General features: G+C 38.5%; 2 protein-coding genes across 2 annotated transcripts; both read left to right on the top strand.

Moving 5' to 3' along the window:
* The first annotated feature begins 20,204 nt into the window (after positions 1-20,204).
* LOC139708414 (alpha-1D adrenergic receptor-like) lies at positions 20,205-31,402 on the top strand. The gene is made up of 2 exons (XM_071620368.1): positions 20,205-21,225; positions 31,224-31,402. The coding sequence occupies exons 1-2, from the start codon at positions 20,205-20,207 to the stop codon at positions 31,379-31,381; spliced, it is 1,179 nt and encodes a 392-aa protein (XP_071476469.1). The 3' UTR covers positions 31,382-31,402.
* A 24,167-nt stretch (positions 31,403-55,569) lies between these two features.
* LOC139708402 (low-density lipoprotein receptor class A domain-containing protein 2-like) lies at positions 55,570-61,586 on the top strand. Its single transcript, XM_071620359.1, has 5 exons — positions 55,570-55,588; positions 56,546-56,744; positions 59,186-59,397; positions 59,889-60,020; positions 61,297-61,586. Exons 1-5 carry the CDS (start codon positions 55,570-55,572, stop codon positions 61,584-61,586), a joined length of 852 nt encoding a protein of 283 aa, XP_071476460.1.
* The last annotated feature ends 1,795 nt before the right edge of the window (positions 61,587-63,381 follow it).

Here is a 63,381-nt window from a genome sequence, read left to right as displayed (position 1 = left end):
CAAAATAGTCTTTCAATTAAAGGTGAAACGTATATAGATACACTGTATGAACCAAAAATCATGATTGTCGCGACGGCGAATTAATGGGATAAGGGGAAAACAGAACAAAGCAAAGTATAACGTGCTCGATGTAAACTATACTCATCGATGGAGGTGGTCGTGTTTGAATCGTAGCTATTCACGCGGTTTTCATGCGAGGGATGCGGCCGCTGTGCGGAAAACACCCCGAAACCAGGTGAATGATAAAGATACAGTAGCGTGGGAGGTTGGAAATGGTCATGCACGGATGTTCAGGGATTGATAAACCCATTACCTGATAATATTGGTGGTCGCATATGGACAATGGCTTATTCACCCAATTGCCCACTACACCTTACCGCAGTCAAAACACAGACGATACATGACTAGACCGGGGGCCCAGAGCATTTATTCAGCTGAAAAGGGTCACACTTTTTGATGGTCTCATCATGTAAGGATGTGGCCAAGGGTCAATAAAATGAATTGCTGGCAAGTCACATCCTGTACCGTAAGCCTAGGGACCACAAAAAGGGACCCCGAAAAATGGATTTATTCAGCCGAAGGGGGTCACGGACAAAAGTTGGTGGATATTGTTCCTTTGGGTGTACTTATCATGAAAACAGCAATGCCAGCTATTTTATCCTGTACGGGGCCCCAGACAGTAGCCCCAAAGGGCCCCAGAAATATGGTGTTATTCAGCTGAAAAGGGTCACGGCTAATTTCTTTTGCAATGGAAGTAGTTCCCATCAGAAATATGCAAAACACCAATGCCAGCTATTTTATCCTGTACGGGGCCCTAGACAGTAGCCCCAAAGTGCCCCACCCCCCATAGGCCTACGTATAAACACACACAAACGTTGATTTTATTCAATAAAAAAGATTCAGGGCTAATTTCTTTTGCAATGGAAGTAGTACCCATCAGAGACATAAAAAACACCAAAGCCAGTTATTTTGTCCTGTACGGGGCCCAAGACAGTAGCCCCAAAGTGCCCCCCCCCCCCCCCAACACACATACTCACACAATAGTTTCGTCACGGCTAATTTCTTTTGCAATGGAATTAGTACCCATCAGAGAAATCCAAAATACCAAAGCCAGTTATTTTATCCTGTATGGGGCCCCAGACAGTAGCCCCAGACAGTAGCCCCAAATTGCCCCTTACCCCCTCCCCCCCACACACACACACACATTGATTTTATTCAGCTGAAAAGGGTCACGGCTACTTGCTTTTGCAATCGGAAGTAGTACTCATCGGAGATATCCAAAGCACTAAAGCCAATTATGTTATCCTGTACGGGGCCCCAGACAGTAGCCCCAAAGTGCCCCCTACACACACACACACACACACACACACACACACACACACACACACACACACATATATATTGGTTTCATTCAGCCGAAAAGGGTCACGGCTAATTTCTTTTGCAATGGAAGTAGTACCCATCGGATATCAAAATACCAAAGTCAGATATCTTATCCTGCACAGGGTCCCGTCAGTAGCTCCAAAGTGTTTTGCTTTATTCTCTTTATTGTTTGCATCTCTTCTTCTTAAATATGCGCTCCTTCGTCTTCATTTTCGCGACAACGACAACGCGTCCTCCTCATCAACATCATGCAGTTTTGCTGTTCTGGCAAACATTTCCAGCGTATCGGCTACGTTCGATTTTAGAGCGGCGAGAGCGGAAGACGTGCATAATTGAGTCTGGGAAAGCGTAGGAACAGCGTAGCTAAAGCGGCCAACAGCGTTATCGAAGCAGGAATGAAGCGTCGTAGGAACAGGCCTTGATTTTATACGAGAGTAGAGAACTTAGTGAGAGCGTCGTTACAGCGGGAAGGTCGTGCTTTGATCAAGAAAGCGGCGCAGCAGCGGGACCATGTCGTCGGTGTCTAGTTTAGACTATATTTCCCGTTCTTGTGCCGCTGTTACTACGGTCAGAAAAACCTGGAATTGTTACGCTCATCCCGCGGTATTTACACTGTCACTGCTTCTCTCCCCGTTTGAGCTACGATTCAAAATAGGTCAATCTTGATGGGGAGATGAGGAAGAAATTTTGAACCAGTTCAAAATTTCTTCCCGATCTGTAAAATTGCCAGATCTAACCCCATCACCCAAACGCTGCTGCTGCGATGCTCCCGGTCCCCGTACACTTTTGCCGCTCTCTCCCGATCTGACAGATTGAATAGATCGGGATGCAGATCTTGATAGTGGAATTACATGTGGGGACACTTTAGAAACACTCCGTGGGGCCCCGTACAGCTATATAACTGGTTTCGGTGTTTTTGATACCTCCTTGAGTACTACTTCCATTGCAAAAGAAATTATAGCAGTGATTCTTTTACACACACATTGACTTTATTCAGCTGATAAGAGTAACGGCTAATTCCATTTGCAATGGAAGTAGTACCCATCAGAGACATACAAAACACCAAAGCCAGTTATTTTGTCCTGTACGGGGCCCCAGACAGTAGCCCCAAAGTGCCCCCCCCCCCCAACACACATACTCACACAATAGTTTCATTCAGCTGAAAAAAGGGTCACGGCTAATTTCTTTTGCAATGGAGTTAGTACCCATCAGAGAAATCCAAAATACCAAAGCCAGTTATTTTATCCTGCATGGGGCCCCAGACAGTAGCCCCAGACAGTAGCCCCAAATTGTCCCGTTACCCCCCCCCCCCCCCTCCACCCCCCCCCCCCCCCCCCACACACACACATTAATTTTTTATTCAGCTGAAAAGGGTCACGGCTACTTTCTTTGCAATCGGAAGTAGTACTCATCAGAGATATCCAAAGCACTAAAGCCAGTTATGTTATCCTGTACGGGGCCCCAGACAGTAGCCCCAAAGTGCCCCCTACACACACACACACACACACACACACACACACACACACACACACACACACACATAATACTGGTTTCATTCAGCCGAAAAGGGTCACGGCTAATTTCTTTTGCAATGGAAGTAGTACCCATCGGATATCCAAAATACCAAAGTCAGATATTTTATCCTGCACTGGGCCCCAGACAGTAGCTCCAAAGTGTTTTGCTTTATTCTCTTTATTGTGTGCATCTCTTCTTCTTAAATATGCGCTCCTTCGTCTTCATTTTCGCGACAACGACAACGCGCCCTCCTCATCAACATCAGTTTTGCTTTTCTGGCAAACATTTTCCAGCGTATCGGCTACGTTCGATTTTAGAGCGGCGAGAGCGGAAGACGTGCATAATTGAGTCTGGGAAAGCGTAGGAACAGCGTAGCTAAAGCGGCCAACAGCGTTATCGAAGCAGGAATGATGCGTCGTAGGAACAGGCCTTGATTTTATACGAGAGTAGAGAACTTAGTGAGAGCGTCGTTACAGCGGGAAGGTCGTGCTTTGATCAAGAAAGCGGCGTAGCAGCGGGACCATGTCGTCGGTGTCTAGTTTAGACTATATTTCCCGTTCTTGTGCCGCTGTTACTACGGTCAGAAAAACCTGGAATTGTTACGCTCATCCTGCGGTATTTACAAGGTCACTGCTCTCTCCCCGTTTGAGCTACGATTCAAAATAGGTCAATCTTGATGGGGAGATGAGGAAGAAATTTTGAACCAGTTCAAAATTTCTTCCCGATCTGTAAAATTGCCAGACCCAACCCCATCACCCAAACGCTGCTGCTACGATGCTCCCGGTCCCCGTACACTTTTGCCGCTCTCTCCCTATCTGACAGATTGAATAGATCGGGATGCAGATCTTGATAGTGGAATTACATGTGGGGACACTTTAGGAACACTCCGTGGGGCCCCGTACAGCTATATTTACTGGTTTCGGTGTTTTTGATACCTCCTTGAGTACTACTTCCATTGCAAAAGAAATTATAGCAATGATTCTTTTCACTTAGATTATGATAATACGGGAGCACTTTCCAGCTACTGGCTGGGGGCCCCTTAACTGGATGGGTTTGTGTTTTACGTATCTCAGCTGTGAATTCCACTGCCAAGGAAAATAGGCATACATGACTGTTTTCACCTAAAAAAAAATTAATTCATATGGGGTGGGAATACCTTGGGGCTATACCTGTCAAGGGCCCTGCATCCGGGCCAATATCGCACCTCTTTTAATCGAATTCTTTAATGTTGAATTAAATTTAGCAAAAACTTCGCCTAGATGACATGGTAGTTCAATGTCATATTAATCTCTTCATTCAAATTTATTTTGAAACATTCACATTACCTCTAACCTTATTCTAAATAACACTTTTTCAACTGAAATCCATATAATACAATTACCATTCCACTATCCGTTCATTCATAAATTCATGATATAGTCACGTGATTACATGCTGCGCTCGTTCATTCAAATTGATTTCTGGCCATCTAATTTAACATGTTCTGCAGTCAATTAAACAGATAGGCCTATGTTCATGCTTGGCCTCTTTCCTTATTTTCTTTCGTCGTAGTTATTGTTTTGTAAGCATCATAGCATTTCATGTTTTCGTATTCGTTTAAGAGACTTTGACACCATTTTTTAACGTGCCTTTTGAATCCAAAGAAGTAAGAAGCCACAAATTATCTGGCCGCTACGAGCGCTTTATTCCGAGCGGTCGGCCAGTTACAAGAAGTCAAGGTTATGATCCTCAAATGTTTTTTTTTTTTTTTTATAATTCTTTCCATGTCTTCTAGAGATATACGTCTGTATATATTGTGCTGTCATGACTATATAAAAAATGAAGTTAAGCTGCATTACTGGTACACGTATATGCCTATAATGACATGTATATGAAAGAGAAGGAGCGTTACCAGTCTGGTTACAGAACAACCAAATCCAGTTATACTAGATAAGAAATATGACACTTTTACTGCTTTATAACAGTAATTTATAGATGAAACGAAAACACACATAGAAACACATGTTAAAAAGGTCTGAAACAAAGAAAAACATGATTTGAATTTGAATGAACACGTTTGGAATTTGACTGTCTTTCGCGAAATTTAATGACTGAAATACACTTTTCGGCAAGTCAAGGCGAATTTGAATGAACGTAGGGTACCAGCCAATTTGAATACCCATTTTACGAATTCGAACCTTCTATCAAAATCAATGAACGAACAAAAGTGCAAAATTGGCTGGGAAAACATAACTGGCTTTGATGTTTTGGGTATCTATGATGTAAACTACGGCCTACTTCGATTGTAAAAGAAAAACAACTATGACTCTTTTCAGCTAAATGATGTCATAATAATTATGTGGGGGAGGGGCACTTTATGGCTACTGTAACCTGGGCCCAGTGCAAGATGAAATGACTGGTTTTCGTATAATACGGTCATCTTGGTTGTGCGCTATACAGAAGTATGCTTCCCTTGCAAATTTCTTGAGTGTTTTGCTACTGTAACCTACGGGACCCCGTATACAGGATAAGATGACTTGCTTTAGTGTTTGTGATATCTCTGATAAGATGACTTGCTTTAGTGTTTGTGATATCTCTGTTCAGTAGGCCCTGATATTAACGTTACAAAAGAATTTGTAAGACCATTTTCAGCTGATTCACAGTACATGTATAATGGATGGGACACTGTGGAGCTACTGTCTAGGGCTCTGTGCAGGATGAAATAACTAGCGTTGGTGTGTTGAATATCTCTGATAGGTACTTCTTCCAGTGCAAAAGAAATTACCCGTGTTTGGGGCTATACTGTGCGGGGCCCCATACAGGATAAAATAACTGGCTTTGGTATTTTGGATATCTCTGATGGGTACTACTTCCATTGCAAAAGAAATTAGCCGTGACCCTTTTCAGCTGAATGAAACTAGTGTGTGTGTGTGTGTGTGTGTGTGTGTGTGTGTGTGTGTATGTGTGTGTATATGTAGAGGGGGGGGGGGCACTTTGGGGCTACTGTCTGGGGCCCCGTTCAGGATAAAATAACTGGCTTTGGTGCTTTGGATATCTCTGATGGGTATACTTCCATTGCAAAAGAAATTAGCCGTGACCCATTTTGGCTGAATGAAACTAATGTGTGTGTGTGTGTGTGTGTGTGTGTGTGTGTGTGTGTGTGTTGGGGGGTGCACTTCGGGGCTACTGTCTAGGACCCCGTACAGGATAAAATAACTGGCTTTAGCAAATGTTTAGTGTTTTGGATATCTCTGATGAGTATGCCTACTACCAATTGTAAAAGTAAGTAGCCATGACCCTTTTCAGCTGAACAAAATCAATGTGTGTGTGTGGGGGGGGGGAGGGAGCAATTTGGGGCTACTGACTGGGGCCCCGTGCAGGATAAAATAGCTGGCTTTGGTATTTTGGATATCTCTGATGGGTACTACTTCCATTGCAAAAGAAATTAGCCGTGACTCTTTTCAGCTGAATGAAACTAGTGTGGGTGTGTGTGTTGGGGGGGGGGGGGAAGCTCCTTTGGGGCTACTGTCCGGGGCCCCGTACTGGATAACATAGCTGACTTTGGTGTTTTTGATATCTCTGATGGGTACTCCTTCCAATGCAAATGAAATTAGCCGTGACTCTTCTCAGCTGCACGAATGAAATCAATGTTTGTGTGTGTTTGTACGTATGGCCTATGGGGGGTGGGGCACTTTGGGGCTACTGTCTGGGGCCCCGTACAGGATAAAATAGCTGGTATTGGTGTTTTAAATATCTCTGATGGGAACTACTTCAATTGCAAAAGAAATTAGCCGTGACTCTTTTCAACTGAATAAAATCAATGTTTGTGTGTGTTTGTACGTAGGCCTATGGGGGATGGGGCCCTTTGGGGCTACTGTCTAGGGCCCCGTACAGGATAAAATAGCTGGCATTGGTGTTTTGGATATCTCTGATGGGAACTACTTCCATTGCAAAAGAAATTAGCTGTGACCCTTTTCAGCTGAATAACACCATATTTCTGGGGCCCTTTGGGGCTACTGTCTGGGGCCCCGTACAGGATAAAATAGTTGGCATTGCTGTTTTCATGATAAGTACACCCAAAGGAACAATATCCACCAACTTTTGTCCGTGACCCCCTTCGGCTGAATAAATCCATTTTTCGGGGTCCCTTTTTGTGGTCCCTAGGCTTACGGTACAGGATGTGACTTGCCAGCAATGCATTTTATTGACCCTTGGACACATCCCTATATGATGAGACCAATAAAAAGTGTGACCCTTTTCAGCTGAATAAATCTTCTGGGCCCCCGGTCTAGACCTGCTGCAATTCGAATATGAACTGAACAGTGCTCCGATGATACAAGAAAACAATCAAAATACATTGTATCCCACTACCCAGTGCTTGTATAAAGAAATTCGAGAGTGCACTAATAAGGCAGTAACGACACTTGTTTACTCAGAGTTGCAAATGCTCATGTCTGGAATTTAAGCCAGCAGAAGTCATATTTCATTCTCTTAACGATGGGGGTGGGGTAAGAAATCTGGCAGATGGACAGGGAGACAAACAGAAAAGACAGACATAGCAGGAGAAACATTTGAATTATATATATATATATATATATATATATATATATATATATATATATATATTCATCTTTTATATGGGGGTGTGTGTATGTGTGTGTAGAGAAAGAGGGAGGGCAAGGGGGAGAGGAGAGATACCAAATAGTATGCTGACTGCTGACGTGGGGGGGGGGGGGGGGAGACTGAAGAGATGTTCGATAGTGACTAAAGTTTAAAGGGACTGTACAGTACTGGTTGAGTTATGGGATTCATGTTTTGAACATTTCTAAGTGAGATAATGAGAAACCTCTTATGAAATATGAAAGAGCATGTACTGTTAAGAAGGATTTAATTTTTATTTGATGAAAATCGGTTTTGAAATGGCTGAGATATCCAAAAAAAAAAATGATGATAATAAAAGGCGACATGCCACAACTTTATTATGATCTCTTTGTTTCACCTTGTTTTTTGATATCTCACCCATTTCAAAACCGATTTACATCAAATAAACTTTTGATACTCTTTAGAATTGCATGCCCTTTGACATCTCATAGAGTGGTTTCTGAATATCTCACAAGATGTTAAAAGCTAAATCCTCACCTCGACCAGAACTGTACACACCCTTTAATTTGGAAGGAGCGTCCGATCGAAAATGATTTATAATCACTCTGGTTTCATCAATGATCCTACAATACAATTATTGAATACTTAGTATTTCTGTCATATCTGTAATTTCTTTCATATTTTCACATTTCTTTTGTATTTACCGATATAAGCTGACCGCTCGTCTAACGATATGAAATGTACCATCGCACTCCTCGCTATATCGAGCATGCAGAGCAATTGTGATGATGTCACCAACCTTGTACATAAGCTCCGTTTGATTTTCATCAAACACGCACATCCTGTACTCTTTTTTTTCTTTTTCTTTTTTGCCCTGAGAAACATTTGTTATTATGCCAAAGTCACAGTTTGCCCACGCCAAAAAACTTGCGATGTGTCTTATAAAACAAATAGTGAACGGTCTTTTCTTCGCACAATGAAACGATGTTTTGTACATGGCCCAAAGTGGCCATTCAGCTATGTTTATTATCAGCAGCCAACCGTTTCCTGGCAGCTAGATTTAAAGTTTTACTCGATAGAGATATATTAAACGAAGTGTTTCTTACCGTCACACATAATGATATCTTGGAAATTCAAAAGAAAAATGGCGGATTTCCTGGAAATGTTACATTTTGTATTTTTCAACAAGCGTCCTCTTTTTTTTCCATCTGTTTCCTTTACACTGATTGCTTCATTTCATCCATCTATTTGATGTATTTTCTCATTAAAGTATGATCATGTATAACATAAAATCACAAAGGAGGACCCTTTTGGGCTGCACTATACTTCGATAGACCAGCAAAAAGAGGAGGAAGCGAAATACAGTTTCTTTATACATGCGTTTTATTGGAGAATGGATGATCTATCAAGTAAAAAGCTGAAGACTACTTGGTGAATAAAAACGAAATTACTACAGCGACTGCAAGATAAGTGAAAGGGTGATACAAAGTAACCTCTATAAAGTGATCATTAGATTGTAATTGGAAGTCAACTTTCGCCTCTTCTTTAAGGAAGCTGAAATGACCGCAAACCTGATCGCCATGAATGAGTGGAGAATGTGGTATTACTAGCGGCTCAAGTTGGCTCTTGTTGCGAGCAAGTCTGTCAGGGCAAGTTTCCGCTTTCGTGTTCAACCAATAGTCCGGATGTTGTCTTCTCAGGTATGAGATGCGAGAGAGAAATATGAGATAAAATGGATATACACACACACATTCACACACACGCACACACACATATACACACACGCACGCACACACACACACACACACACACGCACACACGCACACACACACACTCACACAGACACACATACACATACACATTAATAGGCCTATATACCTTTTTATCAAGATAATTCAACTTCATAGATTCATTTCCACGCGGAAAAGACAAATATATCAAACCAATACATTGTCATGATTCTTATCATCACAATGCAAGGAATATAGATCAAATTTCAAAAATTATTGCTTTCAAATGAAATAATTTTGTTCTTGGATATGGAGGGATCCACTCAAAGCTATCAATCATAGAGCTATCAACAATTAAAGAAGCAGTACGGATAAAGAAGAAGAAAAAAACTTGCCGAGGGAAACAAGCAAAATATTATGACAAAGACGGCTGCAATAGAGACCCAATACAGTGGCCGCTCAAACAAACAGTATCATATACCTAATTATAGTGTCATAACATTATACGTATAATAATGCAGAGGACTAGGAATGGCGTAGACGACTGAGTCTGGGGCAAAGGGCATTTCATTGACCATTCAACCAATCAGATTCAAGGATTTCAGTAGCTTAAAAAGTTTGTCAGAAAAAAAAGTCTGACGAAGTGCTTGATGAAATGCCCCCCCCCCCCCCTATTATTACAGTATGCTGATTACATAATGCCCCAGAAGCCTGCAGTAAAGGTAATACATTGGTAGTGTACAGTATGAAAACGTTAACCCGTTTATACGAATGATCGGGGCTAATAGTGTTCTCAGGAGGTCGTGTGTCGTCAATGCATAAAACTTTACATTATGAAAGTGTCGAGAGAGGAGGTTTACTTCTATTTCATGTATTGCACGTGGTGATCAGCCACTATCGTTGTTCCTGATGTCATCTTTTGATTAATCTATGATTTGCATCACCCCCCCCCCCCCCCGCCATACAGGGCCTACACACTTTTCCAACTGTTCTCGTACAGCGATATGGCAAGACATCTGAGTGTAATCGGGTAGACCGTCAATACCTCTCAGAGACTTCCGCGATTATATTCAAGCGCCCAGTTTCTTATGCCTTTATGGTTGTTTGTATATGTATCGGACCTGTCTGAGATGAGAAAATATTAAGTAACATGAAAACTACCAGCGACTCCTCCCCCACCCCCACCTAAAAAAAAATGAATAACACGAGATTAAATAAGACTCTGAGTGAAGAGGCATGTCCCAAGCATACATCAAGACCAATCTCTCATCTTTTCCTTTACCTATATGCAGTCCTGTACAGTATTACACTTTCCTCTCGTCAGCCTTACAGTTTAGGATGGGATCTGCGCAATGCGCCTTGGGATATCAAGACAATGCTCTCTTTTTTCACTCCAGTTTTCAGAGATATGTATGTTATAGCCATCACCTATATATAAAGAAAAGGTCATAAATTCGCTGCTGATATTTGAGAATTGGGGTATATTGCATTTCAGGAAAGAAGCCAGCTAACGTGGAACACAATCGATAGATAGATATCATATTGGAGAGCCCAAAACAACAGCTGGAAAATCCATCAGCGATAGCGATGATTGAGGTTCACGTTTGTATTTCCGGGTCAAGAAGGCGGAATTATTCCACAAAAATGTGTGATCGTTGTTGACTGCCAAGGGAGCGAGGATATTAAAGGTTCGAATGGTCATTGGATAGCCAGATCCACAATTGAAAACAACACTTAAAGGGAAACTCGAACTTTTGTGTCCAAATAAGATTCTGATACAAAACACTGATGTCAAGGAAACAGAAAAGTACAAGTCTCATTATATTGGACCAATCAAGAAGATTATGGAAAAGTAATTAAAATGTTAGCATGCTGTCGGGAAAAGGTAATAATTGGACGTATTCGTGTGTGAAAAGTAGACATGGCGATGATGTCGTTGTCTAGCAACGTTTATGGAATATAACCTTTTGTAAGAAGTTCACCCACTGTCATAACTATAATCACCCCCCCCCCCCCCCCCCCCCACCCAGTCATAGTTTTAGAGCAGAGCAGGCCAGAAGCTAAATGACAAGTTCGTTCCATCTCGTACACGTTAGTGCCCTCTACGTCTGTCACCTTATATAAGGGCACATCCGGTGTGCTCATTATTTGAATACAACGAGTGACAATTAAGACGCTTTATAATATGTATGTCTGCTGCAACTTTTGGGTTAATTATAATTATCGAGTTGTGGGATGAGTCGAGAACCTCCCACTTTTTCGATCAGATCTGACATCAGCTCAAGATCGTCTTCATCTTCATCGCATATCGCCACTGGAGCGTGGCGTCGTCGCCTGCATCACTCGAAGGAGACCGCGAAGTTTCGAGCCAGCAAAACTAATGGGCCGAGAACTGACAGGAATAATGGTAGAGGGGTTAGACGCGCAGTAACCCAGACTAATAGTCAATTTTGCGTGGAAACCAAACTGACGCCCGAAACGAAACAGTTCAAAATATCGAAACTGATCGGTAAAACACGCTTTGTGCGCAGGGGTCGTCGAAGCTATAGTACGCTACGACATAGACGGGCAACAAAACAAAAAGATGAAAAGAACGAGGGACAACAATATCCTAGAAATCAAGATGGAAGCGTTCTGGCCTGTCAACACTTCATGTCATTAACTCCAAAGTGTGTTTGCGCCATCAGCACAATTAGGTGACAATTCATGTCTTCACCAAAAATGTTTCGGACTTCCGTTGGAAGGTGCAAGGCGTGCCAAATCGTCTATTATTGGAGATGATGACAACGTGTAAGCGTACTATTTAGGCACATAATAGATCGTATTTTTCTTTTGCTGTCATATCGGCTATCAATCAACCGTAAAAAAGACGTGGCATATAAAGGACATAATTAGTTGTATGTGCCGTCGAGAGATGCAAGTGTAAAAAAAAATGAAATAAAATGAAAAGAAAATGGTGCAAATCCTCAACTCTGCATCAGTCGTGGACGGATGCAGCAGTAAAGTGAACTTTTCAGGGTGCGAACATTTTCTGTATATGTGCCTTGTTGTTGTTTGTTGTTGTTGTTGTTCTTCTTCTTCTTCTTCTTCTTCTTCTTCTTCTTCTTCTTCTTCTTCTTCTTCTTCTTCTTCTTCTTCTTCTCTCCTGCTCCTCCTCCTCCCTCTTCTTCTTCCTGCGTCTTTTATTTCTTTACCTGTGCGTGGGCGTTCTATTCCTCTGCCCAGCTTCGCGGAAATTGCGAGGGTTTGCTGGAGAGACGGCTACATGTATAAACATTCACCTGCTGGACCTCCTGCTTCCCTTATGATAATAAAAGATCGTATGATTAAAAAGCAAAGGACAGCATTTCACAACATATTTTTCTTTAATGACATGCATGCACCCAATAGATTTGACTACATGTACAGGGTAAACGGAAGACGCTTTATCAAAGAATCCAAGAAAACTGAGGGGAGCATTTGAAAAAACAAAGTACTTCTAACTTTCCGTCTTCAAAACAAAAAAGTTGTACGCGGTCTTCTGATGTCAGACGTTATCTTCTGATAAATCGTGAAAAACTGAACTCCTCGAAAAAGGAAAATAAGGTAACAAAAATGCACTGTGATATAGGTTATACCGCCGACTGAGCGAGGAGAAAGGACTTGTGTGTTTGAAAAGAGAGAGGGCTATTATAGGCCTTGACTCTTGACAGTTCTTCAAGCGTTTTTCCCTGGTTGTGACCTCAAAATATTAGTGATTACAACTGTCACAATGCTGTGACTGGAGTCCTCGCTTTGACGAAAGAAGTGATGGCCTTGGCTTATCCTTGTTATTACAGTATCCACCGCAAAGGTGCATGTTCGCGGTCATGGAAAGTCCTTCGGAACCGTCTGCTATTTCGCTTCCAACACACACTTGTCCGAGCTCGGAGATGGTAATGCGATATGAATTGCGTTCAACGGCTGGAACGATGAATAGGTCCTAATACTTGGTTTGCGGTCAGTGGTCTTCATCCCACCCTGGCATTCCAACAATCGCAACCAGTTTTCCTATTTTGTTATACCACCAAAATTTCAGTCGTACATGGGCCAATTGGTATTAAAAGAGCGAGTGGCAGAGTTTCAGATCAAAATCACATTTTGAATGTGAAAAAATATGAACATGTATGCATTTCATGCAGTGTGGTCCGGGGAGAATAATTTAGTAGAGGCGAGCGGATGTGGTGGCGTTGTGCACAGAAATGATAGACATGAAAAAATTCCGTATTTACTGATGGGTCGTTCTACCACAAAGCGGTGACCTTTTCAAGGGGGATTCGATAAAAAAAAAAAATGGCTTAGCATGGCTCACAGTTCAACAAGTTCGCAACCAGCTTTTGTGTGTGAGAATCCATTCAGACTAACAGAACAACAGAAGTTTCATCGAAAAAGTTATGCGATATTCACATTTCACATTTTTTATGAAACAGCAAAAGAAGTTAATGTTTATTGGAGCAAACCAATACCGCACGTACTGGAGAAGGTGAATATCTCATCCTCATCCCATCCTTCCCTATTGCAGCTTTTCATTCTGCCTCGACATCTAATCGGGCAGTATTTATATCCTTCGCACTAAAATGACTGCAGTCTTGCAACCAGAGGGTGACCCGCAACATCCAAGCAAGGCAACCCTTAAGTATAAGAGGTTGCAAGGGGTTGAGAGATTATGAACCAAAACTATCGTTTGTATGATACAGTCGTGTACAAGATAATTACACAATAATTAGAAATAATGAAATCACCTTTTCTAATTATTGCGTGTGATGGAGACCAATACCTATATATTGTCCACACGCGTGTGAAACTTTCAAGTTTCATAACCTCTTAAAATCATGTCCGGGTTTTGATGAAACTGTCCTTATTCTGCTCATTTGACTTGGCCCAGTTAATTGAGGTCAACGTGAAACATTTCAAGCATTTTGAAAATAAGCCAAAAATGGCCAGGTCTCTTCTTTCTCTTAATATGCTGATACTCTGAGCTGAAATTGACACATGCCTGTCCTGAGGTGAATTTTGGAAATAGTGCTACCAAGAGACGGTTGACATCTGGGGCTTAAAGGAAACCAAAACCCAAAGAGCAATGTGGATTGAGTGAAAGCAGCAACATTAGTAGAACACATCAGTGAAAGTATGAGGAAAATCGCACAGTCGATGCAAAAGATATGAATTTTTAACGTTTTGGTGTTGGAACCACTGGATCAGGAGACTACTAGAGTTCATGACGTCATGATACAAAACAACAACATGACACAAAACAACAACAACAACGTCATGTGTGGACAACATTATAAAGAAAATAAAGAAAAAATTCAACATGCTTTCACTTTTCTAGCGAAATGAAAGAGCACTTGACTAACCGCTTTCAGAAAGCAGGGGGAATTATTACTACCCATATCATATGTCAATATCAAGTTGATGGAATGTGTAATTTTCATGAAAAATGAATTTTTGTGGAATTCTCTTCATATTGTCTTTACTTTTGTTGTCCACAAATGACATCATACTCTCTAGTAGTCTTCTGATCCAGTGGTTACAACACCAAAAGTTATCATTTAGAGGCGACATACAAAGATGCTGCATGCGTACTTTGTTAAAACAGGCAAATACGAACTTCAATCGTAAAATTAGTCTTTCAGAACAACGTTTTGTTTTCATGACTGGGAACTTCATCTATAATTGCAAGAGAACTGCGTGCTAAATGCTAGTTTTGCCTAATCTGACTATAGGTCACATTCAGACTTTTATAACTTCCTTTTTAACCTTTCCTAAGATTTTGTTTCCTGTTGTTGCCGTTGGTAAGTTTTGTTTATTCTCAAACTCTCAAGATTTTCAGCCCCTTCAGCACAGTCTCTACTCTTTCATTAGAACCTCCGGAATGATGAAACTTCGGAATAACGAACTGAAATCGTTATATTATTACCCAGCACCGAAGGTACACAATTTTATACACCTGGATTTAAAAGGCGGTTGAGGGCGAAAACATCTTGCCAAGTACTAGAATGATATTCGGGTAAACGAACAGACATTTCCTTTGTTTTGATTATGATATTGCCTAGAAAACAACAAAGCATAATCTGAAAGAACCCATCAGCACAAAAATAAGATTCAACGCGATACACTTAACACACGGTACAAGACGTAAGAAACGTCCAACTAGAAAACCCTTCCTTATGTGCATAGTGAGGCTTTGGTTTATTGTTTCATGGAAGGGTTACTTAAGTCTCATGCGCTCCACCTATACAATTCGGCATTGATGACCGCTCTCGTTTTCAAAGGATACTTTCTATTTTCGGTGGTGGAAGTCATTTCTTACGACTGTTTAGGCCGACACTATATTTACATAGCTATGCTTCCATAGCTGGTCGCGCTAAAATCATTCCCTCAGGGGTAATAAGGAAAGACGGCCAAAACACAACGAAGGCAAGATAGAAGAAAAAACGAGATTCCCCGGGAAATTGAATTTAACAACGACATATGCCTGATAGTGCCAATCATCCGGTGAGTCTTCCAGGCAATATATGATTACTAGCTCTGTTTTTGTCGATTTTCTTTCATTTCTTTCTATTCTCAGTAACCATTAGAATGATTATGACTATCGGTTGCGAATGATCATGATGTTTCATGATCATTGTAATGCTTGGTACTTTTCTCTGACAACTGCTAAAGTGATTTGTACGGGTATCTTTTGCCTTAATTGTCAATCTAGTTATATGCATCGCTTTCCTGCCTGATGGCTGTACATGTATTTCAAATTCCATTCTCTATTCTCTTTTCCCCCTTGCTCGTATGTCCCATGCATATATATCTTTCTTATTATGTATTAGTCCATGTTCACGTCCCCGTCAATATCAGTGTTCATTATGTACGCCTCTATCTCTATCTCTATCTCTATCTCTATCTCTATCTCTATCTCTATCTCTATCTCTATCTCTATCTCTATCTCTATCTCTATCTCTATCTCTATCTCTATCTCCATCTCCATCTCTATCTCTATCTCTATCTCTATCGCTATCTCTATCTCTATCTCTATCTCTATCTCTATCTCTATCTCTATCTCTATCTCTATCTCTATCTCTATCTCTATCTCTATCTCTGTCTCTGTCTCTATCTCTATCTCTATCTCTATCTCTATCTCTATCTCTATCTCTGTCTCTATCTCTATCTCTATCTCTATCTCTATCTCTATCACTATCTCTATCTCTATCTCTATCACTATCTCTATCTCTATCTCTATCTCTATCTCTATCTCTATCTCTATCTCTATCTCTATCTCTATCTCTATCTCTATCTCTATCTCTATCTCTATCTCTATCTCTATCTCTATCTCTATCTCTATCTCTATCTCTATCTCTATCTCTATCTCTATCTCTATCTCTATCTCTATCTCTATCTCTATCTCTATCTCTATCTCTGTCTCTGTCTCTGTCTCTATCTCTATCTCTGTCTCTGTCTCTGCCTTACCCTCTATCCTTGGTCTTGTCTCTACTTCTGTGTACCTGCATCTCCAGCTCCAATAATTCCGTGTAGTTATCACTCACTATCACATTCATTTATTTATGAGGGCACTCACCATGAGTTTGTTACATCTAGAGATCTGCCAAAGTATTAAAAAAATTATCGCAATCTTATTTGTACTGGTGTATGTTGTTTGCTATGCATGCCATTCAACCTTAAATTCATTTATCCCTTTTGCAAACCAAAAATTTAGTTTTGTGTCAGAAACTGGTATCTTGCAGAAGTAAGTAATTCACACCTTTCCTTTATAATAAAAACGGAAACTTCTTTATCATTGATCGAGGGGAATTAATACTATAGAATTTCAATTAATTTACTCGGGACTCCGAAAAATTCAAATCGATATTTTCGGTACAAAAATGAAGCGTATTGTTGAGTGACATGGGGTTAGTTTTCATTTCTTTGAAAAATAAATATAAAAAAGGTGTTTTACCATAAAATTCCGTACACGATGTTGGGGGACATTTTTTTCCCCTTCATAACGCAAAATTTCATGAAGATTGCAAAAGGGATATACGACCTTTAACATTTAAAGTAACCAGTATATGAAACCTGTATGTTAAACAACGGTTGTGATATTCTGGAGATTATTCTATCAATCAAGGCGAAATTTCTCCGTTTATTTGCTTGTTTGTTTGTTTACCAAGAGGTTTGTAAACTCACTTTGAAAGAGGCCATAATGCACTCTTGGCTATGGGTGTGTGTACACTTTATATAGGCCTACGAAGCATAGGCAATAATACATCACACAAATGGTCACGATTCAATTCCCTATAATTATGTAGTTGTCAGGCAGGAGAGGCAGTGATGATGTGGAGATAACGCGGTCTTATAGTGGATTATACTGTGTTTCCATTGAGAAGGCCCAGAATTTGAACCATATCCATAACTTTCATTAGCCTCGTTGCAAACAAAATGCAGGGCAGATCCCATAACGAAGTGTGAACATAAAAATGTTTGCAGATGGCGAAAAGATATGACATTCTCTGATTCTGGATTTTTATTTTCTTAAGGCTAAAAATGCTAAATGGCTGTATCAACTTCAAATTTCTTGACTCTTTACAACTTTGATTTAACTCAGAATTCTCTGAAAAGGATGTTTGTGATGGTATCGTCAAAATATCATACTACTTCCGCTTTGTGATATCCGATCAGAGCTTTGCATCCATAGCAAGGACATGTAAACTTGCAAAGACAGCACGGGATTAGAGTGAGGATCATGTTTTACCTATTCAAAAACAAGCATTAAAATAATATCTTATATAACCTGTCTTAGTCTCTGCAGGCAATTTTAGTCGTTTACTCATAAAAATGCTCCTGACTATAATTAGTCCCAAAGAAGTTCCATTCGAACAATAAAACAACAAACGTTCCAGACCATTCTTAGATGCATCCATGTCTAATTGGTGACATGACATGAGGCGGTAAAGACCAAATTGAACAAACACAAGTATAAAAAAAGTAAACTGTTTATGATAAAGCACTTCTTCCCCCTCCCCCCCCCCCCAAAAAAACGCATTTAAATTGTATTCCCCCCCCCTCCCATGAAGGGGTGGTCAAACAAACCGTTTGATAACCACTTTGTAGAAATTTACTAAATAGAAATATTATCGGCACTATTACAATATCCATAGCATTACTAATATTGCATTGTTGAAAAGCACCTATCTATCAATCAGTACATTGAACATTTGTTTATCTATCTTTTCGTTGAATCATTCGTGAATTGATTCATTACCCTTTAAGTCCTTCATACATATCATTCTCTACGTTCATTCAGTCTTAAAAGTTAACATGCCGTTCTTTGCATTCACTCAGTCTTAAAAGTTAACATGCCGGACCAACAGGAGGAGTATGCTCCTGAATAAGCCAGTTCGGAGTTCCACTTTGCGCATGAGCAGAAACAAGGTCATTCGGACCAACAGGCATGTTGGTTTTTAAATTTGCGGGTTAAGCATCTGTCATGTAATGATTATTCATGCAATCCTTGTAAATGCCGCTTGCCAGCACATCCACCTGACAGCAAAAGTGGTATTTGGCAATATCAATAGAAAGAGATTGTCAATACATCCAATGCAAAATAATGAAATGGATGCTTTCTCAAGTGTGAATCGACAGATCATTCTGCTCATCTGGTCTACGCAAGTTTATTTTTTTTTTTTTGAACGGGATTGATGAATCCCATAAATTGTTACGTAAAGCTTATGCACTATGTCGCTCTGAAAACGAGTGAAGTGCCCCTAACCAACTGAGGAAAAAACAAAGGTCATTCGTACCAATGTGCCTATGAGCTAACTCCGAACTGGCTTATTAGGTGACACCCTGGCAGCACGGCAAGAAACACCAATTGGTGGCACACTTGAGATTGTCAATGATTTTGGGTCACGCACGTGATGTGGGCGGGCTTAGCAAACACTTTCACTTTGCGGGTTTGCAATTCCACTCCCTATCGGTGGTGCTAAGTAGTTACACCATGGAGCTATAGCCTACGCATAACTCCATGGCTATACAAAGGGAGCTACTGACCACAATGGAGCTATATACAATCAGCTGAAAATGGTTACAAAGTTTGGAATCGGCAACACGAAAGGGGCATATACACACCAGATGCTGCAAGCAATGTTCCTGCACAGAACAAAAGAAAACAAAATAAAACAAAACAATCAAACAAAAGCAAAAGCCCCTTGGACCCCGTAGACAATTATCACACCCATTCCCCCGACCCTAATCCTTATCTTGAGCTTAACCCTAACCCTAAACTTTACTCTAACCCTGTATATCACTAACCGACATTTCACCTGGGGGTAACTGTTAGGGGGGGGGGGGGGGGAGGGGTGTAATCGTCATGTTGAAACCCCGATCCTGGTTGATATCTGACGTTGGTGGCGCGAGACAATCTCCCTTACCGTATGTCAGGGCGCGCGTGTGTCGAAAAGGCAGTGGTGTCAGACGACCGTGAGACGCGGTGGGAGAAGAGTCACTTTGATCGAGCTGGTGGCGGGAAGCATGGATGGAGATTGTGGTGTGAACAATTAGTGTTAAGCGCTGATCTCCTTTTCTTTCTCTATATAAATACATCGGAACAGTTCTCTCATGGAATGATTTAGTCTGAAGACACGGTCAGCTACACGTCATTCGCAGCTTTTCTCTGACGTTCGTGGTTTGCTACAACTAGAAAAGTCCAAGTTGAAAATGCTCTGAGTAAGCGGGATGTTTCTATCTTTTTCTTATGTCACATCTTCATCATCGTCTTCATGTGTTGAAAAGTTGATATTTCAAAGAAAATGATAATTTATTTAATCAATAATAAGGGTTTTCTTCATCAATGGCGTGCAGCTTTGTGACATCGACAACGGCAAACGACAATTTGATTGATGTTGAACACAGCGTAGTAGGGAAACCTCAATATCTATTTTTGTAACTTATTTTGATATATTCTAAACTCATCGCGACTCGTCCGCAATGAATGCTTCACTCGTCACTGTTGCCGCGGACGAATGGCAAGCCTACGAGAGTCCCCTTCACTACTACGAGAGGATATTCCTTGCGACCGTCTCGGCGCTGGTCTCCGTGGTCGGACTCTTCGGCAACGGCATGGTTATCCTTGCCGTCGCGCTCTCACGGAAACTCCGCACAGCCACCAACGTGTACGTGGTCAACCTCAGCGTCGCCGACATGTTGACGTGTCTGCTCATGCCCTTCCATGTCATGGCTGTCCTCAGCACGCATACGTATCCGATCTCGGAGTGGACGTGCTCGGTCGCGGCTGCCTCGAGTATCATCTCGTCCGGATGTAGCATATACTCGCTGGCCGCCATCGCTCTCAACCGGCTATTCCTCGTCACGCAGCCCAGCCACCGCTACCGCAGTTTTTACCGGACTCGGAATCTGGTACTAACCACACTCCTCACATGGACCGTCCCAACCGTCTTTACCATCGGACCGCCATTGGCCTCCATTGGCGACGTCGGTTTCGACGAGAAATACACTCGCTGTGGTCCGAAACACACGGAGAACGCCAGTTTCTATGACATGACTCTGGCAACCATCTTTTACCCGGGCCCGCTCGTGATCATCGTCGTCTGCTACGCTAAGCTGTTTGCTTACGTCCGTCGTCACACGAAGACCATGGCGGCCATGGAGGCATCATCCTCTTCGTACACGCCAAAGTCCCCCAGCAAGGCGGCTCCCGTCACGATATCGCCGCCCGTCTCCCCGACACCGGAGTCGTCCCTCAAGGCGGAGAGCTACTTCCAGGATCTGAACAGGCGACACACGAGGCAGCACTTCAGTCGGCGCCAGATGGAGATCACGAGAAATCTCTTCTACGTGGTCATCGCCTTTTTCCTGTGCCTTACACCCTACAGCGTGTCGCTCATGATCCCAGGGTCCGACCACATTGTGCCTTACGCTGGAGCCATCTACCTCTTGGGGAGCTGTGTCAACCCTTTCATCTACGCGTCCAAACATCCTCACTTCAAAGGTAAGTCCAAAATACGTACGTTTCTTGGTAAAATTCTTAGGCACTAGGTACTATACACACATGCAAATAATCATTCACTGTTAGGCCTATAGCACATTATAAGTATAAACATGCACGTAATTATTCTTGTATTACATAATAGGCAATAAATATGTATTTATGTCAGTACAAATCTAATACACTCGTACACTTCTATATTTTGAATGGTCTGTGTTGTGATATGGGAAGTACAGTGAAACGAAGGTAGGATCGTAATGGAGCTACACATAAGTTTGGCACCTAAAAGCAGCTGATACAATAAAGATAGACATTTGCCAATTGCCAACCTTCCATGTCAACTGCGATCTTAAACAAAGCAAAAAGTTTCCACAACTCTTCTAATAATGCTCGCTTCATTTGTCGTAGCATTATGTCCTTTACGTGCTTTTTCAATGGAATTTCAGCACCGTGTTCTTTTCTCCATAATTTTGCTCGATGTTATCGTCATTTTTTTCATTTTTTCGTCATTTTCATATTTTTACAATTTGTACCACCATCATATCTTGCTTTATGAAAATTGTTTTCAGTACTGTAATCCTTACCATAATTAGTATTGTTATCATAGTATACTACTTCATGCAGTATACATAGTCAAAATTCAACATTACATTAAGTCTTTCAAACCCATTTCGAAGTTTTGCTTTGAAACATTAGGGAGAGAGAAATAAATAACTAGTTATTCGTGTCTCAAGAAGGGAATAAATTTGATATCCACTAATTTTGTCTAATGAAATATCAACACTTAATCTAGAAGAAAAAGCGGGAAGTGTCTACCTTTGTGAACAACCTGTATTTTCCTGTTTAAGTGAGATCAAGGACAAGTCACTAGAAGTAGCCAGTTGTCATGGTTGTTGGTGTCTCAAGAAGGGAAGAGACTTGCTGTCTATTAATTGTTGTCCCACCATCGACCATGGGCTCACGCAATGTTAATCATTTATTTAAAAGAAAAAGCAGGAAATATCTACCCCTGTAAACAAAGCGTGTTTTCCTGATAAATTGACATTAATAGAAGGAAAATGTGTTTTGTTTTGCTTTGTTTTGTTTTGTTTGTTTGTTTTGCTAGAGAAAGAAATCTTGTCTAGTCTAGTGAGTATGTCATTTTTTTTCCAATTGGGATATCTATTATTCTACATCAAACATATATTCTTCTGAACACATAATACATATTTCAAATGAAATACTTTGAAAAACAACCAATGAAATATCGTGACTCAGACCATCATAATTATTATACATATTATGATGAGAACAGGTGTCTAAACAGACACCATTTTTTCTGAAACACTTGCTACTTATGATTACTTCTTGCCATAAGTTCATTTGTTTCTGCCATGGCACAATAAACAAATTCTCCCCTTCTGGAGACACTTTAAACAACTGGCTACTTCTATATCCTTCTATGTCACTGTACCTGGAAAACACGGATTGTTCACAAGGGTAGACATTCCCTTCTTCTTCCTCTTTTAAATGACGGATTAACAACGGTATGGGACCCAAAAAAAATAATGGATAGCAAATTTCTTCCCTTCTTATTAGGATGTGCCTAAACCCTAATTTGGGGGGTTTCGTCGACGAGGAAGAAATGATAGCAAATTTCTTCCCTTCTTATTAGGGTTTGCCTCAACCCTAATTTTTAGGGTTTTCGTCGACGAGGAAGATAATGAGCAGAGGATCCAATGCAATTTGTGTGCATGTACAATAATTACCTTGTTTTGTTCAACATAATGCAAAACTCAGAGAATAAATGAGATTGTTTAAAGTCAAGGCAACTGGAAGAGGCCTTCGGAGTTCTGCAGACTGAAACCAGACGGACACAAGACTTTTATTATACCTCCCTCAAGCAATGAACCATTTTTGTAACTTTTGTAGCTTTTCTGCTCATCAATCATATTCTTCAACTTCTCCGTCATCACTTCCATGATAATATTGCCGAAAACTGACGGGCTCACAAATAAAGGCCTTCACTACAGTTCTGTTGTATTACAGTACACCGACCACTCGGTTAACGAACTTTATGTGCGTGGTAACACTATAGGCATGATAGGGATATAATTATGGCCACAGTCAACGCGGGCAATTAAGGCGAGGTATCGAATTTCCAATAGAACTAACCAGAGCTGTCTTATATTTTATGAGCTGAGCTCCCTTTCACCACACATATGCAGTCCAAGTGTGTGGAACAAAATGACTCAAACTGCAAGAATGCTTAAAAAATCTCACGAAGGTTGCGTATTTAATTTCAATTTCAGTTTCATAATCTCAATGAAAAATACATTAATTAATATAACATAAAATTGATATCCAGCTAGGATGCGCAGTAATACATTGCAAACATCTGGACATGGTTGTCAATCTATGCAAGTTTATAATGACAAAAGAAAAGGAAGTTGAGGTGATACGATGTTAGCGATGTACATCATAACGCATATCGGGGTTTAGTGGGGCTTTTCGAGACAATATGGAAGAATGTCGACCACAGTTTGTCGCTTTTACTACCTCCCCTCATCTTTCTCTGATAGTGTTCGTGTCTCTCCTTCTCTCTCTCTCTCTCTCTCGTTCTTTTCCATACACATACACCTTTTAACACGTGTGTCAACCTGTGCTTTTTATAGCTTATTTCTTTTTGCCACATCCTAATTTGAACGCCAACATTAACCAATGACTGAAAGTGAAAAAAATAACCTCCACAAATCCTTCAATTTTCGGAATAACGAGCCATCGGATTATCAAACCTTTATATTTCATTTTCAAATCAACAAATTTCGGAATAACGATCCCTTTTTAACTTTCGGATTGAAGAACCTTCAGAAAAACAAACATCACCATGCTGCCATATTATAAGATAGACAAATCTCGAAATCAAGAACTCGGTCGCCGCAGTAACCACAAACTGGGCTGTGTAGAAGGGCCCTGGATTCTACACGACAGTAATTCGATCTACAACCAGACTTGGGAGTTTCGAATCCTGCCCTGCGATATCAAGACATTCATTGACGCCACATAAGACACCTTAACACACACAACACACACACGCACAGTTTTGAGAACAAAAATAGTATCATAAAATGAGCACGAAACTAAATCAGAAACAGGATTCGCGACCCGAAAGTTGGCACGGTGTAGTATATTCGTTCCTATGATAGTAAGAATGCACAGCGATCTGTGCAGCGTGTGGAAATACTAGAGGTAAAAATGCCTGAAGTGAAAATGACAGGTCACAAAATGGTAGAGGCATAATGACAGAGGTCAGTTCGATTATCGTATTTACCACTTACAAGACTCTTATTTAAAGAACCCATTTGGTATAGGGAGGATTTTCAATGGATCCAACCTAGGCCCCACTCAACCACATTAAGCGTTTTAACAAGCTGATATGGTTGTTGTCGTCACCAGATGATGTCTTGATCAGCAATAAGAGCTTACAACGAATCTAATCGATTGCTTTTACCATGGCTGGTATGCTACTCTCTAAAAAATCGAGTGAAAATTTTCACTCTAAAAAGAGTAAATACAAAAAAGAGTGAATTTCGAGTGAAATTGGAGTGAATTTTGAGTGAAAATGCTCATTTTCACTCATTTTGGAGTGACCTCAGGGATCACTCCAAAATCTTCGAGTGATTCCTGACGTCACCCCAAAATGAGTGAAAATGAGCATTTTCACTCAAAATTCACTCCAATTTCACTCGAAATTCACTCTTTTTTGTATTCACTCTTTTTAGAGTGAAAAATTTCACTCGATTTTTTTAGAGAGTACGTTGGTATACACGTACTATAAAGGAGTTCAAGGTTAATTCTTGCAATATATGATTCTGTGTTTTTTCTGCATATCTTCTCTTTTTATCCCGGTATCTTTGGTAAGACAAAGTGATCTGAACCAGGGTCTTTTCTGCTGAAAGATGTGACCCCTATGCCATTGTACAAAGTACGCACAAAGGACGCCGTTGGTTTCCTTTCACAATAGTTCCAGAATAGGGAATGGGATGTAGATGGGGCTATATCTCGATAGAAATTCAATTACTAGTAATCTAGAATACGCGAACACAAAGGATAAGGTTCTATAAAGGTTCTTAAACATGAGGTCCTCGGGGCATTTCATCAGGCGTTTTGTCAGATATTTTATCAGACAAATTGTCAGAGGCTACTGAAATCCTTGCATCTGATTGGCTGAGAGCAAATTTGTCGGGGAAAAAATCTGACAAAACGGTTGATGAAATGCCCCCTGGGTCAGTAATTATTCTAATCCATTGTCTCTTTGACCCAGATGTAATGAGTATGATACCTGGAAAATCATAATGCCATGATACTCTGGAGTAACATTGATACCACTTAAAATATCAGCTTATGTCATGTATGTACCAACATGGATGGATGTCATTGGGTAACACTGGTTGCGTGTCAGTGACGTCACTTGTGTAGGGTAATGTTTCACTCATAGGCTCATCTATTACAGGCGTAGAATGTTGCGTGAATCATATGAATATTTGTTTGATGGAATAGTTTTTCATGACTCTCCTCAAAATGTAGGCCTATATAGGCCTTCACTTGCCTTAGCACATCTCCCAAGACACAGAATGTATATGCCATGGAAGTTGCTTGTCAAAAATGTTGGTACAAATGACTTATTCGGTACTGTTATTGTCGTCTACTTTGTCATATAATGTTATTCATACTATATAACTGGTTCAAACATTATTTAGAGAAAAATATGCGCGCGCACACATGCGCGCACACACGCACCCGCCATGCGGGATATCAATCAAAGATGCCTTGTCGCCCGTGGGAAGTTAAATCGGGTTACTCAGAGTCAAGTTTAGGAAGCGTGGTGCCCCTGGAGGGCCCTTCTTCATTTGCAACCATCATCTGTTTAAATAATAAAATGTTCCGTGATGCCCAACCCTGCTCTTATAATCTTCAACTGCTTACCTCTGATGGGACAAGAAATGAAGAAATGATTAAGAGCACGACAAATAGTCCAGTAGTTTGAGTAATCCCCAATCGGCATAGTCACCTGCTTGTATTTGATTTTTTGTAAACATCTTGGAAGCATCGAATATCAAGGAAAATATGAGAATGGGGTTGGATGGGGTTTGGGGAGGGCTCGTAAGTGAAAACAACCCCGGGTTACCTTTGACAATGATCCCGTCTCTTCGGACAAAGCAACCCCTTCTATAGTTGCTGCATTCCAAATCTGGAAATACTCGCATCCAGTATTTGGGCAGAGATCTCACAAAAGCACTATTTACTGCTATCACTTGATTGATGGGAGGAGGAAGAAATAACAACAGAACCAAAATGATGTCGCGAAATCGTTTCCATATTTCATCATCGAATTTGATATCCTTATTTCGTCTACTGACAGTAATCATCTTCGTCTAAAGAAAAGGAAAGTTTTGCGGTATTGCACGTCAAATTTGCAATTTTTATGGCTCACAATCATCGGCTCTGCAATGTCGTGAAATTTGCGACCGACCTTTAAGAACGGATTCCTATGAACAAAATTATTTTCCTATTTTATTTATTGTTTTTTTTTGGGGGGGGGGGATTAGATGGGAGGGGGATGGGTGGACTTGTTAAGTTAATCTGCAGTGTAAAGAATGTATAGAAATACTTTACCTATATGCGCTCGTAAAGTTGAGTGCACTTTAAGCCGTGGAGAACAAGTGCAGTAAAAGAAAGAATTTCATGAATTTGAACAAAGTAATTATTATGAACACGATAAAACATTCCTGACGTATAGGCCTATGTATTTCTGGCATTCCCATTGACCTTAAGCAATACTCATGAGGTTCCCAAAGGCAATATGCTAGAAGCATGCGATTTGTTTACGATTGAAACTATCAAAACTTTTGTGACTGTATGAAAAGTGCATAAGTGGAGTGGGGGCATGCAGTGATTGAAGTGTACATGTGGCAAGTGTTCGATATAACCCAAACTTAAATCAAAATAGTGCAAAATTAGGAATGACGAGGAGATGATGTATGATGATCATATTGACGACTATTATGATTATCATTAGGTGATCCGAGTATCCTCTCGGATCACCTTCTGTATCTGTACGGATTCTTTGTTTTTCTTCTTCTTTATTTCTCCTCAAAAGTTGTGCAGAGGTTAGCTCAGAAAGTCCGCTGCCTGTCAATTTCAAAATTATATCATGTATGCATCATGTCCCAAAGACGGCAAATCTAATGTATCATTGTGATCAGTCGACCGTGACGTCACTATGACGTCATTATATGAAAACACATTCTCAATCATATCTCATTAATGAAATAGAATTTTTCAATGAAATTTACGTCACATATATTTAAAGTTATGCGCATTCTACTCATGTTCTCAAAATTCATATTTTCTCTTAAAACGTGCGCGTACGCGCGCGTTGAAATATTTGTATGCTCTAATCGAGCTCAAAATTTTTTTGCACACGTTCCAGACCATTTGGAGCATTTTGTGAAAAATTGAAAAAATCGGACGGACGCGTACGCGCGCGCACATATACGCACGCACAGCTCATATGCAATTGAAATTTCCAGTTTTTTCACTTTGATCGCATGTCTGAAATGTCAAGGAATATTTATACCACGTTTCAAGTCAATCCGACTCAATATGACGTCATACGGGGCCGTCAAAGTTGAAATTCCGCGCGCGCGTCAATGGCGATATACAGTGCAACTATGCCAAAAAACTGCCAATTTTAAATCCGATTTTACTCGTCAGGATGGACGGTGACCCCCCATTTTCTTTACATATATTGAAAGCTGATGAGTTGTACATGTCATTTCATGGGTAGGCAATGCTGACAAAATGATTAAAAGATATCAAATTTCTTAATAAAGTAAAAAAAGTAAATTTTCAAAATGACGTCATCAAATTACAAGTTTACTCGAGCGTATCTCACTTATCCTCTGCCAATTTTCTCCCATATTTCAGTATGTTGTAGCTTATGAAATGTTCTTTCATTAATGTAAAAACAACATTTTGATTGGATGACGTCATCGCCTCGTAAAAATGGATTGAATGTATCCTTGTAGAATTTGACCAGTTTACGTGTTATCTCTATGGGAGAGCAGTTTTTCTGGCAGTGAAAATTGACATGACTCTCTTTTTCGAGCACTAGCTCACTTTTGCTTCGGTGAATTTTTCCCAGATTTTAGTATGTTGTAGCTGAGACTTTGGGCTATCGTAAGTGTGCCCTTCATTTTTTCATACGACGTCGGCATCACGTCGAAAAACTTGGTTGAAAATGGCACGTGGCTTCGATGCAGCGTCATTTTGCTTAATACACAGGGCCTATGGAGCATGAAATAGGTCATTGCATAGCGCATCCGACTCGTAATCCTAAGGTCCCTGGTTCGAGGCTCACCCCTGCCAATATTTTTTTTCCATTTTTTTAAACACTTTTTTTCTTCTTTTTCTTTAGTTAGTCTTAATCTCCCTTCCTAACTTTATCTTCTTCTGATTTTTTTATGCTTCTCCTTCAAATTTCTATAAAATAACATATTTTTTCTTTATTTTTCTTTCTTTCTACTACTTTCTGTGCAATAACAACAACAATGGCTATCAATCCCATATTTTGCACATGTTTAGTTCATGTCACGTACATTATTTCATAAAATAACAACTACTTGATCAGACACCATCTTGGGTATGTAAATTAGGGTCAAAGGTCATAAATGTTTCATCCTGTATCTTGGTGAATACATGTCCTATCTTTCCCATATTTTGCACACACAAAGACCATGTAACAAGGATCATTTCACAAAATAACCACTTTTTGCTCAGACGCCATCTTGGGTGTGCAAAGTGAGGTCAAAGGTCATATGTACTTCTTTCTGTATTTTCGTTATGACGTGTTATCTCTATGGGAGGGATTTTTTTTTAATGTGAAAATCGACATGCTTTTCTTTATCGAGCACTAGCTCTCACTTACCCTTCGGTGAATTTCTCCCAGATTTTATGTTGTACCTAAGACTTTGCATTTTGCATCTTGGTGAATACCTGTCCTATCTTTGCCATATTTTGCACACGAATATAGACGATGTCGCAAGAATCATTTCACAAAATAACCACTTTTTCCTCAGATGCCATCTTGGGAGTGTAAAGGTGGGTCAAAGGTCATATGTATTCGTTGCTGTATCTTCGTTATTCAGTGTATACAGAATTGGTACCAAAGATGGCAGATATGACTCCCTTTTCTAAATGAGAATCCAAACCTCACACGGCCAATGTCTCTAAACACAGATGAAACTTGTATTGTCATGCCTATTACGATCAGGACTCGAATCATTGATTAAAAAAAAAATCGGATCACCTTAATTTGTCAGTGATGACAAATTACAATCTCTAGTTATTATTATCATTATTAGTAGTAGTAATAGTAGTAGTAGTAGTATGTATATCAGTAGTAGTAGTAGTAGTAGTAGGCCTAGTAGTATCATTATCATTATCATTATTTTTGTTATTATCATCATCGTCATCATTTACTTCCACTACTACTACAGTTACTATTATTATTATTATTATTATTATTATTATTATCATCATCATCATCATCATCATTAATTTGCCATTTCATCATAAAATACAAATAGAAAATCATGTAACATGATATAAAGAATGTGGTATTTCTACGTGCATATCGCTGATCATCGTCTTATCATGTTACTGGTAAATGAAGACGGATCAGAACAGTCAGACAATATAGCAGCTAAAATATTATGCTAGGGTGGGGCTGACATTCTGTACACCTCCCTCTTCACCGATCATCCCCCTCCCCCTTTCCCCTTGGACCAGCAAGCAAGTACAAGTGAGGGCAATGTAATCGTCTACAAAAAACAACAACAAAAACAAAACAAAACAAAAGAGAAGGAGAAAGAGAGAAAGAGAGCAAAAATAACTAGATCAAGGATAATGGAAGCGTGAAATGACCACCTCGATGCCAAGCCGATGCCGTCAGGTCCAAAAATGAAATTGAAATTTTCTTGGCGGGCACAAAATTTGCCGTGAGCTATTTCCTCGAAAAGAGAGCGTCATTTCTCAGTCTTTTATTGGAATGACCCACTGCCATGCATCATATTATTGAGAATAAATGGGTGAAGGGGGAGCTCAGCTACGTTTCATTTGCTTTCAACTCACGGTCACGGTGTGGTTGTCGACAGTAGCTGGGCAGAAACTTTTTCGAAAGATCTGGAATCTTGATTGCTGTGGGTCATTGTCTTGCCGCGCTGCGGAGAACGCTAGTCTTGTATCAGGCCGAGAACACACTTTTGTCTACGTCCAATTGTTATACAAAACACAGTTTACCATATGCCACGTCTTATACTTTAAGTACATCCTCACAAATAAAATTGCTGTCCTCCATTCCAAAAGTCTTGCGAGTGTGCAGGGGATACAGCTTGCTGTACCTGACAAAACCCTTGTATTATGTATCGATGTTTGTGGGCCCATACAGAAGCAACAATGGTCTTCAGATAGCCATTTCACATTGTTTCGTTTGATTTTATTTTGCAATATACTTAGTATCTTCATGTATTAGTTGGTTTATCGTTAAGTAATTTTCAAGAGTTGGTTAATACGACGTAAATCAAATGAACTGGCTGCTGACGTCGCAAAACTGCTATTTAGTTGCTAGAAACATGAAAATATGTTGAATTCTGTTTGGCAATGACTATGAATTCGACTATGTAAGCTCCTTACAGCGCACTGATCAGTATCATATAGGAAGTCCGCTGTATTAAGAAAATATTATTATCATGTATTATGGCGTGTCAATTGCTTTCGTGCCAATGCGTGACGTCATTTTGAATGATTGAGAAGTTACAATACTGAGACAGCTAGTACTAATCAAACTCTTTGTCTCCTTAACTTCCTCCCCCCCCCCCCACCCTCTCTTTCTCTCTCTCTCTCTTCTTCCTCCTCCTCTTCCTCCTCCTTCTAAACCTCTTCCGCCCTTCTCAATCCAGGAGTCCTCCAGTGCATCATGCGGTGTCGTTTCGCCGACATCGACCAGCCGGCCAAATTCATGCGCAGGATCATATCCAATCAGCGCATGGCGCACAATAGCACCAATAACACCAGCAAGAGAGAAATCCCAAAGATGGCGCCACAGTCCAGCGGCTGACATCAAAAGTAGACAACAAAAGCAGGGAGATGATGGGTCTCCCAACTCCCTGATAAAAGCAGCGGCAACAACACCAGTGACAACTATGATGAATGACAGCAGCAACAACAACAACAACAAAACCAGGTGCTGTCAAAGGTGAATGCGACTTCCCAATATTTCGCAGGAAGTTCTGCAGCCAGCACGCGCTATTGGCAGACAAGACGGTACGCCACTGTATCGTCCTGCGTTGAATCTTGAGTTACACGGAGGTACGCACAGATGATCATCAGAGTGAAAGGAGACGTGCTTTGCCGAGATGGGTGACGATCTCGTGACACCATTTCCCTTCTCTTGGAACGTATCATATGGACTGACCCGGAAGAGGAAGTGCAACCTAGACCGTGACACAGCTACGTAAGTTGTAGCATCAAACTGTTTGCAACCAGACTTTTTTCCAACGACGACAGTAAATCAATGCAAATGAAGTAGGCTGAATGGAACTAACACCATTGCTCAAACGCTTGAAAAAGAGGTTGCCATGATGAAACTTCAGAACTTTTCTTTTTTTTTTACATCGTCCCCTTGTTTGCCTTTTACGAATGTGTAAGAGTGAACACCAGTTCTGAAACAAACATTGTACTGTATATAAAGTCAAATCACAATAATATGCAGTATTAGTAAAGTAATGTGTCTACAAGCCTTATTGAGATTTTTAAAATTCTCCTTATGATTCTTTACAACTAAAGAGATAGCTTTCATTATCTTTCTCGTCACAAAAGCGTTAAAAAATGCTAAGACGGCAAGTTCCTTCTACCACTGTTGTTGATATCGGTAAGATAACCGAGGAAGTATACGTAAGAAGTAGTATTAATTTTAATGGGTTTTGTCAGATTTTGTGCGATTCAAGATATTGACAGGCGTTGAATGAAATGAAAGAAGACTATAATCGAAGTTTTATTTCGATTAATTGCTCATCAGACCTTCTAGAATCGGAAGGATCTGCTAACTGGCTTGTTCATAATGTTGTAACTCTGTGAGAAATTGTGGATGCCAAAGATTACACAGTGTATAGTAGCAATAATGATCACCTGTTGTAAATTCTATTTTCTCAGACAGTATTATAGACAAAGTTTTCAAATGTATGCATTTTGATGCCAGATATGACAAGGCTGAAACCTAATAACGGTATTAAATTTTCATTCAATTGCAAGGCCCTTTTTGCAATGCATTGTACAGATCATCATCAGCTAAATTCATTAATCATGGCATTTTATTTTTACAGGTTACAGTTTATCTATAAGAATGCTCGTTAAACAGGAAAATTGTAATACATGCATTTCTTAAGCCTTCCATCAGTATTTATTGAATGTAAAGTTATCTGTCCACTATGAACTTCGTGTAAATGATTGTTTTCCATTCTCAATAAAACTGTTTCAACGTACCAAGCTCGAACAGGCGGGGATGTCTTTGTCGTATTTAGTGGCTTTAAAACATTGATATTGTGGTATACCCTTTATACATCTAGAAAAGTTCAACGACATTGCCGAACTCACCACAACAGGACGACGAACCACAACAAAGGAAAAGTCAACACAATCAGAACTAAAGTGTAGTTCCCTTAAAAATGTATCACATAGGTGAAACAGGAAGTGAATTGTCAATAAGAGGAAGTGATCAAACAATCACTAGATAAACAAAGTGTACTCTGTTGGCTAGTATATCGTCCAATTTAAGAAAGAAAAATGACTCAGTTGGATAAGTGTGGGAATTGTTACGAGTAGCTTTTCCCGCCTGTAGACAAGCAGACAATTCTACTGACAACAAGTACAACAACTCTATGATACACTAACATCGACCTTCGCTCCTTTTGAATCTATGTATTTCCTAATGCTGTTATCTGCTTCTCTATCCAGCTCCCACACCCCATGTTTCATTGATCTTGTGTGTGTGTCGATTAATGTATTATGAAATGACATGCTTGCATTTGTGTGTGTGTGTGTGTGCGTGTGTGTATGTGTGTTTCCGACTTGTTGAGGGTTCTTTTGTATCTATCCGGTGTATAACACAATTGCTGACACTCTTTCTTTTTTCTATCTTTCTTCTATATGTTTTAACAAATCTTCCAAATCCAGCGAGTATTTTATCTTGTGATATGATATGTAGGTAACGGTAACGCCAATCATGATAATGACAATTCTTGTGTATAATTCAAATGTATGTCTAATTTCACTCATTACTTTGTATATTCTGTTGAATAAAAAAAAAGAATAAAAATAAAGTTTGAATTTGAATTTGAATGACAACTCCCGCAGTGTGGATGCTCTGAATTCATTCTATTAAGATTAGTAAGTCTCGATTATCAGTGAAAAGCGACGACATCTTTAATCCGTGTACTTTAAGACTGGATCTAATGGCAACATTATCACGATCATTATTGGCACTTGCTGGCAGTTAGTCAATGACACCGTGACAGGGCACGCTACGTAATGCTGGTACAATATTATTGTATGACGATGACCGCTGCAACATCATCAGATGGTATAAGGCAGGTCAACGCCCTTTCAGTTAACTTTTAAATGTGAATTGAATATGATTAAAGTAACGTTCATGAATAATATAAAACTCAGACACACAGCGAAAATCAAACAAACGTGGTAGTATACGAATAAGGTTTATCTAAAGATTAAAGATTGGACATAAAATTATGCACGTTATTGCTTTTAAGTCGTTTACCACTATTTTGTGAGAATGTAAACCTCCAAACTTCATATATATGTCTCCTTTTCTCTTTAGTATGAAACTTCTACTGTTCTGTTTATTTGCATTATGATTGAAGTCAACCTGACGTGGAGTGAAACTTCACTGTAAACTTTAGATATCAACAAAATAAATCCTTCTCTGTTTTCTGCAGTAGCAATTTTTGTCCGTCAGCCTATGTCGCCAGTATATTTATCACCTGGTATTCTCAATCATCTGAAAACATATGCCTTAAAGCGATGTATAGCTTTGGTTGAGATGGGGGATTCAGATTTTAACTTTTTGCTAGATAATTACAAACCACTTATGAAATATGAAAGATCTAACAAGAATTCAAAGTTTATTTGATGAAAATCGGTTTTGAAATGGTTGAGATATTTGAAAAAAAAAGTAAAAAAAAAGTAGTCCTAATAAAAAGTTGGGTCCCACTTTTTTGCAGGACCTCTTTGTCATTTGATGTCCCAGTCATTTTTAATCCAATTTTCATAAAATGAGTTTGAATTTCTCTTAAAGTTGAATACTCAGTACTCTTTAGTATTTCATGAGAGGTTTCTCATCATCTCACAAAAACGTTGGAACCTTTAAGCTCCATTTCAACCAAAACTATACCATCCCATTAATTTGGCGAATGTGGAAAAAAAAAAGAGCAAAACAAAACAATGCAGTTATCCCAACTTTAGAGTCCTGTGCTCCAACTAATGCATGTATGGATCACAATGTGTTGAAATCATTCTCAGACCCTCCCCCCCCCCCCGTAGATGCGCTTTCCTGTCAGTCATTCAAGTTACGCCAAATTACGTCACAAAATGGCATATCGTATCAAATTTCAACTCAAAGAATCCTTGCATTATTTATTATTGCATTTCACTGAAGATTGCACAAGGCCAAAAGCGATGAGGGTCTTTTCCGCATGATTAGTGTTAAATTAATGACCCAAAGACTTAAATGTAATGGTGAGCCTATCGTGTAATATCTCATTCGCATTCAATGCTTCTGTTATTCTCTGGCACTGCATGATGTCTGCGAAATACGGCTACCACCTTTGAGCAGTAAGTTTATTTTGCTGCCAATTGAGTGACACTTTTTTTGTGCCGGATGACGTGCTTAACTGACTAGGAGTAGGAGTCTATACTTCTTTGGGGGTGGGGGCAGGTTTCATTTTTTTAATCAATGTTCATCAAGTGACACATTTGTTTTCATTTATGTAGAAAGTTCATTAAAACCCTCTCTTGACTCTCCCTCAGAGCCCACCTCAGAGTTTTTCCTTCATAACATTATTGGGAATGGCAATGAACACCGAAAAATGTCGTCCTGTTTTTCGAAGAAAACCTCTCTTGTTTTTACGAGAGATACGATAATAATGGGCCTTGAAGACTTCCTTCAACTCATTTTGATGCATAAGGTCAGACTATTTACCCTCAGGCGAATGCAGAATCAATTATATATTGTACAGTCCATATTAAAGGCGAGGCCATCAAACCTGTATTGGCGTTTCAGTTGTGAACGTGCCACCCAATATAGCGTTACGATGACCCTATAATTTATTGTTCCAAACGTGAAATCCATTACTTTTTTTCCCCATTAACCCTCTATCCTTAAAAAAGACGAATGAGCGGTATTCGTTAGGTAAAGTGTACAGAAGAAGGATTGAGGTATGGTAATTTGTTTGGACAGTAAGACAAACCGCTTCAGAGTGAACACTTGAGATGCTTACCATGCATTACGCGAGTTCCCCTTTCGATCCTTTCCCCCGTCTCCTCTTATCCTCATCAGACGAGTTTAAAGGGATGATTTAGTTTTGGTTGAGATGGTTTTGACTTTTTACAAGGTAATTGGAAACTTTTTATGTGAAATATTACAGAGCGCGCAATTCTAAGAGGAATTCAATCTTTATTTGAGAAAAATCGGTTTTGAAATGGCTGAGATATGCAGAAACAAGGAGGTTCTAATATTTTTTATCTGGAGGCACACACAATCAGTTATTAATTATTTTATCACTGTATATCACATGTATTGTTTTTCTTCTTTTCCTTACTGTCTTTTTCGTTTTGCATTGTCCTTATGTTATTGCATTTTCTAGTTTTCTTGTATAAATAGCACCAGTGATCTTAGAAACACCCGTATAAAGCGCCATATAAATACAATTATTATTGTTATTAGTAGTAATAGTATAGTAGTAGTAGTAGTAGTAGTATATTATTATTATCATTATAATCATTATTATCATTATTACTACTACTACTATTATTATCATCATCATCATCATCACTTTGTTTAACCTTGTTATTAGATATCTCAGCCATTTTAAAACCAATTTTCATCAAATGAACTTGGAATTCCATTTAGCTCTTTCATATTTTATATGAGTGGTTTCTAATTATCTCATCAAAAGTTAAAACCTGAATCCCCATCTCAACCAAACCTATATAGTCCCTTTAAAGTCCGATCACGCCATGGTTAGAATGGCTTTAAAACAGAATAGTACTAATCACCAATATGACAAACTGGATGGTTTCATCAGAAGCAAACCTAACAAATAATGATAATGATAATAATAATAATGATAATAATAATAATAATAATAATAATAATGATAATAATAATGATAATAATAATAACGAGAAAGTAACATTTCAAACCTTCCCATGTAGGCCCACTCACATTAATCTTTAATGATATTCTAGTGGCATTGTGCTCATATTATTGTCAATGACTGTGTCATCAGTTCACAAGTTGTCAATTGACCTGGACAAACATCTTTAAAGCAATTTTCGTCGTTTGACTTGAAATCAATATGATTAGGGTGTATCCTTCTCATCAAATTATTGTAGTCTTTTATAATGTCCTGGCAAAGACGACTTCTAGAGAAAAAGAGATCACAGTTGCTAAATCAGCGGCCAAAAGATGATTTTTGATAATCGTCATAGATTTTTTTTGTGTATACACAAACCGATGGTAGTTGTGCGGTATGGAGATAGGCCTATACCACTGCCTCTAGCTGTGGCTTCCATGTAGTTGTGCTCGTATTTGCTACCAATTTGCTTGATATTTGATAAGAACATTTAAAACTTCAAGATTCCATAGTGTCTTCCAAATTTACTATGTTAAGATGCGAGATTACATTGCATTCACTATACATTCAAAAGATTGTTACGACCATACACTTCATCTCAGTGAAGGAGACCTATACTTACTTTTGTTTTCATAGTTTCGAATTCAAAACATATTCGTTTTTAACATGAAAGTGGAAGCGGTTTTTTTTTTCATGCTGTCAGACTACACATCTTGAAGTCTGCTCGTTGTTGTAAAACAATCCCAACAAATTTGACTTGAAATAAAAATTTGCGTACTTAGAGACGATTAAGTGCAGTGTTAAGACCAGATGATATCATTGTGATTTCATATTGGTCCTTCAAGAATGGAAACAGAAAGAAAACTTCTGAAACATCATTTTATCGTCCCTGGTCACGAGAAATCGTCTGTTCTTGTATGCAAAAGGATATGTATGACCGAATGACCCAATAGTATAAGATTTTCCTCCCTCCCATCCCCAACACACACACACACACACACACACACACACACATCGCCACTGATTAGGGCAGCATAGTATCTGTAAACAGCTTTGAAACGCAAGTGTAATGTGCGACATAAGATTAATTTGTTTAACTGAGTATTATTTTACACAACCCTAAAACCCTGTTGAACTTGTTGTAAGTAATGAAAATTTGACAACGTTAACTTGAGTGAACGTCGTCTTTTGGCGTTTCTGGGATCCCTATTCAAAACAATTCGGAAGATCGTACCGTTTGTTCAAACATGACAAAACACACGAACCTATAGTCGCCTCGCAGATTTCAACACGATTTAGAGTTCAGCTCTCCTAATTGAATTTGGCGCTTCATCCCCTGAACGCCGCTGGTGACGTGTCCATTAGAGCAGACGCCTTTGAAATGACGATGAGACGCAGGGTAAGTCAGCGACCTGTGACGTCACTCATTTAAAAAACAAAAACAAAACAAAACAACAGCAAAAAACCAGTGGGTTCCACAATCTGGGACTAGAGCCTCCGCTTCCCTCTAAACTCTGATGACAGTTTTCCGCTTTTAGCCATGAACTCAATTCGTAAGTGGACGTTTATCTTGATGGGCTGACTGCATGGTTCCCTTTCTTTCGATTTAAGACACGACGCTTGTCGCTGCCTCTCACCAGTCAAAAATGCCACAATAATTATTGGTTACTTTGCTCGTTGTCCTGTATATGAAAGTTATTCAGAGAGGTTGTGAAGGTAGACTTTAATACAGGAAACATATTTTGGAAAAAAAAAAACATTTTGAAAAAAAAATCGATGAGAACGTTGAGGTAATTGAACGTTTTGATCTCATGATTAATGAATTTAGATGCAAATTAAAGAAACGACGTATGAGGGAAAGACATGTTGAGGTAAATGAAAGTTCTGCCAATGTTTATACTTTGTACTTTAGTCAATTATTTTGTGCCTTTACGTATTAAAGGGAAATTACTGTACAAGGCCTTTCTGGCTTTATTCACTGCAAAAAGTCAGGTGTTAAAAATGAAACAGCGAGCTGGTGTTAAATTTCTGGTGCTCATTTATGGTGTTAGATTAACACCTCGGGGTGTCATTTCAAAATATAAAATTGTGTTTTGAATAGTTTCTTAGTTACTTGTCTTCTTATTGATTTTAACTTCAACAAGTACTTGGTTTTTTAAAAATAAAAGTGTAAACACATTTACACCACGGTAACACCAGTTGGTGTGGTCTCCTATTGAAGCTAGGCGGGTGTTATAAAATTGAAATTAACAACAGCAATATCAAATCCACACCATGCGGTGTCATTCTTTTAATTAACACCAGCGCAGTGTGAAAAATATCACCAGGTACAGTGTCAAATTAACACCACGACGTGACAGGTGAACACTTTTCAACACCATCACAACATACTTTCTACACCTGTGGGTGTGGTCCTCTATTGAAACTTGATCGGTGCTAGATTTAACACTCAAGGTGTTAAATCTAATACCGATATTTTTGCAGTGTTCAAGTTGTCTTTTTTTTTTCGTTTTCACAATCATATGTAAATCATTGATTATGTATTTATTGTATTATAGAATTCAATACTGTTGTATTGTTTTATCAGAAAATGAGATGAATAAACGATTCGACTTGAATTGAGTGTTGGTCAGAGATCGGAAGTAGGAGATGATAATGGTGAATAAGGGGGAAGGGAGTGGTCGGAGGTGAAGGTGGTGAGGGTGGGGCAGAGATTAATGGTTCGAATGGTGAGCAGCAGCACTAGGATATTGCCACCAGTCAACAACAGGACCATGTCGGAAGCTTGCTCATCAGAGAGGCGACATCATACTCTCAGCATGGCCGATGTCTTGTTTGCAGGGATTAACTAAATTTTAGGCGAGGTGTCGACATCCATATCTTAATTCATTTTTTCATCAGCTTACATAAATGATCCTTTTGTCTTCTCTTTTTCCCCCTCACTGTGAGTGTATACCTGTCACGAGAATGAGTAATTATGTAGAGTAAACATGTTGCGAGACCTAAAATATCTCAAGAACCACTGTCGTCGTGTTCCACTTCACCTGCGGTCCCACCCCTCCTTGCTCGGTCAAACTTTTTCACTGGCCCGTACGTATTAGGAGAATTACCAAATATTCACCTACAACCCTGACTCATGTAACTGATTATTTTCCTGAATTTTCATTCTTTATTTCTACACATTATTTTGTATATTGAAAAGAAAATAATCGTCTTTAATGAATTCAATCAGTTTATGGTTTCATGATAATTTTGATACTGTCGAGAGACCATCCATTATGTTGTTTGATTAAAACCTGCTTTGCTCCTAGCAATTCAAAAGATATGTCAATAACGTATACCTGAAAAAAAATCAATTCAATTCGAACTTTATTTCCAAAGTCACATTTGCCGTTACTGTTGCCAGGTATCCAAGTTAAAGAAAAATATATAAACAAGAACAGAGTGATATCTGTAAAAGGTTATGTTTAGCTAAATTTTCCAAAAATTTGAATTTTCAATTTTAAATTAATTAATTATGCAAATATATGTAAAAAACCCCATTTTCGTCTGTAATTGGCTTATAAAAGCTCATGGAATTTTTGGTGTAAATATTCCTAGTGATATTCCTAACATTTGTGCGTAAAAAAAAAATCAGTATCAAAATTAATTTCTTATGTTTTTTGTTTTATCAATTTTTAATGTATTTCTTTGTTTTTTCGAACTTTTGTTTTTGTTGTTTTTTCAGCAGAATTTGTCATACACATTTTTTGAAGCATAATTATGCTAGAATAAATTGATTTCAGCCATTGAAATAAAAAATATGAATCTTTATATGAATTAATTGAAAAAACACAATCTGTATTGACTTTGTACACAAAATCACGTTTTTGAGCAATTTTGGGGTTGAAGAAAATTTTTTGAAGGGGCGTGGCTTCCGAACGGTATGCCCGGGCGCGACAAATTTGGTCTCAAAAGTTGCGCGAGACTTGAAAGTAAAAAGTCAGCGAGCGGCGCGGTCAAAAAATTTTGCGCGCCGGAATGGTCGCGGAGTTTGTCGAGGGGGGGGGGGGGGGGCATTATGCCCCCCCCCCCCCCCCCCCAGGTAAGTTATGGTTAAAGCACTTTCAAGTTTCAACATGCTACAGGATAGAAAATTGTGGAAAACTTTTAGGCCTACATGTATTTCCCAGCCAATAGTCCTAGGAGGAAAAATATATCTGTGATATGCTTATCATTGTGATTTTCAAACTTCAATGCCCGCGATAACTGTTCCAAAGAATCTTGACTGTGCGACACAGTTAAGAAATGAATAAGTTAGATGATTTTATATCCCGTTCACCTTATATATAAACTAATCTTCATTAGATTTCCAGTTTTGACTCAAAGTTACGAGGTAACAGTGTAGCCCTCATGAAGAATTGATTTGGAGTTTTAATGACTTAGAGCATTGTTGCCGTTTTATCAAGAAGGAGATTGTTGTTACCGAATTAGGAATTGATGAAAAAGAAAAAAAACATAAATGGTGCAAAATCAATCAATGAGGCAAGGACATCACCATCGCTTTGTATAATTTTCATACAATAATTGTGGGAGTACCTCGATGTCACTTCTATTTTAATGAAATATGTTAAGATTCAAATGCCATTATCTACTCATTCATTTGCCTTGTCATTTCATTTGACTTTTATCATTTTGTCTATTTAGTTTTACTCTATTTTCATGAAATCAAACTGCAACGCGGAATGGATTCCGCCTTGACAAGTGCAAGGTAGCGTCATGAAGAGGGTTTTTTTTTTTCATTAAACGTAGGAGTAGTAAGACCATGAAAGAAACGAGTTTTATTTGAATATGATAAGTTCTCACATTTGTCATAAAAATGTTGTTCAAAACACACAAAAAATATATCACAAAAGTAAATGCAATGATATGTGAGCAGGTAACTATCATGCACAAGGTTATACTATCAAACGAATAACGCAAGCAAAATCTTTAATCCCAAAGTCTTCAATAGGAGGTTGAAGTGATGATTAGTGACGGAACCAACTAAAAGCAATGCTGTGAGTACTAAGATCGATTCCTTTGGTTGAATAAGTCCCTAAATTATATCGTAGAAATAAAGATCAACCTTTAAAAAAGATATATAAAGATTATCCATAAAGATAACAATATCCCATATTGTGTTTGTTGTCATTATCATTGTTGTTGTTATTATTACTATTATTATTCTTATTATCATTATCATAACAATAATCATAATTATCATTATGAAAAATAATCCAAGACCCACCTCGAGTTCACTTAGACAAAAATAAATTTTGTTTGACAGAAAATACTGATCAAGTCTTCTAAATAGCTTAAAGTAATTCTATCACTATAATTTCATTGTGTCCAATCTTGTCCAATCTTTCATTAATCTCTTGCCTGTGTTCACGTTAAGCGCTTAAGTTGGAAACCCTTTGTCCTCAATTTTAATTGACCTTGGATATCACTGTTCATCTCTTTATCTATTCAAATAATTTCTTTGAGCGACTAGATGGATGAATTAAATTGTACTTAACTAAAAAACAAAAAGAAACAAAAACTCTGTTGTGAAAGTTCTTCGTCTGTATGGAGCAGTGCCTTACCACCATAGTAACAGTCAAGTTTCACACACACACATACACACACACACACACACACACACACACACAAAATCATGCACCGTTGTGGCTCGAACTGCTGTCTTAATCTTATTTTTGTTCTAGCAGTTTACCAAGAATTTGCCATGTGTGACTGTTACGATTACTATGAGTGGATGTGCAGGACATTTGTTGTTGTTGTTTTGTTTTTGTCAATATCCCATTATAGTTGTTGTGTGTATGGCAAATTTGCGTATGTGTTTGAATCCAGAGCATTTTTGTGTAGCTGAGACTTTGGGCTATCGTGAGTGTGTCCTTCATTTTTTCATACGATGTCGGGATTACGTTAAAAAGCTTGGTTGAAATTAAAGCTTATCTTTGATGTATTGAGATGTTTCTTTCTTTCTGCAACTTTCTTTGCAATAACTCAAGAAAAACAGCCTTTATCACCCCAAAATTTTGCACATGTTTAGTCTATGTTACGTACATTATTTTATAAGATAACCATTTGATCGGACACCATCTTGGGTATGTAAATTAGGGTCAAAGGTCATAAATGTTTCATCCTGTATTTTAGTGAATACATGTCCTATCTCTCCCATATTTTGCACACGCAAGACCATGCTACAAGAATCTTTTCACAAGATAACCACTTTTTGCTCAGATGCCATTATGTCTGCGCATAGTTGGGTCAATGGTGAAATATATTTCATTCTGTATCTTCGTTATGACGTGTTATTTCTATGGGAGTGCAGTTTTTCTGCAAATGAAAATTGATATGACTATGCACTAGCTCACTTCTTCAATGAATTTCTCCCCGATTTTAATATGTTGTAGCTGTGACTTTGGGCTATCGTGAATGTACCCTTCCTTTTTTATACGATGTCGGGATTATGTTAAAAACTTGGTTGAATTTAAAGCTTATCTGTAATGTACTGAGATGTTTTTATTTTTCTGCAACTTTCTTTGCAATAACTCAAGAAAAACAGCCCCATCACCCCCAAATTTTGCACATGTTTAGTTCATGTCATGTACATTATTTTATAAGATAACAACTATTGATCGGACATCATTTTGGGTTTGTAAATTAGGGTCAAAGGTCATAAATGTTTCATTCTGTATCTTAGTGAATCCATGTCTTATTTCTCCCATATTTTGCACACGCAAAGACTATGTTATAAGAATCTTTTCACAAGATAACCACTTTTTGCTCAGATGCCACCATGTCTGTGCAAAGTTGGGTCAATGGTCAAATATACATGTACTTCATTCTGTATCTTCGTTACGACGTGTTATCTCTATGGGAGTGCAGTTTTTCTGCAAATGAAAATTGACATGATTATCTTTTTCGAGCACTAGCTCATTTATGCTTCAATGAATTTCTCTCAGATTTTAATATGTTGTAGCTGAGATCTTGGACTATCGTGAATGTACCCTTCGTTTTTTCATACGATGTCGGGATTACGTTAAAAAACTTGGTTGAATTTAAAGCTTATCTGCAATGTATTGAGATGTTTCTTTCTTTCTGCAACTTTCTTTGCAATAACTCAAGAAAAACAGTTTTTATCACCGTTAAATTTTGCACATGCTTAGTTCATGTCACATACATTAATTCATAAAATAACAACTTTTTGATCAGACACCATTTTGGGTATGTCAATTAGGGTCAAAGGTTATAAATGTTTCATTCCGTATCTCAGTGAATACATGTCCTATCTCTTCCATATGTTTTACATTGATATAGCTGATTTTGGGTGCATGCACTGGTCGGGGAGGAAGGTCTCGAGCCTCGGTGATTAAGTTTGCCTTTTCCTCCCCTGGCAACCAGCAGCATGCACCTGGAACCACCACAATTTTTATATCATGTATTTACGATTTTCTGTTTGTATTTTATATCAGCTTGTATTGTACATTGTATATTGAATTGCCGAATAAATAATAATAATAATAATAATAACTTTCTGAAGTTGTTGCTTGAGAAAGAAAAATGAACTCCTAACCTTGCGGTCTTAACCTAAGATTGAAATACTGAATAGCGACCTTCCGTTGCGTACCCTTTTGAGATCCATGTATTTTTTCATCTGAGTTCTGAAATCGCCTCATCTCTTCAAAAACCTTGATGTCCCTATACTATGGTTCGCATGCGTCCGTAAAGATCCACAGTTCCGTGGTCACAGACAAAACATTTTCAGCATTATGTCGGCCATCATTAGCTCTAATTAGAAGTGACATTTCGTCGAGAGACGGCGGAAGTATAATGGCGGAAGTTCGTATTCGATTTACAGGAGTTTAAAAGAGATAAAAAAGCACCGGTATACGAGAAAGATTTGCAGGCTGTTTAGCGTCATTCCAAAGTTAGATAAAAGATGATGGCTACAAAAATCGTAAATCGAAGATCTTACCTGAGACTAGTGTCTTATAGAAATGTTAAATTATCGTAACAGAAAGGAGGAAACCAATAATATGTCTTTGTATATACTAGTCAGTGAGATAAGAGCATTTTTTTTTTCTTTAGAACAGTCATGACAGCTAAGCGTTAAATTGCTTCTTGACTGGTGACAGGGGCCACGAGAAATAGATGTTGGGCCACCATTATTCAAGAAACAAAATATTTGGTGACCCAATAGGGCCCAAACGATTTGTGGTAATTATCATGGCTCAGTAACTGGATACATTTAAGTTACGGCACGACAAGCGTTGCCCCAGTCTTCACCGTCAAGCTCAATCTATTTTACTGCCAAATTTCGCCTTTTTTTCTTTCCTCATGGCCAATTTAGCATTACCAAAACCTAGGGCAGAAATTGTAAAGGGCATTATATTACAATATAATAATCTTCCTCCTAATTTAAAACTTGTTTGTAGTCCTGTCTTATTTTCTAGTAAGTTAAAGTCACGTGTTCCAGATGTTTCATAATGCCTCCAAAGTATAAGTTTGTATCTTTGTAGTTCAGCCAATATACACTTATTCTATTATCAACGATATATATAGTTTTACAGTTTGAATCTTTTTATCCCAATATAAATTTCATGTTAGGACCCCATGGAAGAACAGCCATGTCTTCGTAGACAGACCTGAATGGGCGATCCTTCCGTACGTATTCCTTGCTTGTTTTTTTTCTTCCGTTTTCCTTTGAATATATGTCAATTTTTAAGTATATATTCCACTATTGACTATCATGTTTGTATATTGCCTGTCATACATTTACTGTACTCTTTATGCATTAATTTACGGTGAATAAACAAATCACATTAAAAAAAAAAACAGGAAAAGAAAAGTTAGTGTCCAGCCTTGAATATGTTAAGGACTTCACTTACGTCGGATTCATTTTGATTTAAGCTAAATTGAATTGGAATGATTTAAAGTCAGTAGAACAGAACTGGATTGATTTCTATAGACCAGATTCCGCCCCATTATGCACCCCACCCATCCTCCCTATCGTCTGTCAAACTCAAGTTAGAATTTAACTTCAATAAAGCAACATTTTTGTGAAAGAGTCATTACTTGCCCTTAAGATTTTCTTGTGGCGAAAGATGTTTTATCATCCCTCAGACTTGAAACCAGAATCAACACCCTAAACTGCTTACAAAGAAAAAAAAAGATTGCATGAAACTTAAATAAACATGTGGAATTTGAGTGATAGCAGCACCAAAACTTTAGCAATTCATAACTTCCGAACGGATTGTCCGATTTTCCCCAAACATTTACTAGTGTATCCTCCTAATATTGCTGCATTCACACACACACACACACACACACACACACACACACACACACTACATATATATGATATATATGTATATGTACATATATATATTATATATAAATATATATGTATATATATTATATATACATATATATATTATATATAAATATATATGTATATATATTATATATAAATACATATATATGTAATATATATGTATAATATATATATCATATACCGATTAACCGATAAACAAAAATATCAACAAACAGGCTGAAAAGGTATATATTTTTACGATTCGTAGATAATATCTGATACTTTATCACCAAAATAACGCAGACCTGTCAGATCAGATACTACAGATAATGAATTTAGAAAGTGGAGTGAAAAAGAAATCAAAAATCAGATCATAATTATACCTGCTTGATGGCTGTTCTGCTGAATGGATGAAGTTTATTTATTCTCATTTATCCTTCTCTCTTTTTGCCAGATAGTATGCCAACTGACGAATGAAGAGTAACATACCTAGGTGAATGCAAAGATGACATCTACAAGGAAACTATGAAAACAGTACAATAAGGCTATACCATTTTCAAATATGCACTCGCGAAGAAACTAAGAAGCCTGTTACTGATTACACTCAATATTTCCGAAAACATGAATTTTAAATTAGGAACAAAATTTCACAAACGTTTTTTTTTTTACAAAATTGTCAAAATATATTACTGCCGTCCTTTCAATGGCCCCCATTCATGCAGTTACGGCATATTGTGGTGAAAGTGATTAACATCAATACAATCAAGGGTTATACCCATGGCAAAGGAGATAACAGTTTGTTTTTATCTGACGCTGAAAGTAAAATTTAGGGCCAAACTGAGGGCAAACAGAATGTATTTTATACGTACTTCAAACTTTGAATCCTGCAATTGTGTGGTGCATATGGGAAGTAGTAATTAACCATATCTCCTTCGTGTAGCAGCCAGCACAAATTTCTGCTTCGAAAATGGGTGCTATGATATGTATGTGGGTTAATTTGAGACGACCGAAATTCAGAGAAACTGAAACCTTATGCCATATTATGTTTCATTCTTCCTTCAAGATCACTGCTTAAGATGCCTTGATATTCTTTTGTCCAATGCGGTATTGAAACCTCTATATTAGGTCAACAACAGTCCTCTGGATATCCAGTTGTTGAATCGAAGTAAAGAAAACAGATCAAACGCCATGTCTAAACTACAGAGCAAAGTGATTATTTTCAAGTACTTTCATTCGTTTTTATCTCCATTAAGAATGTTAGCATTATGAATAGCATAGCAACTCACGTTTGAAAAACAAACAAAAAACTCTCGAAAACCCTTGAAAATCACTCTTGTTGAAAATTCATCGATCAGTTAATGCTACAAAGGTTTTGCGCTTTATCGTCAGGGAATAGTTTCATTATCATTTTATATGTGTATCTTGAGTATACACTCAATCATGGACAGATTGTCATAAGTCATTATGAAGCCCTTCACTCATGAAAAAAAGAATATGTAAGAACTTTCTGTCCATGTTTACGTAGCATGAATATAAACAAAGTTAACAGAAACCGAGCAGCAAAATCAGGGATACTTCAAGCCCTGTAATCGAGTGAAAAAAAGGAGTGAAAGACATCACAAGTCTTATAGAAATCTGACAGAGTCATTCTGATGTGTTAAGTAGGTAGTTCCGCAAAAACAGTGGGCCAGACTAATGAGGTTATCTTATTTATATTTCCTTCTTTCTAAAATCTTGTATTATTTGATTTTCCCTGTGTAGTACGTTTATGCCCATGTGATATGTATCATTTTTTAAGCGATTGCTATCTCCTTAAAAGTGTTAATGACATCAATAGCATCAATTCTATTTCTTAAAGAAGTTTATCACTTTCATTTTTTTTTTCTCAAAAGCTACCATGCGGCCCTCGTTTCTGCTGATCGCTTCAATAGCGCCGCTCTCCGTGTGATTAATCATATTACTGTAAAATTGATGGGTCAGCGTCAGTTATCGTGTGCAGCGACTTATGAAGACGTCGAATGCTTATAAGGAAATATGATTGCTTTTTAATCTTTCTTACCCCCAAAGCGAATTGTTAGGATAATCATATCAAGGCGTCCATTAAAGGCTTCCTTCCCGGAGGAGAGGATGTTGACAGCTGTGCTTCTGGGCGTTGGGAAGTGAACAGTCCGCTGAGCCGATGACCGTCGCGAGCGGGAAAAAAAGAAACATAAGAAAAGAACGTCATCAGTGGTAATTTTTCCTCTCAAAGTTGACCCGATACAATTTGTGACAAGCACCCCAGTGGTGAAATACAAGCCATACACCTGTTTGGTGGAATGGTGTTATGATGGATCACCCGCTGTAATTAAACATCTGTACGTTTTATAGCGTAAGTCAATTTTGAGCAGGATTGAAAGGGACCTGCACTCTGCGCTGAGATATTACTTTTGTGAGAGGGATAACACTACACCAACAGAACAATAACAAGTTCCAGAACCGGATAGAAAAATCAAACATCTGGAATTTTGAAGTTTGAAATGTTTTCGCGATACAGAAGCATATTAGTCACAATCAACTTGTAAAATAGAGAAGGCCGTATAATGACATGAAGCAATGCTTTATTTTATTTGTACACTCAAATCCCGTAGCATAATATACATTTTTGATAAATCAAAACCTTTTTACATCCCCTGTTTACAACTATATATTTGCAGAGAGATTATCACATCTGAGGAAAAAAATAAGGTTTATCTAAGCCATATTCCTTCTGTAAAAAGGCATTTTAGTAATTCGTAATTATAAGCGAACTGGGACAAAAGTGGCCATTTAACTCTTCACCTGATCATGATTGTGCATGGTTGATATCTCTGCCCTGGCCAAAAATATGCCAGACTTTAAATAATTATAAATCCTTAACTCTCATAAAATATCTAACTCAAATTTTCGCTGTCCAGTGTGTTCGATTTTGCTATTGCTTATTTATGTATAGGTCAAGCTGAACGTGAAATACATTTTCACCCGAAATGTTTGTAGTGATTTCAAAAGTAAGCAATGTAAGTCATTTCTACCTGTTAATATACTACATCGGGATGATAGTCTTATTAAATTCGGAATACATGTCTTGAAAGGAAACCAGACTACCTTATGTTTTTTAATGGATTTTGATAAGCAACAAGTCGTAATGTTCCTGAGACTAATTAAGTTACTCTCAAAGATTCACTGAGGAAGTCAGGTGGATTTCTGATGTGATTCTCAATCTATTAGTGGAAGCAAGAAGTTTATGCTGTCACAATCGATCAAGGGGTATGCCAAGCTCATTCTTGTAGCATGCCAATACATGTCGATTTAAATCAAGTCATGTCCGTGTGTGTGTATGTGTGATTGTGTGTGTTTGTGCTTTTGTGTGATATTGTGTGTGTGTGTGCCCGCGTGTGTGTGTATATATATATATATATATATATATATATATATATGTGTGTGTGTGTGTGTGTGTGTGTGTGTGTGTGTGTGTGTGTGTGCATCTGTCTGATCATGGACCTAGTAGGTCCATGGTCTGATTGTCCCTCCGCGGCTGCGCCTGTATCATACAGGTGTCCCACCTTGAACGTGACCGCTGATTAGGAAGCATCGACGCATGGACTCACCTCAGGGTAAGAAATTGAACGGGTCAGTGAACTCTTGTGCGCATGACGGGAGATAGGCCTATATACCTGTCGTCATTTCTAAAAACGTAAAGAGGACGAGAAAAAGATCAAAGAAGCGAGAAGACAAAAGTGCTGGTGGATGACAACTAGAGGCGATGTTCGTTATTCCGAAGGTTCGTTATTCTGAAACATTCACATATCCATACCTCGTTAATCCGAACATTTGTGACGCTATTACGAAGATTCGTTATTCTGAAGGTTCGTTCATCCAAAAATGCAAAAAAAAAAAAAAAAACTTATTTCGATTCCAGATTAACGAATAACGAGCCTTCGGAATAAAGTAGTGTGATCTAACCGACTACTTGTGGAATAGTATAGACCTATATAAGCGTGTAATTCCACACAATGATCAAATGTGATTATTCGAAAGTTTTCTATATCGCTGATTGTTTACCATTTGCAGATGAAACAAAAACCCAGCTTTAGTGCTTCAAAATAGTTCTCAAATGTCAGTTAGGGATAGAAACAACCAGTGTAAAAAAGCTAATCGGTATAATCAATGTTAAGTATATTTAATTATACAAAATGTGAGCAATAGTTAGAATAAAATTGTTTCTAGAATAAACCGTCTATACAGTTATGGTTTAATGAGAACAACAGTGAAATCTCCTTATATTTTATGCTTTACTGCAAAAATCCTATCTGATAGGATGTTTTGTGATGCAACTGATCTACACATACAATGACATATGCATCAATTGGGATGACTCGAACATTTTTAAATCACTGCTCCCAATGGTAAACAGTACCTTTAATGTCATCTTCTTCCTTCGATAAATAGAGTAGAATCAAGTGAACAAGATGGTAGTGGTTTCATCAAAATTGAATCTAAAGTAAGAGAGTTATAGATCGTAACATTTTCACGTAACAATGACATTAGTAGCCACCACAATAATGTGCAAATTGTATGACGTCACGATGTCAGCACCTCGTCATTCTCCTATATTTTTAAACCAGGATAAATATTCACTCGATTACTTTTAGCTTTGTTTGAATTGAACAAAAAACACCCATGTTTAAATATAGCATTAGATTAATGTCATTTCTTTTTTTTAATCATCTGCCATAAAACATGATCGGTATAATACATTTCTTGTTTGAGTTTGTTGTTACAGTTGATGTCACATTTAGGTGAACATGAAGAGGTTTGGAGTTTCACAATTTTCTTATTTAAAATATGATTGAAATATTTCTTTATGACATGAGGCAGCCGTAAAGACGGTCTCGGATGCGCCGTTCGTCTTCCATGGTACCCTTCACCACGTTTACAATTACAGATCTTGTCTTTTTCATCATTTTTTCACTGTCGTCTGTAAGCAAAACCTGATATGGCGGATATAACAGAGGTAACATGAGGTTTCCAGAGAGGCCAGCTGAAGCTGAGGTAGCCTTGAACTATCTAAGAATTTAGTCAGATATCTTTATTCGTTTCTTTTTAGATTCAATTTAGATTTTTAGATCTTTAGATCTTTAGATTTCAATTTCACCAAGACGTATCGATATCGCCACCGTGATCAACAACTACATCGATCACTGTCCATACATTGGTTTATGATCATGACAATTAAGGGAAAAGCCCCGCGGTATCTTAGTGTTCGCCTAGTCCTGAAATTAGAAATTTCTCGTTGAATATTCAAATAACACAATAGTCGAAAGTGTACAATTACAAAGCCTATAATTACAGAAGTGTTGTGGGGATTTATGTTTGTTTTCTGTTTTCTTATTCGCGCTTTTAATCCAAGTTGTGGCAATTGACTACATTATTGCAAATAATGTTTATTCATATTAGGTTGGTTAATGACCCCTTATCGGTGCTTTAGTCTTACGTCATCTAGCACATCTGTCTACGTGACAAGAATCGTTTTCTCTGTTCAGCTGTTCCAAACTCTTACAGCAAAATAATCCGAAAGCTAGTCTTACAGACAGATTTTTGTTTGCTGCTTTCATCGTCTTTTATTCAACACGAGGTGTGTATAAAGGCAAGGCCTTACGAAAAGAGGGAAGGGGATTGGGAGGGGCTTGAGCATGATAGGGTCAGTTTGAGTGTATAATGCCTTTCTCTGGCAGAAATACTGGCAACTTGTTGAAATAAGGTGGATTTCTATAGGGTCCTACAAGAGGTTTTCTAGCATAATAACAAATTGAAACCTTAGGATAAATGAGACGTGAAATTCAGGGCTTACGGGCATAGAGAGTAGCTCTGCCTCCTCCCCCACCTGATAATAATAATAATTATAATTATCTGCGCATGGTGGTTGTGTTTTACTGGATCGTTATCAACAGTAGATGATCGGAGGAGGGTGGGATGTGAGTAAGTAACCTACACCCCTTTTGACCGTCACGCCCTGTTTGAGGGGCACCCCCTTGGCCTAAATCCCCGTAGTCTGCCACTTCAAAGCTCTTGTCAAGATTGAAACAAATGTCGTTAAAAAAAAATCATCGTTATTTTCCTTCATATGTATGCCTTTCATAATTTCAAGGAGCAGTCTGCATTTGCATCCAATGACGACAAGCTATGATCCTTCATTATAGACAGCTATGGAATTGTTGACTCGAATTTGGATGATGTGGATTGATATTATAGTCTGTAAAAGCATCTTCAGCGAAGTGACAGATACCACTGACAGAGAACTACAGAAGATTAATACGGACAAATTAGTGACATATCGAGTCCAAATATCATAGTTGTATAACATTTCACTTATGCGGCATTCAAGTGGTCATTACATTTTTCCCATCTATTTCACTGAACTCCCGCTTTGTTTTACTTCATAGAAGTTTAATCTTGTCTTTAATTATTTATCCCTGCAACCAAATGTTATGTTTTTATGAGTATATATTTTTTCTTTGCCTTTTCTGAGGATTGATTCAGGAATCTGTTCAAAATGCACAGTCAAAATAATATAATCAATATCTAACAAAACATTTGGTAATATTATTTTGTTAATTCTTTCCTAACGTTCTTCTTTGTTTTTTTTATAACATTGTATTTCTATTCTATTCTAATTACTCTCATAAACACGTGTTTTCAAGAGCAGCTTCCTTTACCATTACTGGTTTCATTTTGTTTCAAAATAAGCTCATAAATACTCCAAAATGCATACTATCGTCAAACACAAACTATAAGGGCTTCTGCGTCTCATTTATAAGATTTCTAGCGAATTAGTGTTTCCAAGAGAAATATTTCTTTAAACTCGAGACGACATACTTTGAAAGAATGTCATGCTGTACAGAAGATCACAAACTGATTATGTGAAAGGAGATGACGTTCTTTGAATATCCGTAACAACTTTACTGTTCTCATTGCCTGTCGACGCAGTGAGCAACGCGAGATATTCGTTACTGGCTGGTTATTTGTGCTTACATTCGTGAGACACTGATATTATCATTGTAATGATTAAACCCAGTCGACGATTCCAATTAACCCGGCCGCAAGTTCTAGTCTAGGGATTTGACAGTCAGACTAGCTGCGAACGGGGCTGTTGCCGTGAATCGATGAATTCGTGGCAAAAGCACTACTACTGACAAGTTTTTCAGCAATTCGTTCTTTTAATGAATAATTTCCCTTGTAAATTGATTAGCACCTTGTCGCGCTGATGGACGTTGTGAGCCCGCTAATGGAACTTCTCTGATTTATGGATTTTTCACACGCGCAAGTATGAGGGGCTTGCTTTGTTTCGCAGCATGCTTTCGACCTTTCATTCATCCCTGGCATATGCCTGACTTAATTCGTTAAGACGAAGTATATATACAGGGGTATACATTTTGGTAATTTCCGTAGTTATAGGCAACGAGATTGTGTACACAGTCAGCGATCATAAGACCAAAGGAAGTATAAAGGACGAATCAGAAGTTCAAGAAGTATAAGGCTGCCGGTGTCTTCATGTCCAGGCTGTTAGGAAGGTGCCCCTCTAAAGCTTTCGTTCTTTCTCTTCTTCCATTTTCTCCCCGCTTTTCGTTTTTCTGATTCCTCTTCTTGTTCTTCTTCTTTCTCTTCTTCCTCTTCTTCTTCTTCTTCTTCTTCTTCTTCTTCTTCTTCTTCTTCTTCTTCTCTTTCTTCATGTACTTCATGTTTTTCTATTTACCTTTCTGTTTTTCGTCTTCCTCTCTCTTGTTCCTTTGCTCTGCTGTTTTCTTCATCTCAATATGTTTTGCTCTTTTGATATCTACTGCCTTTCATGACACTAAGATTTCGACAAAGAAAGGAGATATTTATCATACATGATGCAATCTTCTGTGAGTATAAAAACTTTTTAGAGAGACTCTTTAGAGAGAAGTCATGAATTAAAACAATGGATTTTCTATACAGAAACACTTTCTTCTCCAAATAGATTGGCAGGATGAACATTCAGGAAGAGCACTTACCAACAATGAAGAGACTTTTCTTTGAAAATAAAGAGAACCAATCATGGTCATCAAAACATCTAAAGTAAACTGTGTGACTTAATCCAAATCAAATAAAAATGGATATTACATATCAATAATATCTGCACTTACTTGCGGGTTTTTTTTTTCTTGCTATATATGCAACATGTAAGCCCCTCCGAATACATGGATAAGAGACGGGGAGGGGGGAGGGATAGAGAGGACTGAAATGTTCGTATATAATATGCATAATATGATAATTCTCTATCACATAAACGTACATAATATAGGTATCTACTTTAAGTGCCAATGAATCAAATGTGCACAAATTTGACATTTATTACGTATGGGCAAGCGACTAATGTGGCACGCAGAGAGTTAATAGTCAAACAATGTCTATGTGTGTGAGTGCGTGTGTGTCGTGTGCGTTGTCTGCAGTCATTGTCTTCAGTCACGTGTTTTGAATGTAAACATAGAGACAAAGTTCGTTGTTTATAGGAGCGAGAGAGAGAGAGAGAGAGACAGGGAGAGACAGAAAAAGAAAGAGAGAGAGAAGAAAAAAGTCAAAGTCTACACATTCCGAATCGTTCAGTTGGAGTTGCCTAGCACCTAGTTTTTGTTCAGGGCTCTGCCCGAGACACACACAACAAAAGAGACACGAATAGAGAAAAAAATAAGATATTCTCATGCAATCAAACACTATGATTTCAAGACGAAGTACCGAGTGAGAAATTGATCTGTATAGAAAATGTTGCTCCTGGACGTGAAAGATAGAAGATACCCAGTTACGATGATAAAAACTAGTTTGATTATTCCTTGTGTCTTCGTAATTTTCGTTCAGCCCAGAGGAGGGGACTTTTGTTTGACGAGGGGAACTGTCCCGGACACTGACAACCAGCCGGATATTTTGACAGGTATAATCAGTTGGTGATGCTTTCAAGATTTGTTCTTATCGATATCTTTTGTTACACTTATACACTATTCACTTCCCACCAGCAGTTTCAGACTGCATTATGCATGTGGTATAAGGATACCTACTGAGATTGAAAAGGGAATTAAATATTCGTCTTTCCGTTGGGAATAAGGTCATTAACTGTAATACACATGAGAACACTTCACGAGATATATATTACATGCATCCTTATTGATACTGAGTACTCAAAACATATTTTACTGTCGCAATGAGAATGAGCGGTAACTTCAGCTACACAACCACTAAGGAGTCCGCTGTGAGAATGAAAGCATACATTGCATTTCCTTCATTAGCACTTGCAAGGGCGCATAGAATGTCTCAAGGCAAAGATATTCAATAAAAATTCTAATATTCAATTCACATAATTCACAAAGTTTGCCAAGTAGTTGAAACATCTAAGACTTTACTTATTTGTAGTGTGAGGGGCTTTTAAAGCTCCACCCGTGGATGTCTTATAACAAATGTTTAATACAGTTACACTCGGCACATAGGTTTACAATAATTACCGACAAGATGAAGCATCAAGTTCAAGGTAGGACCCACAGGCAGACGGGGCAAACTTTTTTTTCCCCCTTAATGTTCTCTTTTTTTTCCTGACACTATTTAATATGGTATCACGGAGGGCTATGAGTCGTATCGGTACTGATCAACTCGCTTGATTCTGATTACATTTGAATTGATTTGTTTAACCCGACTGCTTATAGGAAGCAAAGAATGCTTATAACATGGGACCGACGACACTCGGTCCCCTATGACCTCCAAATGACCATATTATGATGCATGCAATGAGGACAAAGTGCCTTGACCTGGGTACAACCGTTACAACCACGGGACTCGAACCAACAGTCTCGTGATTGATATAGTCCATGGTACTGTCTGAGCCACAGCAGCTCTCTCTATAATTCTCGAGAAATGAAAACTTGCGCAAGGTGAAATTTTTGTTGCAGAGGAGTTTTTTAGTGAGCAGTTAAGACAATGAGATAAGGCCTATAGTCTATACCATTTTTCCAAAAATGGCTTGCCTACCCTAAATTACAAGCCTTGTGCCTATTGTCATTTATTGCCCACGTGACTATATAGGTCTACACACAGATTTCACTTCTTCTTTTTTTTGGGGGGGGGGGGGGGGAGGGGAGGGGTGTTTTAAAATGAATTCATAAAAATTTGGTTTTTAGTGTTGCAAAAACCTATAGAAATATATATCAGGGGAAGCCTCCGGCTGTATTTGATATACCATTATGAAGGTTTGTAAGGACATGGACTTATCATCATAATTACGTGTATTTGTGAACAAACCGCGCCAATGTGGTTGCCACTAATAAGATTGTGTCATTGAAAAAAAAAAACCTTTGAAAAGCTACCTGTACTTTCTGGTACCTTCTGCTCGATTATGTGTGTCTAATTTCATCCTATTTATAATGACCAATTTGAACATGGTTTAGAGCGGCACTTTAATGATCGCTTCATCTTTTTTCCCTCTTGTCTACAGATTACCTCTTATCTGACGATGGCACCTGCTTGGTGACGGAGGCAGGGACCGATCAGTACAGTAAGATCCTGGAATCTCACAGCGACCAGCTAGCCCTGGATCTCTACAATGTCACCATCGATTGCACCTACCTTATGCAGGCTGTTGACCCCTACACTCGGGTCATGGTGGACTTCCGGTGGTTCGATGTCAGTCGAAGGTTAGACGACAGAGTATAGGTCCTTATACATAACTTAGCAGGTTATAGGCTTTTAAGCATATGCTATATTTCCTTGTAACTTTCAAGCTATAACATGCACTGATATTATCAAAATTGACTTTATACCTGCATGTGTGGAAAGATTCTGCTCCTGATACTTTTTTTTTTTCAATTAATTTGAACAGTGCGAATGAGATACAGGGACATGATGATACACCAGTGTCACTCTGACAGAAAGAACACAAGAAAACAGAAAACCTACTATTTAATCACCTCTCCCTATCTCTGTAAAGCGACAAAGTATGCATTTATATACTGTCTTATGTTCTGCATAAAGCATGTTGACTATTTTTATGATGCATTTTTTTTTCGTTTGTTTGATAGATCGAACATTGTCATCTTAATAATTTCATCTTGACAATGAGGCATATAAACATGATTTTGGTTGGTAAAGCAGACATCAGACAACTTCTTCCAGTTCTTTTCGTGAAAATGAACTCAACAGAAAAAAAAAATGGTTACCGATATCAAATAAAGAAACCGAGCCGTGCTGCGGAGGCATTTCTGTGTTAGCGAAAGAAAGAGTATACGTCACGTAGAACAAGGTTTGATGCTGCGATTCTGGTCTGATTCAACCCTTAATTTGCTTATTCATTAACCCCTCACCATTGTGCCAAATTGATTGAAATGTGACTGACTTTATTTTTACCTTTAATGAATAAAGTTAAGGGAGAAAAAAGGCGCTTATCACTATCTGGCAGCACTTGAAATGAAATAAAAAGCAGTCTGAATTCAATATCCATCGTGGTAGTCATCACATCCACATCACAGGCATACATGCCAAGACACGTCATCGACATCGTATTCATCCACTCAGGCGTGAAAGAATGAAAACAACAACAACAACAACAACAAAAACAGGAGTGACAGAATGCCAAACTTTTTGTACCCCTCCTGGCTACGTTTTCTTTCGTTGCTTCCTAACCGATGAAGTTACTCTTTTAAAACCGATTTACATCAAATTTATCCACCGATGGAGTCAAGTCAAATTATTTAGTTATTCATTTATTCATTTTCTTTCAGGGGACCATGTTAGATTTTATGATCGTCAAGTAGCCACGAAGAATATACACGATATCTCTGGTTTATGGCATGGGCAAGATGATTCTTTTGGCGGTAGTCACGGGTGGAAGCCCGGAGTTGATCACAAGATTCCTACCCTGGATCCCGACGGACCATAATGTGTGTCTGTATGGTAAAAAACAAAACAAAAACAAAAAGAAAAACTCCAAAGCAAAAACATGTGAAAGTTTGTCTCGATGCCATGGCAGCGCGTGATTGGTCAGGATTGTCCTGTCTTCTTCACTTTGGCGGGACGCAGCTTCACTCATGTGACTCACCAATGTCATATAACAGATTATGTAGTTACATAAATTCGATTCAGCAGTGCGACCAAGTTCATTCCGGGAGTTGTGCAGAAAACGTTAAAGGTCATTTTAATCTCTTCAGGGAATGATAGGTTTGACGTAAAGAGAAACGCGATTAAGTAACACATCAGCCGAAGTTTTAGTTAATCGGACAACTATCTCATGACTGATATGGTACGATATTCAGATGTAAATTAGTTATCTAATAGATGTCCCTCGGACACTTTTTGGTCTCTTGGCACACAAGTGTCTCAGAGGAACGCCTCAATTATTACGTTTATGATTTTTTTTTTCTAAACATATATCATGTTTGTACATCTTCCGGAAAGGCACATGGGTTTCAATGTCAGTCGTGCATTTACCTCGGAGCGATATCGGAAACAAAAAGGACACTTCTCGGTTGTTCTCTTAATTGCCATCAATTGAAACGCCATCCGTACTCGTTCATGTCGTGAAATGCTTCAACTTACACATACAATAATATACACGCACATGCACCCATATATAGGGCTCACACGGGTAAATAATTACCCATAGAGACGTGTGTTAAAATTCAAAATTCAAAAAATTCTGTAAAATAGCTGGGAGAAATGAGGTGTTTCATCTTCACTAACCTGGATAAGTGAGCTATACCCTGTCATCCATCAAATTTCCATAAGGCAGGTTCTTCGGCTCAAACTCTGTCTAAGGGTCCGCAAAGCCAGACTACGAGTTCTTGTCACCTATTTTCCGTACATGCACCCAATGAAATATAGTCCCTTCAAATTCCATGAGAAAAGCTTTCATCTTCAAACCAAAATGCAGTTTGTAGAGGAATTCATACTCAATATCTGCAGCTATTCAGTTTCACGCCAAACTGCATTAATGATTTTTAATTAATTCTTTTTCTTCATTTATTTTGGTACCTTTGGTACGAATTTGCGAAGGGGTCTGGGACATTCCATTTTATTTACAGGTGTGAGCCCTCATGCATGTGTATAGAAGTTATAGTCTACACCTTCACTTTCTTCGCAGATATAGTATGGATAACACTGCCTGTACACACGCCAGCGTCACTTTTTTCGATGGGGACAGCACATCGTCTAGCCAACTTGGTAGTACGCTGTGCGGTACGGACAGACCAGCGCTGATTCTGTCTTCGGGGAGCAGCCTAACGATGCAAACCAAAGCGTCGGGATCCCAGAGCGTTGTCGACTTCCAAGCTGTATTTACGGCATTTTCCGATGGTAGTCACGTGATCATTCTCCATCCACTCCTTGCTTTGATGATGATGAATGTGGTAATATCAAGTGCTGTTAATTGTGAAACCAAACCACTGACGCGTTGGGCATGAATGAACTGCGGAGTTGTCAGTGAAAAAAAAAATCGAAAGTTTAAGGAAAACAATGAAATATGTATCTTTGCCATGTTTGCATGAAAGCAGCAGTCTCAAAAGTATTGATAGCAATGATTTTCAGCGTTCATTGTTATTGAAAAAAGGGGGATTCTAATGGGGTACCATCACACGATACTTCTAAAGAATAAGAATCTTATTTGTTTTAGTTGAGCCAAAATTCACAAAAACAATATTCAGTATAAAGTAAAATACGGTATACCGTATTATACTGCGTATCATTGTAACGCTGTTCTGCGTCTCAGCTACCATCTTCTGACACATATTCCCTAGACTCACTACCCTTGTTGTTGTTGTGTGTGGTTTTTTTTCTTTCTCATCTAGACACAGCTTGTTCCTCGTTTACATGTACTACAACACGTCGGTGTATCGACAGCGCCGTAACGTGCGACAACCAGGGAATCAGCAACTGCGGCAATGAAGACTACAGCGACCAAACCGACGTCGACTGTCCAGGTATAGCAGCGCCTCCACCAATCATTTTTCAAGTCATTAATAGGTCTGTGCATTCAGGAAAGAAAGACAGACTGACATACAGACAGACAGACAGACAGACAGACAGACAGACAGACAAAGAATGCAAGGCTGAAAATTAAACAAGTGTTGAAAATCTCCCTTATATGATTTTGAGGATGATAAGACGAGATCACAAAGTGTTCTTTTATCTGTAAATTAAGCCACACATGCATTTCGCCACACCATAGCTATAATAAGAAAAGGTGAAGAAATTCAGATCAACACAGACGCATCTGTACAGAAATTTTGACACTGTGATATACTGAAAACATGAAGAGGTGGCGGCATGGACTTATATCGATGTGAAGTTTCAAATAAAAAGCTAGTTTAGAAAGAGATCGGTGAAGAAAATGAACACGTGAGTGAATAAAATGGTTATTTTACACTAACGGATAAAGAGAACAACAAGGAAAAGAGTGAAAGACTAGAACGTCGTGGAAGACGTCACTTGACTTTACGCAGAACAGAGATGTCTCTGTTTTACTTCCAGGGTCGTCCACGTTGGGTTTGAGCATGTCGCTGCAAAATATTCGAATAAAACTTGTTCCAACATCCTCTGAAAGCCAGTAACATATGCTATGGAACATCCCCGAGAGTTGGCAACATGCTTAAAATGAAATGTTATCGAACATGATTGTCAAGAACTTTTGCAAAACTTGAGAAATATCAAATGACTTTTAAAATTTATGCGCAAAACACGAGACTGAACATCGCAGGTAAGCAGCACAACGGGAATTGATTATGTTGCAAAATATTGCGCTCCCGCTAATGATAATTATGCCTCCACGCACATACCACAATCTCCGCAATACACTGTCTTACATACTCTCACATTCAGAGTTTGCAACATGCTCAAAATTTCAAGTTCTCGACCACCCTGCTATGCTTCTCACACGGGGTGCATCTTATCATAGGAATATAAGATGGTATGAAGAGGATAAAGGAGGAGGCAGGGAACTATGTGGGGATCATTTTGATGTATGCATCATTGCCATAATGACAATAAGAAGAAAACAGAGATGAGAAGAAACAAATTGTCATTTGGGACCGTTTTATCTGATTGATATTATCATAAAGATAATGATGTTCTACACTAAAAATTAGAACGAAAAGCAGCCTTCAAAGACATGGATCATGCATGAAGAAACCCCAACTTTACGAATAACATTTTTTTTTTCATCTTTTATTTTCTTCATCTTTTTTTTTTACTCGGCAGTGATATACACGACCCCTGACCTTCGACCTTTGGTCTACGTGGCCGCTGTACTCGCCCTGCCCCTCCTCTTTCTCACCTACTGGTGCTGCTGGCGGCCGGGTTACCTGGTGTGGCTCTGTGGTTGTCTCCGACACCGGAGTTGCGGGGACTGCGGCTGGTTATGCCCGCTGCGATCCCGTGGGCTGTGTCGACGGATTTGCACTTGCGACCGCGCCTCGAAGTCGAATTCAGTGTCAGATCTCAGACGTAGTCATGGTGGTGGTAGTCAGCGAGAAATCAAATTGGAATAAGTGGACAAATTTCATGGATAACTGGAGAGTTTATATCTCAGAATCACTTTCTTCAGCTTGTGGACATTGTTGTTGCCCTGTTTCACTTTTATGTCTGTTGTATTGACTGTTTAAGCACTGTTGTATTTGTATTGTCGATGCCCTACTTTTGCGTTCCATTTTACGCTTAAAATTTTCTTCCATAGATTTTCTTAGATGGGTCAGCAATTCACAAAACTCTGCTTTTCAGTGGGTCTGCCTCCATTTTTCACGTGCAACAAGATTGACCTGCAATCCTATATGGATATAAACAATTGTCAATTGTCACTTGTGTTGACAATGTGTACTATCATCAATGTAATTTCTTTGTTTTGAGTTCTGTTGAATATTAAAATGAATGGAATCGCGAATAATTAATATAGTTTCCATGAACGTATACCAACGATATCACTGCGGGAAAGGAGAGAGAACGCTGTAAAAACATCAGTATCAGATTTAACACCACGGGTGTTAAATCTAACCCCAATCAAGTGTCAATAGAGGACCACACCCACAGGTGTAGAAATTATGTTGTGTAGGTGTTGAAAAGTGTTCACCTGGCACTTCATGGTGTTAATTTGGCACTGCAACTGGTGATTTTTTTTTTGACACTGGTGTTTGACTGCAGGTGTTAATTCAACAATGACAATGGTATACCCGCCCAGCTTCAATAGGCGATAGGAGACCACACCAACTGGTGATATTTTGGTGAAAAAGTACTTTATCGGAAAAATTCTTGATCGTCTTGTTGAAGTTCAAAATCAACAAGGAAAACTGTAACTAAAAAACTTTTCAAAAAGCAATTTTATATTTTGAAGTGACACCCTGAGGTGATGTTGATCTAACACCACCAATGAGCATCGAAAATTTAACACCAGCTCGGTGTTTCATATTTAACACCGGACTTTTTGCAGTGAAGTAAGGCGGTCAGACAGACAGATAGAAAGGGAGAGAGATAGAGGAAGGGGAGGGTAGGGCTGTCTATTCCATCTTATTAAACATGTTAAAGGTCTTATTTACCTTTGGGAGCAGTGACTGAAAAAAAAATGTTCAGGATCACTTTTGATGCATATGTGTCAGTCAGTTGTATCACAAAACATCCTACCATACAGATTTTTTGCAATAAAGCCTAAAATATATGGAGATTGATTATCATAGTCTGGAATCATTTGTATTATAACTATTGTTCACATTTTGTATATTTAACAATACTTAACATCGATTATACTGGTTCGAACTTTTACATTAGTTGTTTATATCCCTAATTCACATTTTAGAACTATTTTGAAGCATTGATGCTGGGTTTCATCTGCAAATGGTAAACTATGCCTTTAAGACAGATATACTGTTTATAGCTGTCTTCCGATTTAGAAGTGTTTGTGAGTGAACAGAAAATAGCAACAATGTGACACAGACAATGAAGTTGGAAAGTCTGATGCAACTTCATCACCATTCGAGTGGTTTGTGTCACTATATACTTGTTTTGTTTCCTGGTTTCAATAAACAAGGCTTTTGTGTCCGACATTGTTTATTATTTCCCTTGTCAGGCAGAATGACCCAATTAATGTTCGGCTTTCTGGTTTGATTTGATTGGTTTTTGAGCGATGAAAATTTCGATAGATGTACGGGTAAGAGTTTAGCGCTTGTCCAGCATGAGACAAGCCTATAAGCCAGTTTGGAGGCCACTTTGCGCATGATCAGAAAAGAGGTAATTCGTACCAACAGGCATGTTGGTTTTTAAATTCACTGAAATAGGCATCTGTAATGATTATTCATG

The sequence above is a fragment of the Diadema antillarum genome, unplaced genomic scaffold (assembly GCF_040938485.1).
Source record: "Diadema antillarum isolate AM-2024a unplaced genomic scaffold, OU_Dant_1.0 scf00000036, whole genome shotgun sequence".
Lineage (NCBI taxonomy): Eukaryota > Metazoa > Echinodermata > Echinoidea > Diadematoida > Diadematidae > Diadema > Diadema antillarum.
This window is presented reverse-complemented; position numbering and strand designations above follow the sequence as displayed.

Coding starts and splice junctions, on each gene's coding strand:
- LOC139708414 (XM_071620368.1), top strand. CDS start 20,205: ATGAATGCTTCACTCGTCACTGTTGCCGCGGACGAATGGCAAGCCTAC. Junction 21,226..31,223: donor CAAACATCCTCACTTCAAAG/GTAAGTCCAAAA, acceptor TTCTCAATCCAG/GAGTCCTCCAGTGCATCATG.
- LOC139708402 (XM_071620359.1), top strand. Junction 59,398..59,888: donor ATTTACGGCATTTTCCGATG/GTAGTCACGTGA, acceptor TTTCTCATCTAG/ACACAGCTTGTTCCTCGTTT. Junction 60,021..61,296: donor AACCGACGTCGACTGTCCAG/GTATAGCAGCGC, acceptor TTTACTCGGCAG/TGATATACACGACCCCTGAC.